The sequence below is a fragment of the Pyrus communis genome, chromosome 10 (assembly GCF_041283825.1).
Source record: "Pyrus communis isolate YQ-2024b chromosome 10, ASM4128382v1, whole genome shotgun sequence".
NCBI classification, from domain to species: Eukaryota; Viridiplantae; Streptophyta; class Magnoliopsida; order Rosales; family Rosaceae; genus Pyrus; species Pyrus communis.
Genome location: NC_142574.1, coordinates 7225236 through 7294761, shown reverse-complemented (window position 1 = coordinate 7294761; position 69526 = coordinate 7225236). Strand labels below are relative to the sequence as shown.

At 36.7% G+C, this 69526-nt stretch overlaps 8 protein-coding genes, 1 long non-coding RNA gene and 1 pseudogene across 17 annotated transcripts; 5 read left to right on the top strand and 5 right to left on the bottom strand.

Annotated features, from left to right (window-relative positions):
- The first annotated feature begins 5489 nt into the window (after positions 1-5489).
- LOC137730141 (putative polyol transporter 1) lies at positions 5490-8197 on the top strand. Its single transcript, XM_088678469.1, has 3 exons — positions 5490-5643; positions 5840-6186; positions 7057-8197. Exons 1-3 carry the CDS (start codon positions 5490-5492, stop codon positions 8140-8142), a joined length of 1587 nt encoding a protein of 528 aa, XP_088534595.1. The 3' UTR covers positions 8143-8197.
- A 14547-nt stretch (positions 8198-22744) lies between these two features.
- Positions 22745-25396, top strand: LOC137730143 (polyol transporter 5-like; annotated as a pseudogene).
- A 4350-nt stretch (positions 25397-29746) lies between these two features.
- On the bottom strand, positions 29747-30241 carry LOC148693451 (uncharacterized). The gene has a single exon (XM_088678018.1). It carries the CDS (start codon positions 30239-30241, stop codon positions 29747-29749), a length of 495 nt encoding a protein of 164 aa, XP_088534144.1.
- Positions 30242-40202: 9961 nt separating this feature from the next.
- LOC137730144 (putative polyol transporter 1) lies at positions 40203-42587 on the top strand. Its single transcript, XM_068469210.2, has 3 exons — positions 40203-40625; positions 40733-41079; positions 41175-42587. Exons 1-3 carry the CDS (start codon positions 40475-40477, stop codon positions 42237-42239), a joined length of 1563 nt encoding a protein of 520 aa, XP_068325311.2. The 5' UTR covers positions 40203-40474; the 3' UTR covers positions 42240-42587.
- Positions 42588-43591: 1004 nt separating this feature from the next.
- On the bottom strand, positions 43592-59270 carry LEW1 (Undecaprenyl pyrophosphate synthetase family protein). Of its 2 annotated transcripts, none has more exons than XM_088677650.1 (8): positions 59182-59270; positions 46527-46578; positions 45971-46241; positions 45797-45858; positions 45258-45450; positions 45067-45163; positions 44018-44100; positions 43592-43783 (listed from the first exon to the last, which is right to left on the bottom strand). In XM_088677650.1, exons 2-8 carry the CDS (start codon positions 46572-46574, stop codon positions 43776-43778), a joined length of 762 nt encoding a protein of 253 aa, XP_088533776.1. In that variant the 5' UTR covers positions 46575-46578; positions 59182-59270; the 3' UTR covers positions 43592-43775. The 2 variants fall into 2 exon arrangements, with proteins under 2 accessions (XP_088533776.1, XP_068323493.2); XM_068467392.2 differs by lacking the exon at positions 59182-59270 and adding an exon at positions 47218-47581.
- LOC137729305 (mediator of RNA polymerase II transcription subunit 32) lies at positions 50642-54922 on the bottom strand. Of its 4 annotated transcripts, none has more exons than XM_088677652.1 (3): positions 54735-54914; positions 52343-52802; positions 50642-50930 (listed from the first exon to the last, which is right to left on the bottom strand). In XM_088677652.1, exon 2 carries the CDS (start codon positions 52783-52785, stop codon positions 52351-52353), a length of 435 nt encoding a protein of 144 aa, XP_088533778.1. In that variant the 5' UTR covers positions 52786-52802; positions 54735-54914; the 3' UTR covers positions 50642-50930; positions 52343-52350. The 4 variants fall into 4 exon arrangements, with proteins under 4 accessions (XP_088533778.1, XP_068324311.1, XP_068324309.1 ...); XM_068468210.2 differs by having other exon boundaries at positions 52351-52802; XM_068468208.2 differs by lacking the exon at positions 50642-50930 and adding an exon at positions 51186-51628 and having other exon boundaries at positions 52351-52802; positions 54735-54922.
- Positions 52790-54903, top strand: LOC148693450 (uncharacterized). The gene is made up of 2 exons (XR_015952226.1): positions 52790-53920; positions 54208-54903. It is a non-coding gene; the product is annotated as an uncharacterized LOC148693450 (long non-coding RNA).
- AAK6 (P-loop containing nucleoside triphosphate hydrolases superfamily protein) lies at positions 57704-59321 on the bottom strand. Of its 2 annotated transcripts, none has more exons than XM_068468368.2 (3): positions 59182-59321; positions 58111-58490; positions 57704-58010 (listed from the first exon to the last, which is right to left on the bottom strand). In XM_068468368.2, exons 2-3 carry the CDS (start codon positions 58440-58442, stop codon positions 57821-57823), a joined length of 522 nt encoding a protein of 173 aa, XP_068324469.1. In that variant the 5' UTR covers positions 58443-58490; positions 59182-59321; the 3' UTR covers positions 57704-57820. The 2 variants fall into 2 exon arrangements, with proteins under 2 accessions (XP_068324469.1, XP_068324470.1); XM_068468369.2 differs by having other exon boundaries at positions 58111-58453; positions 59182-59256.
- Positions 59322-59348: 27 nt separating this feature from the next.
- RPC14 (RNApolymerase 14 kDa subunit) lies at positions 59349-61656 on the top strand. Of its 4 annotated transcripts, none has more exons than XM_068468370.2 (4): positions 59349-59481; positions 59921-60037; positions 60391-60467; positions 61219-61656. In XM_068468370.2, exons 2-4 carry the CDS (start codon positions 59937-59939, stop codon positions 61362-61364), a joined length of 324 nt encoding a protein of 107 aa, XP_068324471.2. In that variant the 5' UTR covers positions 59349-59481; positions 59921-59936; the 3' UTR covers positions 61365-61656. The 4 variants fall into 4 exon arrangements, with proteins under 4 accessions (XP_068324471.2, XP_068324472.2, XP_088533780.1 ...); XM_068468371.2 differs by having other exon boundaries at positions 59371-59481; positions 59924-60037; XM_088677654.1 differs by lacking the exon at positions 59349-59481 and adding an exon at positions 59736-59778 and having other exon boundaries at positions 59924-60037.
- A 3628-nt stretch (positions 61657-65284) lies between these two features.
- LOC137728132 (uncharacterized) lies at positions 65285-66495 on the bottom strand. Its single transcript, XM_068467009.2, has one exon. The coding sequence runs from the start codon at positions 66454-66456 to the stop codon at positions 65497-65499; it is 960 nt and encodes a 319-aa protein (XP_068323110.2). The 5' UTR covers positions 66457-66495; the 3' UTR covers positions 65285-65496.
- Positions 66496-69526: the final 3031 nt, after the last annotated feature.

Sequence of the window (69526 nt, the reverse complement as noted above, 5' to 3'; positions counted from 1 at the left end):
AAGGTAAAGGCTAGCGTAAAAGCTATGTCCTTCGAACAGTATTTCCATCCCACTCTTGTGCTTGTGGTTCTACAATGTCTCCTCGACCAGGATTCAACTACCTAATTCTACAACCCGCACTGGATTCTAGAATTCTAGTGAATTTGCTTTGTGTGCTTACTCTCTAGAAATTTCGTACGGAAGAAAAAGAGGAAGAAAGGATGATCTCACTTGGATACTGTGATTGCAAATATATAGGTTGTTTCACACCCTTTCAAATACCCTGTTTAGCGTATTTGAAACTACACAACTCTTTCTAAGAGCTGTGTCTTTTAATCAAAATGTTTTTAATTAATAAATTAATTAAAAACTTAATCCGAAATTTAAAATTAATGGATCAGATTAATTTTAAATTCCTAGCCCAAGGCCCTTGTCTTGATTAATTAATATTAATTGCATTTAGGCTATATTATACAAGCCTAATCCACACAACCATAAGACCCAAACCTTCAATCCATTTCCAAATGGTCCATGTTCTAATTGCTAGACTAAAGCACTAAATCTATATAAAGGGAAATGAACCTTTAGTGTTTCCCGATGTGGGACACCAAAGGTCTTAAAACCCTTACAAAATCTTCATCATCAAGATCGATCGAGCACGCTAGTTCTGTGCTTACTCTCACCTTTTGGGAAGGTTCAAAGTCTCAGACATCTTATTTTCTTTGTTAAGTAACAAGACATTCTATCGATATGTTTGGTAGATGTGTTTAGTATATAATTGTTTGTTACATTTAGTTAATTTAGAATCTTCTACGTAATTGCAAGAAGGTAAATTTTTATAGTAATTGTTTTAGGAATTCGCCTCATATGGGTTTTGTCAAACCCTATATATACATATATTATACACATTGTATCAGACAAATCAAGGAATCATATTTCTATATGGTATCATAGCAAGTTGCTCCATGTATGAAGCTCGACAACCACACATCCTCTACGTCACCTTATTTGTGTTGAAGTAAGGCCAGGGAGACTAAATTTATGGACAAAGTTTTGAAAACTAGAGGACATGAAAGTTGATGATTGGTTTATTATTTATACATTGATAAATGTGCTTATTCTTATTGGTGACACATCATTTAATTTATAAATTTAGTCTCCAAATTTGGTCTCCCTAGCATTACCCTTTGTGTTGTCCACGTGCTGGGCATGAAAATTCAGTGACACACTCTGACCCCAATAACACAAGTTACGAGGCTGTAATATGTTGGCCGCCACTAAATTGACCACATGAACCCATCATGAGATGACGTCACAAGCCGACTTAGTGATGAAAGACATCGTAAGATAATTATGATGTGAATGAATTTGAACCAAACTGTTCTTTATTAATAATCAAAACAGACTACTACGCAAACCTCATCAACCCCCCAGTTGGGAAAACAAGTTCGAGGATGTAATCTCATCCTTCACATTACACCAAAGTTGATAGTAGCCTCACACAACAGTTAACACAAAACAATTTAGTGTCATACATAATCAAAAGTACAATCTTGCAATTATTATATACTTGAATAAACTACAGTAAGGGACGCATCACCAAAATACGAAGGTGAAGGTCTCATTGGCAAGCCTACCCTTCACTTCTTGGGTTATCCTTGTTCTTAGTATGTCCTGAGGGGTCGACAAAATAAAGTGTGAGTGGATCAAGTTTATCTAGTTAAAATCATTTGAATATAATAATAACCCTCGTTTTGAAATCATATATATAGTCAAAAACTATATACATATAAGACTGCCATAACAGCAATCAAGTTTATATCACATCGCTCGTCATATCAAAGAATGTAAATTCCATTCACACTATCAAAGTAATTCAAGTGTATAGCAAGCAGGTGAAGTGGCATTTACCTGATCGATGACTAGCCTCTATTAACGAATCTATATTTTACTGGAAATATCAGTACCAGCAATAAACCTACGGTCGTAGCTAGCTATACAATATGTATGATGACCATTTGGTGAAAATGAATCACCAATAGTCTTAAGATATCATTGAAGTTTAACTAGATTTAAGTCTCCTTAAAGACTACTCAAGAACATAATATAATATAATATATTATAATATACATCAAATGGTAAGTAGATCGTCCTTCCTCATTAGGCTCCTTGCATGATTCCTTTTTAATAGCTACTAAATTAATTAGTCATACATTCGAAGAAAAAATTAATCAACAAATAAAAATAAACGAATCTTCAATCAATTGGGAGAGGAAGAGATGGAGGAGAGTGTAGGGTGTTTGTGTATATGACAGAGAGAGAGATGCAGGGAGAAACAGCAGCCGCCGAAGGGAGTGGGGAAAGGAGAATGGGAATAAAGAGGAACGCATAGACCTAATTGGTGAAGTAGTGTTTGCCTAACGGAAATCCTCGACAGGCACCTTCACTCAGTCGTCGAGCAAACGTGTTTCTGCTCATTTTTTAACACATCGGCATGGTCCTTTGTTAAAACTAACTGAAATTGTTAGTCAATGAAACTGTCCGTCAGGCAAACTGAACTTAGCCGATGAATTAGTGTTTCGTCCCGCAAGCCTCAATGACTTGTACACCAAATTTTTTGTTGGTGCCAAAATCTTGCCCTACGACAATCAAATGTGGAAAACTTTCGTCGCCTAAATTGCATTTGAGTGATGAAAACAATAATCCATCAGTCAAATGTGGAAAAATTTACGCGGCAAAGGATTTTTCCAGGAAAGGTACCTTTTCTCAACGACTAAAAACCTTCATCGTGCAAAGGCCTAAATGCGAGTAAGGAGTATTTTGGCACCAAATAGTCGCATGACAATGAATTTCCCACGTAAACATTACGCGAGAGATTTTATCAGGTAAAAGGCTCTGAAATGGTCAGTGCACATTGAACTCGCCGTATTTAAAATATCCTAAGGTCTTGTTTTAATTTTGGTGAGATGGCCGATTACGCTGCTCTTACAACTAAGCAATGTAAGGGAGAAGGATTTGGGAAAGGTAATAATTAAGTTTCTGTGGATGTAATATTTATATTTTTGGAAGAAAAATTTGCAATGTAAGGGAGAAGGATTTGGGAAAGGTAATAATTAAGTTTCTGTGGATGTAATATTTATATTTTTGGAAGAAAAATTTTAGGTGAATTACTTACTGTGATTTTGAAATTCATGTTTTGTTACCGCAGATACTACAGATAAAAAAACCTAGAGATCGGTGCAGGCTCAAAAGGAGGAAAGTGCGCAGCGTATGCGTATCATGTATGATGATATAAGGGGATTGAATACGACGATTGCGGAGCTTATGCATGACAATCGGTTGCAAGTGCAAATCAACTGTTTTACGAAGCGGGCGTCTTCGAACAATTTGCCCGAGGACTTGAAGAAGTCTACATTGGATGAATTATCAGTAAGTGTAAATTAATAAAATAATTATTATTTTTGTTAAATCATATATTATAACAATTAATTTGTAATTATTTTTTGTGTCACAATGTAACTATATTATTTATGTCAACGCTTGATGAAGTTGATCGATGAGATGTTCAGGACGCATTACCAGCAGTGGTGGCCTAACGTCTAACGACACGTAGAATTACAAGGAAAGCCTGATGGACTAGTGGAGTAGAAGTGATAATTAAGTGTTGTGGACGAATAACATATATTTATATTTATGTATTTGAGGACGATGTTTTTAATTATTTCTTTAATATGTATTTGAATTAAATTTTCAGTTTAATTGATTAGTTGGTTAATTTGATTTATTTGGTTAACTTAATTTGATTTAATTTTTTTTTTTTTTTACGAAATCAATTAGACAATAAACTCTTTGTTTACATAAGCTTCAAATTTTCAAAGAAATATTTAAATTTAATATCCTCCGTCGCTTCAACATTTAGGCGGGGAACCTGTCATCGTACAAAAATATTCGTCGCGCAAATTGGCCAAAAAATTCAGGTAGATTTTGCGCCAATTTTCGATGTTATATGTTTTGCGCGATGGAGGTTTCGTCGCACAAAGAGTTCGTGTTTATAATCAAATTACAGCAACTGCCTCTACCACTAGAAAAATTCAACCTTCCTCCTTTCCATTACTATCAAATCCATGCTCTAATACTCCCATCATCTCAATCTTCATCATCTCTCCCAAAATCGATCTATCCTACTCTATTTGGTATGCGTTTTCGTTTTGTATTTGAAAATTTCAATGTGAATTCGTACTAACGCCATTAAATTTGTTTTCTATAGAGCTGTTGTATACGATTATCAATTGTTGAAAAACGAAATAGGAGGTATGTTCTTTGGTTTTTAAATTTTAAATTAGGTAATTTATTTTTTAATTATGGTGTGTTAAATTGTTTGTACAAACAAAATTGTTTTGTGTTGCACAGAGTTAATAGTAACTAACTTCGTGCACGTTTTTTCAAAATAAACTTAGTTTCCCGTTCAAGGATTGGTTGGATTTCGCACATGGCTGCGAAAACATATGATTGTGGTCTAATTGATTCTTGAATTGTCCCATTATTTGGATAGTTCGGGAATGCACAGTTATGGGGCGTAGTTTACGGTTCACGGATTAGGTTTTGGTCATGGGAATTTCGGTCACAGTTTTTAACATTCTTCGTGTGCTTGATATGTATTTTAAATCTACGTTGTGCAATTGAAGAACTGTAGATAGATGCTGCCAGAATTGTCTCATGTCGAAATCTAATCTGATGGAGCCATAAACAACGTTACGTAACTTTGCATTCCAGAATGTGGATATGAAATATTGGTTATTATTGTTTGCAGGGGTTGGGAAACGTTATAATTATAGGGGAGGTTCTGCCGAAATTTCGATAGTTTCATTACTTTGTCTCACAATTTTTTTATGACCTTTGTGCAACGAAGATTTCTTCGCCTAATATCTTATGCGACAGAATTTTACTTTCTATGACCAAGTATCCTTCGTCGCGAAAACCGTAAAATGTAGAAGTGAATGTTGACCAAATTCGCCCTACGAACTAGTTATTTCCTAAGGGCAAGGTTTCGTAGGGCAACCCCAATTTTCTGGTGGCGGGTGAGCTTGTGACATATATGGAACAATATCACACAGTTTTTGCGCATATATAGTTGTGTGCCTAAAATGACACTAAATATGGAACCATATTTCAGTTTTTTTATTTCGTTGCTTTGGTATATAAGAACTAATTAACTAAATTGTGTTCTAGAATTAAGATAATTCAAATTTGTTCGTTGATTGATGACAGTACTGGATGACGGTGTTTGTTTCCATGAACAACAACATTTCAGACATATGGATATAATTTGTATAAATAGTACTTGATTAATAGCTCATTCCTCGTATCTAATTCTCTCTCTCTCTCTCTCTGTGTCAAGTGATCTCTTCATTTTTCTCTGATAAGTTATCTATTAGCCTTTCTCTCTCTCTCTCTCTCTCTCTCTCTCTCTCTCTCTCTCTCTATCAATTCATTTATCTAGCTTTATACATATGGAGATGGCTGACCAGAGAGCGAAAAATAACGTTGTCTCCAGCCAACCCCAGAATATTGCAGACTTTGATCCCCCAAAGAAACCCAAGACAAAGAAGTTCGCTGTGGCATGTGCTGTTTTGGCTTCAATGACATCTATCTTACTGGGTTATGGTAATCGTTCCTTAAAACTCATGGATATAGTTAGCGATTGTGGTTCTCTAATGACACGCTCATTCTCCACTCCTGTTCTTATTTGATTAAAAATATTATCTTACTATTGCAATCCACCATTCTCCGTTCCTACTCATTTTGTTTTGGAAGAAACTTCTCCACCTGCGACACATGCTTATTTCAAATTTATTTACAGATATTGGAGTAATGAGTGGAGCGTCTCTCTTCATCAAAGAAAACCTCAATATCAGCGACGTTCAAGTCGAAGTTCTTAACGGTACCTTGAACATATACTCTCTCATTGGCTCCGCCTTGGCCGGTAAAACCTCTGACTGGATTGGACGCCGGTACACCATAGTACTTGCCGGAACAATCTTCTTTATTGGAGCTCTCCTCATGGGTTTTGCCCCGAACTACGCCTTCCTCATGTTCGGTAGATTCATTGCCGGAGTTGGAGTTGGCTATGCTCTTATGATAGCTCCTGTCTACACCGCCGAGATCTCTCCGGCCTCGTTTCGTGGCTTCCTCACATCTTTCCCCGAGGTTTGTTTCATTACCATGTTATATTATCATGTAATATACTAACTATTTTTGTTATTAGCCAGGGTGATATGTTTATGTAAATATAAGCATCTAAATATCTGAAAAAAGTTATGCTTGCGAAACCATATATTTATATCACATTTCTCTATCATCTCATGTGACACGTGGTGCATACAATGAACATTCAATAAGATAAATTCATTAATTGAGGTGGCATTTAAACCATACTTGCCACGTCCAAAGGTATAAAAATATGGTAAAAAAATGTGATATTCTAACAATTTCATCGTAAAATGTAGGGGAGTTCTATTCACACACCCTTTTTTACCTCCGACACATTCTTGTTAATTTTTGTCCACTGGTCTTCTTCAATTCATTCGATCCAACGACTAAAAATTGAGAGAATGTGAGAGATGGTAAAATAAAGTGTGTGAATAGCACCACCCAAAAACTAATGCTAAGGACACCAGATATTTATACCATATTAGTGTATCATCTCATGTCACAAGTGATGTATGCAACCAACATTCAATGAGATAAATTCATTAATTAATGTGACATGTACACATCACTTGCAACATTAGGTAGTGCACAAATGTCATATAAAAATGTGCTCACCCTTGAATTTTCCTAAAATATCTACTTGGTGGCGCTATCCACACCATGTTTTATTTTCCATACACCCTCTGAATTTCCGACCGCAAGATCAAATGAACCAAAGAATATGAAAAGACGGAAATTAACAAGAGATGTGTGAAAAATACTAATGGATGTGTAGATAGCACCACCCTATTTATTGTTTCGTAAACCTCTCAGAAGCATGCATGTGGAGTTTATATTAATTGAATTAATCATTTTGAAAATATGTAGGTGTTTGTTAACGTTGGTATATTACTGGGGTACGTATCTAACTTTGCCTTAGCTAAACTCCCAATCCACTTGAACTGGAGGATCATGCTCGGCATCGGCGCAATTCCCTCAGTTTTTCTAGCACTTGGCGTTTTAGCCATGCCCGAGTCACCACGCTGGCTCGTCATGCAAGGGAGACTCGGAGACGCCAAGCGAGTACTAAATAGAACATCATCTTCTGAAGAGGAATCGCAGCTCAGACTAGACGAGATTAAAGAAGCAGCAGGAATCCCCAAAAACTCAAAGGATGAGGTCGTTCAGGTTTCTAAACGCAGTCAAGGTGAAGGTATATGGAAAGAATTGCTCCTCTACCCAACGCCGGCCGTTCGCCACATTTTAATAGCAGCCCTTGGTATCCACTTCTTTCAACAATTGTCAGGTACAGACTCTGTGGTTTTGTACAGCCCCAGGATCTTCGAGAAGGCGGGAATCACTTCTTACAATGACAAGCTACTTGCAACCGTGGCTGTTGGATTTGTTAAGACCACTGCAATCTTGGTGGCAACATTTCAAGTTGATCGGTTCGGACGTCGTATTTTGCTTTTGAGCAGCGTGGGTGGAATGGTAGTTTCTTTTACGCTGCTTGGTGTGGGTCTTACTGTCGTTGATCAATCCCCAAGCAAGGTCCCGTGGGCCGTCGGGTTGTGCATCGCCATGGTACTATTCATCGTTGCTTTTTTCTCCATCGGGTTGGGACCCATCACGTGGGTCTATAGCTCTGAGATCTTTCCATTGCAGTTGCGCGCGCAAGGGTGCAGTATGGGGGTGGCCGTAAATAGGGTGACGAGCGGGGTCATCTCCATGACTTTTATTTCATTGTATAAAGCCATCACGATTGGTGGGGCCTTCTTTCTTTACGCGGGAATTGCTGCGCTTAGTTGGGTCTTCTTTTATACTTTGTATCCAGAAACGCAGGGTCGATCCCTTGAAGATATGGAGGTCTTGTTTGGTAAATACCACAAGTGGAGAGAAGCCAATGCCATGCTTAACAAGACTAAGCAAGCTGATCATGGTTTTGGTGACGACAACAAGGCTCAAATCCATTAGGAATAGAAGGGCAATGCTTAATCAATGTTTAATGCACTTTATGATGATGATCAATTCCTTTAACTCATATATTTCAATTATATGCAATTGTACTTACATCTATAAGAATAATTTTCGTTAAAACCCAAAAACTTGTTTGGTACGTAGTGAAGTTGAAAATTTTGAAAATTTTTGGTTTTCAGCTTTGGTGAGACATAAATCTCAAGCAATCACTCCGGCCATTATTTTAAATTCTGAACTTTTAAGAAGAATAATGCCAAGGAACCAAATTTTGTAAACCAAATGATACGGTTGTTTATGGTTGGATTATTACCTAAGTGTTGATTAACGTGCTTAACTCCTATTGATGATACATCATTTGGTTTGAAAATTTTGGTTTAAAAGTTTGGTACCTAGCATTATCCTTCTAAAAAATTTACTAAACACACCATATGAAAACCCCAGTCTACCTACACATCCTCGCTTATTGACTTACCCGTAAACCCACATCCTCGCTTATCGACTCTCCCTTTATTCTTCTCTCTGATCTTAGCGTCATTTCTAACATTTTCTAGTTGACACAAAATATGTTGGAGAACAATTCAGAAATAAACAAAAATAACAGAAATAAATAGAACTTGAAATTCTAATATTTATTAACCAAAAATACTTGTTGTGCAAAATGAAATTACACAATAAATACAGAAATTAATATAAGAATAACAATGGTACTAACTTGATTACAGAAGGTAGAGGCTAGCGTAAAAGCTATGTCCTTCGAACACTATTTCCGTCCCACTCTTGTGCTTGTGGTTCTGCAACGTCTGCTCGACTAGGATTCAACTACCTAATTCTACAACCCGCACTAGATTCTAGAATTCTAGCAAATTTGCTTTGTGTGCTTACTCTCTAGAAATTTTGTACGGAAGAAAAAGAGAAAGAAAGGATGATCTCACTTGGATACTATGATTGCAAATATATAGGTTGTTTCACAACCTTTCAAATACATGTTCAACGTATTTGAAAGTACACAACTCTTTCTAAAAGCTGTGTCTTTTAATCAAATAGTCCATGTTCTAATTACTAGACTAAAGCACTAAATCTATATGAAGGGCAATGAACCTATAGTGTTTCCCGATGTGGGACACCAAAAGTCTCAAAACCTTTACAATACCCCACATTTTGAGATGGCTATGTGGTCCTAGAGAAACTAAGATACGAGAGTAAACAGTAGATGTGACATACATCAAGAGAGGTGTCTTTTGGACTTGAACCTACCTTAGTATATACTTATCGGATTTACTAGATGACGCAGTGAATATCAAATCTTGAACTGTTCATCTTCGCAATAAACCAAGATAATAAGCAAAACATATGCCACACCAACACATCACAAATTCACACGTTTGTGTTCTTTTTGGTCCTAAACAAATCCTGGATTCATGAGAGCTTTAGAGAATGTAGCCATGTAATTCTCATAAATGCGACCCCGCATTTACTCTCATATAGATGATATGGATTAAGAATAGGTTGCTACTACTCCACTTGATTTACAAGTATCAAGTATCAATATCATTAAACTAATGTATCCTACACCATCAGCAGTCACCACACTTCTTCCATCATAGGAATGGGTATGTAAGTGTGTTTCTTCTTGAATCTAGCCAAACCAGTTTGCTTATTGAACCTAGACCATGGGATCTCCAATCAACTAGGTTAGGTTTCCATTTAGCAATTTCATTTTACTCTATTGGCTTTAAACCCATTCCCCTCAATGTATGCTTAACTTGCTCACTAGATAAACGTATAGTAAGCGGATTCGCAATATTATCTTTTGACTTGACATAGTCAATAGTAATTACACCACTAGAGAGCCATTGCTTTATTGTATTATGCCTTCGTCTAATTTGTCTAGACTTCCCATTGTATACACTATTTTTATCTCGATATTGTGCAGCTAAACTATCACAGTGTATACATATTGCCGTTACAGGTTTAGGCCATATGGGAACATCTTCCAAAAAATCTCTTAGCCACTCAACTTCTCCTCCACCCATATCGAGAGCTATAAATTCCGATTCCATAGTTGATCGGGCTATGCATGTTTGTTTGGAAGATTTCCAAGATATTGCTGCTTCTCCCAAAGTAAATACATATCCACTTGTGGATTTCGTATCAGTACTATCCGATATCCAATTTGCATCAGTAAATCCTTCAAGCACAGGAGGATACCTTGTATAATGCAATCCACAATTTATTGTATGCTTTAATTATCTCAATACTCGAATTAAAGCTTCCCAATGATCATGCCCAGGATTACATGTATATCTACTCAGTCTATTCACTGAGTATGCTATATCAGGCCTTGTACAATTCATAATGTACATAAGGCTTCCAATAATTTGTGAGTATTCATGTTGAGATATAGCATCTCCTCTATTTTTCTTAAGTTTGCTATTGGCATCAAAAGGAGTAATTGCATCTTTACTTTCCAAATGACCATATTTTCTAAGTGTAGCTTCTATATAATAGGACTGTGTAAGAATATATCATTCTTGGTTTCTTTTTATTTTTACACCAAGAATCACATCAGCTAGTCCAAGATCTTTCATATCGAAACTTGATTTCAATATCTTCTTGGTTCAATTTATTATCTCTTTGTTAGTTCCCATTATAAGCATATCATCTATATATAAACACAACACAACACAACGTAAGCATTATTTTGAGTTTTTGTGTAGACACACTAATCACACTCATTTATCTTAAAACCGTGTGTGATCATAATATGGTCAAATTTTCCATGCCATTGCTTTGGAGCTTGTTTAAGTCGATATAGTGATTTCACAAGTTTACAAACTTTGTGTTCTTGTCCTTTAACCACAAACCCCTTGGGTTGTTCCATATATATTTCCTCATCTAAGTCTCCATTTAAGAATGCAGTTTTTACATCCATTTGATGTATTTCCATGTTATGGAGTGCAGCTATGGCAATCAACAGTCTTATTGACGTAATTCTCATTATAGGCGAGTATGCATCAAAGAAATTCAAACCATGTTTTTGATGGTATCCTTTAGCTACCAAACAAGCCTTATATTTGTCAATTGTACCATCAGGTTTTAATTTCTTCTTAAAGATCCATTTATACCCAATTGGCTTATTGCCAGGGGACAAATCGACTAATTCCCATGTATGATTTTGCATAATGGAATTTATTTCTCTGTTAACCGCATCCTTCCAAAATGGAGCTTCAGGAGTGGACATGGCCTCCTTGAATGATTGAGGTTCTGCTCGATTAATAAGGTCACAAAATTAGGCCCAAAGTCCTTCCGAATTTTTGTCCTTTTACTCCTTCTAGGTTCAAGTTCTTCTTCTTCTTGAACTCTAAATGAGGATGAGCCATCATCATGTTCTCTAGGTTCATCATTAACCTCAGATACATCGTCATGTAATCGCTTTTTCAAGAAGTTAGACTTGCCCATTTTGTATGGAAATATATCCTCAAAAAAATATTGCATTTATAGATTCTATAATAGTATTGACATGTATATCACTTACTTCAGAATGGAAAACTAAGAATCTATAAACTGAACTATTAGATGCAAAAGCAATAAAAACACAATCTATAGTTTTAGGCCCTAATTTTGTTCTCCTTGGCAATGGGACTTGTACTTTTGCCAAGCAACCCCACACTTTAAGTAATTTAAACATTGGGGTTCTTCCTTTCCATAATTCATATGGTGACTCCTTTCTCGTTTTAGGTGGAATTCGATTCAAAATTTTATTTGCAATAAGTAAAGCTTCACCCCACAAATTGTTTGGAAGCCCAGTGTTATTCAACATAGAATTGATCATATCTTTAAAAGTCCTATTTTTCCGTTCAGCAATACCGTTTTGTTGTGATGTATAAGGGGCTATTGTTTGAGGAATTATGCCATGTGTGGCACAAAATTCAGCAAAGGCATGAGATTAATATTCTCTTCCCCTATCGGACCTTAAGACTTTAATCTTTTTGTTAAGTTGATTCTCAACTTCTGCCTTATATGTCTTAAACATATCCAAGGTCTTATCTTTACTATGAAGTAAATAAACATAACAATACTTACTGAAATCATCTATAAATGTTACATAATAGTTCTTTCCACCACGAGTTGGATGTGATCTAAAATCACACAAGTCACTATGAATTAAATCTAATAAATCATTGGATTTTTCATGTACCAATTTAAAGCTTTGACTTACAAATTTCGATTCTGTACAAGTCTCGCATTTAACATTATCTAAATAATCAAGTTTGGGCAACAAACCTAAATTATGCATTCTAAAAAGAGAACGAAAATTTACATGTCCTAGCCTAGAATGCCATAAATTAGACGAATCAACAATATAAGCAGAAGCATTATTTATTTCATTCATAGCATTAGCAAGTACATTTAGTTTGAATAATTCATCAGCAAGGTAACCCTTTCCCACAAACATTCCCCTTTTAGTTAATACAAGCTTATTAGACTCAAAAACTAGTTTGAACCCCTTATTACTAAGGATAGGACCAGAAACAAGATTCTTCCTTATATCGGGGACATGCAACACGTCAAGAAGGGTTAATTCCTTTCCAGAACACATTTTCCAATTTCAGCCACAACAGATACAAATGCATTTCCCATAAACAGCTACTTGTTCCCCTCAATTTTCTGGTATGAAGAGAACAAATTTTTCTCACCACATACATGGCGAGTTGCACCGGTATCTATCCACCAATCAGCGTGGTCAGATACAAGGTTGATTTCAAAAATCATTGCAACCAAGGCATCCACATTATCTTTAATCAGGTTTGCATGGTTATTGTTGCCTTGATTTCCAGGACCTTGATCCCTTCGATGGTGACATTCTTGAGCCCTATGGCCTTGCTCTATGGCCTTGCTTTCCACAAACCCAACAACTTCCCTTAATTTTCTTGAAATCTTTGCCATTCATACTAGGGACAAAGTGATTTTCCTTCTTCTTAGTTTTCTGGAATTTCAGCCTTTGCTTTGATGAACTTCATTCAACAACATTCGCCTTGGCTTCCATACTCGAAACCAGGCCCTTCTCATTCTTTCTGCTATCTATCTCAATTCTCAGCCTTACAATGAGATCTTCAAGGGTCATCTCCTTACGTTTCTTAATAATTCTTGAACTCTTTCTAAGAAGGTGGCAGTTTCTCAATAAAAGACGCCAATTGGTAAGACTCATTTATCACCATCCCTTCAACGTGAATGTCATGGATGATTTTCTAGAGATCTTCAGTTTGAGAGACAACGGACTTGGAATCCACCATTTTGTAGTCCAAAAATTTGCCCACGACAAATTTCTTTGAACCAGCATCCTCTGTTTTATATTTTTTCTCAAGTGATTCCCAAAGTTCCTTAGCTGTTTTCCATACCACATTGACATCATACAACGAATCATCTAATGCATTAAGAATATAGTTTTTGCAAAGGAAATCATTATGATTCCAGGCATCAATGGCCGTCAAAGTTGCTGCAGAAAAAATATTTTTTCCATTTGTAGCAGGCACAATCTCGCACAGAACATTAGCCAAATTCAGTGTTGTCAAATAAAACAGCATCTTCTGCTGCCATCTTTTGCAATCTCTTCCCTTAAATTTCTCAGGCTTTTCAAAATGAGGTTTAGTTTCTGATCGTTCCATATTGTTGGAGAACAATTTAGAAATAAACAAAAAATAACATAAATAAACAGAACTTGAAATTCTAATATTTATTAACCAAAAATATTTGTTGTGCAGAATGAAATTACACAATAAATACAGAAATTAATATAAGAATAATAATGGTACTAACTTGATTACAGAAGGTAGATGATAGCATAAAAGCTATGTCCTTCGAACAGTATTTCCGTCCCACACTTGTGCTTGTGGTTCTACAATGTTTGCTCAACCAGGATTCAACTACCAAATTCTACAACCCGCACTAGATTCTAGAATTCTAGCGAATTTTCTTTGTGTGCTTACTCTCTGGAAATTTCGTACAGAAGAAAAAGAGGAAGGAGGGATGATCTCACTTGGAAACTGTGATTGCAAATATATAGGTTGTTTCACACCTTTTCAAATACATGTTCAGCGTATTTGAAAGTACATAACTCTTTCTAAGAGCTCTGTCTTTTAATCAAAACGTTTTTAATTAATAAATTAATCAAAACATTTTTAATTAATAAATTAATTAAAAACTTAATCCAAAAATTAAAATTAATGAATCAGATTAATTTTAAATTCCAAGCCCAAGGCCCTTGCCTTGATTAATTAATATTAATTGCATTTAGGCTATATTATACAAGCCTAATCCACAAAACCATAGGGCCAAGCCTTCAATCCATTTCCAAATGGTCCATGTTCTAAATACTAGACTAAAGCACTAAGGGGGCGTTTGTTGCGCCGGACTATCTCGGATTGGATTAGCTTCAAGGACTAAGCTGGACTGGCTTAGACTAGGCTAAACTGGACTAACTTAGTGAAGCGTTTGGTGCAGTATTGGACTAAGAAGCTGGATAATAACAAATTATAATATTATATTATTTAATATATAAATTATTAATATTTTATTATGATCTTATCTTTTTCTTCATTTTTTCCTACCATTTCCTCATTAAATTGGATGAAGTTAGCATCGCCAAAAAATTCATCACCATCCCTGGACCGAGATCTTAGCTTTGAATGCTCGAATCTGTCATGGATTTGAAGAAGCCCAAACAGGCTGAGACTTCCAGGCCATTTTCTAGCCACATTCGACCACATTTTGGTCTCGATTCAGGTAAAATCGTAATCTTGTCACTCCCAGCTTCAATTTGGTATATTTTGTATGAAAGTTGGTTGTGAAATGGATCTGAAAGAGAGTCGGAAAGTTAATGATTGATCTAGGTGACCGGAAATAACGAGGAGTCTGTCGAGAGTGGTCGTTGAGCATGACGAGGACAAGAAAGAAAGGATAGTCTTAGCTAGTCCCATGGTTATTGGGGGGTCTCGCTAAGACCTCTTAGTGAAGGGTTTTGTCCATGCTAGTCCCCTTTAGTCTCATTAGGGTGCGTTTGTTGCACCGGACTGTCTTGGACTAGATTAACTTTAGGGACTAAACTGGACTGGCTTAGACTAGACTAAGCTGGACTAGCTTAGTGAAACGTTTGGTGCAGTGTGGGACTAAGAAGCAAGATAATAACAAAATTTTATACAAATACAAAAAAATTGAACCCCAACGTCAACGTTTTTTGCAAAATCCAAATCCTAACATCCAAATTGTAGAAAAATCATAACTAGATGATCACCACTCCAGAAAAATCAAATCTTTCACTGTATGTGCATGACCAAAAAATCAATTTGAAAACCTCAAATTACATTTTACAACCCAGAATTGAATCTTTCTAATGAATCAAGAGAACCCAAATACCCCACAGAACAGAAAATTCAACCCAGCAGAAATAGAATGTAGTCAGCAGCAAATAAACCACAATCAAATATTTCCAGATCGAGAAGATATCCATTGCTGCATTACGTTACATGAACTTTGAGCATCTGGTCGTCTCATGAATATGGAATGGAAGCAAACCCATCTGAGTCTGCAACCTCGACGGCAACCACGGCCTTTGAGCAACGATTTGATATATAGTAACATATAATTCATTCAAACCCATATATAGAATACAACGAATTAAAATTGCTATCCCAATTCTCAAACATACACACACACACACACACACACACATATATATATATATATATTATAATCTCAAGCAACACCATCAACAATCCCAAATCAATATTCACAACTTAGAATCAAGAGAAACGAACTAATAGAATTTCAGGTGATTCTTCCGAATTTTTCTCACCTTTTTATTTTCATCAAAGAATTGAAGATTCCTTTGCAAATTTGCATGTTTGAATTGAATTTGGGGATTTGAGTACTGGGTAAATTTGAATATGTCAAGCTCTTTTTCTTTGTCTAATGGTGAGGGCCCAAGCGAGCTCAAAGGAATTGGACGACAGCAAAAGCGGGACCTTCCTCCGAGGTTTGCAACACAGAAGTCATTGTTGGAGCTCTATGCAGCTGCAATTTGGTCAAGTCGCCGAGAATATCGCCGTAGTTCTCTCGAATTCGAAACAAGGGAATGGTCTTGGTGTGGTGCTGTGATCTCGTTGGAGAGAGGACACAACGCAGACGAAGCAAGGTCTTTGCAGAGGGAGGACGCCAAGCGGCGCAAAGGAGACGAAGCAGGTCTTAGCAGTCCCATGGTTTTTGGGGGGCTTCGCTAAGACGACCTAGCGAGGGAGATAGTCTACACGAGTCCGGGCTAGTCCCACTTAAGTTAGTCCCCAAGCATACCAAACATGGGACAATAATCCTAGCTAGTCCAATCCCACTTAAGAAGGTGAAACAAACACACCCTTAATGTTAGTCCCAACATGGAACAAACACAGTATTGGACTAATACCTAGTCCAGTCCAGTCCAGTCCAACTTAGTGAGGGCAAACAAACGCCCCCTAAATCTATATAAAGGGCAATGAACCTTTAGTGTTTCCCGATGTGGGACACCAAAAGTCTCAAAACCCTTACAAAATCTTCATCATCAAGACCGATCGAGTACACAAGTTATGTGCTCACTCTCACCTTTTGGCAAGGTTCAGAGTCTCAGACATCTTATTTTCTTTGTTAAGTAACAAGACGTTCTATCGATATGTTTGGTAGATGTGTTTATAATTGTTTGTTCCTGTTAGAACATTTAGTTAATTTAGAATCTTCTCCGTAATTGCAAGAAGGTAAATTTTTATAGTAATTATTTTAGGAATTCGTCTCATATGGGTATTGTCAAACCCTATATATACATATATTATACACATTGTATCAGACAAATCAGGGAATCATATTTCTATATGGTATCATAGCAGGTTGCTCCATGTATGAAGCTCGACGACCACACGTGCTCTACGTCACCTTATTTGTGTCGGAGTCAGGCTAGGGAGACTAAATTTATGGACAAAGTTTTGAAAACTAGAGGACATGAAAGTTGATGGTTGGTTTATTACTTACACGTTGATAAAGGTGCTTATTCTTATTGGTGACACATCATTTAGTTTATAAATTTAGTCTCCAAATTTGGTCTCCCTAACATTACCCTTAGTGTTGTCCACGTGCTAGGCATGAAAATTCAGTGACACACTCTGACCCCAATAACACAAGTTACGAGGTCGTAATATGCTAACCGCCACTAAATTGACCACATGATCCCATCATGAGCTGACGTCACAAGCCGACTTAGTAATGAAAGTCATCGCAAGATAATTATGATGTGAATGAATTTAAACCAATATGTTCTTTATTAATAATCAAACAGTCTACTAAGCAAACATCATCAACCTCCCCAGTAACGAACACATGTTCGAGGATGTAATCTCATCCTTATCGCATTACACCAAAGCTGATAGTAGCTTTACACAACAATTAACACAAAACAATGTAGTGTCATACATAATCCAGAGTACAATCATGCAATTATTATATACTAGAATAAACTGTAGTAAGGGACCATCACCAAAATACAAAGGTGAAGGTCTCATTGCCAAGCCTACTCTTCACTTCATGGGTTATCCTTATTCTCACTATATCCTGAAGGGTTGACAAAATAAAGTGTGAGTGGATCAAGTTTATCTAGTTAAAATCATTTGAATGTAACAACCCTCATTTTGAAATCATATGTATAGTCAAAAACTATATACATATAACACTACCATAATAGTAATCAAGTTTATATCACATCGCTCATCATATCAAAGAATGTAAATTCCATTCACACTATCAAAGTAATCCAAGTGTATAGTAAGCTGGTCAAGTGGCATTTACCTGATCGATGACTAGAGTCTATTAACAAATCTAGATTTTACTGGAAATATCAGTACCTGTAATAAACCTACGGTCGTAGCTAGCTATACAATATGTATGATGACCATTTGGTGAAAATGAATCACCAATAGTCTTAAGATATCATTTAAGTTTAACTAGATTTAAGTCTCCTGACAAAGAATTTCCCGAGTAAACATTACGTGAGAGATTTTATCAGGTAAAGGGCTCTGAAATGGTCAATGTACATTGAACTCATCGTATTTAAAATATCCTACGGTCATGTTTTAATTTTGGTGAGATGGCCGATTCCGCTACTCTTACAACTAAGCAATGTAAGGGAGAAGGATTTGGGAGAAAAAACCCAGAGATCGGTGCAGGCTCAAAAGGAGGAAAGTGCGCAGCGTATGCGAATCATTTATGATGATATGAGGGGATTGAATACGACGACGAATGCGGAGCTTATGCACGACATTTGGGTACTAGTGCGGATCAACTGTTTGACGAAGCGGGCGTCTTGGAACAATTTGCCCGAGGACTTGAAGAAGTCTATGTTGGATGAATTATCAGTAAGTGTAAATTAGTAAAATAATAATTATTTTTGTTAAATAGTATATTATAATGATTAATTTGTAATTATTGTTTGTGTCACAATGTAACTATATTATTAATGTTACGGACCAACGCTTGATGAAGTTGATCAATGAGATGTTCAGGGCGCATTACCGGCAGTGGTGGCCTAACGTCTAGCGACACCTAGAATTACAGGGAAATCCTGATGGACTAGTGGAGTAAAAGTGATAATTAAGTGTTGTGGACGAATAACATATGTTTATATTTATGTATTTGAGGACGATGTTTTGAATTATTTCTTTAATATGTATTTGAATTAAATTTTTAGTTTAATTGATTAGTTGGTTAATTTGATTTAACTTAATCTGATTTAAGTTTTTTATTTTTACTAAATCAATTAGACAATAAATGTAAGATCCCACATCGCCCAACAGAGTGGATCCTGTAAGCCTTATATGTATATTCTCATCTCTACCTAACACAAGGCCTTTTGGGAGGTCACAAGCTTCAGAGTTCATCGGAACTTCGAAGTTAAGCGAGTTCGCACGAGAGCATTCCCAGGATGGACTGGGAAGTTCTCATGTGAGTTCTCATAAACAAAACCGTGAGGGTGTGGTAGGGGCCCAAAGCGGACAATATCGTGCTACGATAGAGTCGAGCCCGGGATGTGGTGGAGGTCCAGGCTGGGATGTGACAATAAACTCTTTGTTTACATAAACTTCAAATTTTCAAATAAATATTTAAATTTAATGTCCTCTGTCGCTTCAGCATTTAGGCGGCGAACCTGTCATCGCACAAAAATATTCGTCGCGCAAAGTGGCCAAAAAATTCAGGTGGATTTTGCGCCAATATTTGACGGTATATGTTTTGCACAATGGAGGTTTCGTCACACAAAGAGTTTGTGTTTATAATTAGATTGCTCAACTGTAGAGGCAAAAACTGCAAATTTTGTAGCAACTGCATCTGCCATTGGAAAAATGCAGCCTTCCTCCTTCCATTACTATCAAATTCATCCTCTAATACTCCCGTCATCTCAATCTTCATCATCTTTCCCTAACTCGATCTATCCTACTCTATTCGGTTTGCATTTTTGTTTTGTATTTGAAAATTTCATTGTGAATTCGTACTAACGCCATTAAATTTGTTTTCTATAGAGCTATTGTATACAATTATCGATTGGTGAAAAATGAAATTGGAGGAATGTTCTTTGGTTTTTAAATTTTAAATTATTTAATTTATTTTAAAATTATGGTGTGTTAAATTGTTTGTATATAAACTATTGTTTACGTCACAAACAAAATTGTTTTGTGTTGTATAGAGTTAATATTAACTAACTTCGTGCGTGTTTTTTCAAAATAAACTTAGTTTCCCATTCAAGGATTAGTTGGATTTCACACATGACTGTGAAAGCATATGATAGTAGTCCAATTGATTCTTGAATTGTCCCATTATTTGGACAGTTTGGGAAAGCACAGTTATAGGGCGTAGTTTACGATTCACGGATTAGGTTTTTGTCATGGGAATTTTGGTCACAGTTTTTTACATTCGTCGTGTGCCTGATATGTATTTTATATCTACGTCATGCACTTGAAGAATTGTAGAGAGATCTACCAGAATTGTCTCACGTCGAAATCTAATCTGATGGAGCTGTAAACAACATCACGGAAATGTGCATTCCGGAATGTGGATATGAAATATTGGTTATTATTGTTTGCAGGGTTTGGGAAACACTATAATTATAGGGGAGGTTCTGCCGAAATTTTGATAGAATTTTATAGTATGTTTGGCTAACTTTAATTTTTTTTTTCCAACTAAGAAAAACACCTAATGTCCTTGCCAATCGGTGAAGACAGTGAAGGTCACCACGATGATCAACGATTGTATCATGATCGGATAAGACTAGTGGCATAGCACTTTGGTCCACAACATTGGGCACGTCATTTGAACCTTTTGCCCTGTACAGTGGAAATCTTGGCAGGTCATGCCGGAGTGTCAGAAGGCAGAGGTTCGCAATTGTTTATCGGTAAGCATCCAACTATTTTATATTTGTTATATATATATATATATATATATATATATATATATTATACTGATAAATTACGTAATATTTAATACTATGTTTATGTTTGTTAAATTATAGACATACTACAATTTCAACAACATTAACGAATCCATGGCCACCCACCTAAAGAGGCTCCTCACTGATCGCTACAAGTAGTGTAAGAGCGAACTCCATGAACGATTTGAACTGTTTAATGATCCGGGTGTCGCTCCCTAAAGGGTGTCTCGCTGGAGTTAGAGGAATGCGTAGAGGACTGGGCATGGCTCTGCTACCATTTTCAGGATGAGTACGTCTGTTTCAGGGCCCTTCAAAACTCCCCAAGATCGACGTCTTCAGTGACATTGATGTTCAACTCAGGGATGAGTTGACCAAGCAGCTACATGTTAGTATAGCTAAATTCTTATTACTCTCTTACACTTACAACTATTTTAAAAATTAAATTAAATATTAAATATTTATAATATTTCATTTCTTTTTATCACAAGCGGCAATGGTAAAGAAGAGCTAGTTTGTTCTTCATGAGACCGCCTCCCAGCTTCCCCTGGACACCACGATATAGGTCGTGGATCCGCCCGAGGATGTAGGGTTTCGAATCCTGACCGAGACCTTGGATCAAACCCTTGATCGAAGGCCGGGGAAGTATAACCAGGAGATGGGGAATGCCTGGGAGCGAGACACTGGAACTTTTCATCAACACATTTAAAGGGGCGAAGTCACAGCATTGACGCAAAAAGTGGGCAACCCAAGGAGTGAACTCGTGTACACCTAGAGTTTGATGTCGTTGATCCTACAAGCCATCAGCTTGTACCACTAGGTGTTGCCCCATCCACCTCTAAGCCTTTCTACTCGGAACAGGGCTAGCACCTCGACCAGTCGACCTCTAAGCCTTTCCGACAACATGCCACCATCAACGTAGTAGACTTGCCAAACCTTTTTATTGTAGATTTTCTGTTTCCCTTACTTTTAAAACTTTTGAAATTGTACGTACATTTTTCTTTATATTATAAATAAAACAAATTTATTAATTATTTTTACAATTTAATTATAAAAAAATGTAATTACCTTTGTTATAAATTATTGTTACAATTTAATTTTTTAAAAAAATTGTTGTTTTAATTTAAAAAATGTTTTCACAACCTAAAAGAAATTAAATAAGTATATTAAACTTTACGCAACGAAACCTTTTGTCCCGTAACAGTAAATGCCACAACCATATTCGTCGCGTAACAGTAATATACATACGACAAACTTGTGACAATTAAGTAAAGTTAAAATTACTCCAATTTGTTGCATGAATGTTTACTAGACAAAACGTTTCGTCGCGCAATGCTTTACTAACGCAGCTTTTTTGTCCCCATTAGGACAATATGACAGCAGACTTTTGCCTCGTTGTAATTCACACGACAAATTAAACTCTTTGTTCTGTTACATTTAATGCGATGAATCATTTCTTTCAACGCACAGTCATTTGTTGCACAACAAATTTCATTATTTTGTCTCACAATTTTTTTCTTTATCAACTTTGTGCAACAAAGATTTCTTCGCCTAATATCTTATGTGACGGAATTTTACTTTCTGCAACCAAGGGTCCTTCGTCACGAAAAATATAAAATGTAGAAGTGAATGTTGACCAAATTCGCCCTACGAACTAGTTATTTCCTAAGGGCAAGGTTTCGTAGGGCAACCCCGATTTTCTGGTGGCGGGTGAGCTTGTAACATATATGGAACGATATCACACAGTTTTTGCGCATATATAGTTGCATGCCTGAAATGACACTAAATATGGAACCATATTTCAGTTTTTTTATTTTATTGCTTTGGTATATAAGAACTAATTAACTAAATTGTGTTCTAGAATTAAGATAATTCAAATCTGTTCATTGATTGATGATAGTACTGGATGACGGTGTTTGTTTCCATAAACTACAACATTTCAGACAAATGGATATAATTTGTATAAATGGTACTTGATTAATAGCTCAATCCTTATATGTAATTCTCTCTCTCTCTGTCAAGTGATCTCTTCATTTCTCTTTGATAAGTTATCTGTTAGCCCCTCTCTCTATCTATCTATCAATTCATTTATCTAGCTCTATAGATATAGAGATGGCTGACCAGAGAGTAGAAACTAATGTTGTCTCCGACCAACCCAAGAATAGTATTGCAGACTTTGATCCCCCAAAGAAACCCAAGACAAAGAAGTTCGCTGTTGCCTGTGCCGTTTTGGCTTCAATGACGTCTATCTTACTGGGTTATGGTTATTGTTCCTTAAAACTCATGGATATTGTTAGTGGTTGTGGTTCTCTAATGATACACTCATTCTCCACTCATGTTCTTATTTGATTAAAAATATTATCTTACTATTGCAATCCACCATTCTCCGTTCCTGCTCTTTTTGTTTTGGAAGAAACTTCTCAATCTGCGACGCATGCTTATTTCAAATTTATTTACAGATATTGGTGTAATGAGTGGTGTGTCCCTCTTCATCAAAGAAAACCTCAATATCAGCGACGTTTAAGTTGAAGTTCTTAACGGTACCTTGAACATGTACACTCTTATTGGCTCCACCTTGGCCGGTAAAACCTCTTACTAGATTGGACGTCGGTACACCATAGTACTTGCCGGAACAATCTTCTTTATTGGATCTCTCCTCATGGGTTTTGCCCCGAACTACGCCTTCCTCATGTTCGGTAGATTCATTGCCAGAGTTGGAGTTGGCTATGCTCTTATGATAGCTCATGTCTACACTATCGAGATCCCTCCGGCCTCGTTTCGTGGCTTCCTCACATCTTTCCCCGAGGTTTGTTTCATTACCACATTATATTATCATATAATATACTAACTATTTTTGTTATTAGCCAGGTTGATATGTTTACGTAAATATAAGCATCTAAGTATTTGAAAAAAGTCATGCTTGCGAGACCATATATTTATATCACATTTCTATATCATCTCATTTGACACGTGGGACATACAATGAACATTCAATAAGATAAATTCATTAATTGATGTGGCATTTAAACTATCACTTGCCACGTCCGATGGTATAAAAATATGTTAAAAAATGTGATATTCTAACAATTTCCTTGTAAAAAAGTAAGGGAGTGCTATTCACACACCCCTTTTTACCTCCCACACACTCTTGTTAATTTTTGTCCAATGGTCTTCTTCAATTCATTCAATCCAACGGCCAAAAATTGAGAGAATGTGTGAGATAGTAAAAAAGAGTGTGAATAGCACCACCCAAAAAATAATGCTAGGGACACTATATATTTATAGCACATTAGTGTATCATCTTATGTGGCAAGTGATATATGCAACCAACATTCAATGAGATAAATTCACTAATTAATGTGACATGTACACATCACTTGGCACATTAGATAGTGCACAAATGTCATATAAAAATGTGCTCACCCTAGAATTTTCCTGAAATATCTACTGGGTGGCACTATCCACACCATGTTTTACTTTCCATACACCCTCTGAATTTCCGACCGCAAGATCAAATGAACTAAAGAATATCAAAAGACAGAAATTAACAAGAGGTGTTTGAAAAATACTAATGGATGTGTAGATAGCACCACCCTATTTATAGTTTCGTAAACCTCTCACATGCATGCACGTGGAGTTTATATTAATAGAATTGATCATTTTGAAAATATGTAGGTGTTTGTTAACGTTGGTATATTACTAGGGTATGTATCCAACTTTCTTTAGCCAAGCTCCCAATCCACTTGAACCGGAGGATCATGCTCGGCATCAGCGCAATTCCCTCAGTTTTTCTAGCCCACAGCATTTTAGCCATGCCCGAGTCACCACGCTGGCTCGTCATGCAAGGAAGACTCGGAGACGCCAAGCGAGTGCTGAATAGAACATCATCTTCTGAAGAGGAATCACAGCTTAGACTAGACGAGATTAACGAAGCTGTAGGAATCCCCAAAGACTCAAAGGATGAGGTTGTTCAAGTTTCTAAACGCAGCCAAGGTGAAGGTATATGGAAGGAATTGCTCCTCCGCCCCACGTCGGCCGTTCGCCACATTTTAATAGCAGCCCTTGGTATCCACTTCTTTCAACAATTGTCAGGTACAGACTCTGTGGTTTTGTACAGCCCCAGGATCTTCGAGAAGGCAGGAATTACTTCTTACAATGACAAGCTACTTACAACCGTGGCTATTGGATTTGTCAAGACCATTGCAATCTTGGTGGCAACATTTCAAGTTGATCGGTTTGGACGCCGTATTTTGCTTTTAAGCAGCGTGGTTGGAATGGTAGTTTCTTTTATACTACTCGGTGTGGGTCTTACAGTCGTTGATCAATCCCACAGCAAGGTCCCGTGGGCCGTCGGGTTGTGCATCGCCATGGTACTATAGCTCTGAGATCTGAGATCTTTCCGTTGGGTTGGGACCCATCACGTGGGTCTATAGCTCTGAGATCTTTCCGTTGCAGTTGCGCGCGCAAGGGTGCACTATGGGGGTGGCCGTAAACAGGGTGACGAGCGGGGTCATCTCCATGACTTTTATTTCATTGTATAAGGCCATCACGATTGGTGGGGCCTTCTTTCTTTACGCGGGAATTGCTGCGCTTAGTTGGGTCTTCTTTTATACGTTGTATCCAGAAACGCAGGGTCGATCCCTTGAAGATATGGAGGTCTTGTTTGGTAAATACCACAAGTGGAGAGAAGCCAATGCCATGCTTAACAAGACTAAGCAAGTTGATCATGGTTTTGGTGACGAGAACAAGGCTCAAATCCATTAGGAATAAAGGGCAATGCTTAATCAATGTTTACTGCACTTTATGACGATGATCAATTCCTTTAGCTCATATATTTTAGTTAGATGCAACTGTACTTACATCTATAAGAATAATTATCGTTAAAACCCAAAAACTTGTTTGGTACGTAGTGAAGTTTCAAAATTTTGAAAACTTTTGGTTTTCATCTTTAGTGAGACATAGATCTCAAGCAATTGCTCCAGCCATTATATTAAATTCTAAACTTTTAAGAAGAATAATGCCAAGGAACCAAATTTTCAAACCAAATTTTGTAAACCAAATGATACGGTTGTTTATGGTTGGATTAAGTGTTGATTAACATGCTTAACTCCTATTGATGATACATCATTTGGTTTGCAAAATTTGGTTTAAAATTTTGCTACCTACTGTAAGAATCACTAAACATGGCACATGAAAACCCCAGTCTACCTAGACATCCATTGACTTACCTGTAAACCTTCACCCTCACTTATCGACTCTCCCTTTATTCTTCTTTCTGATCCTAGCGTTCTTTCTAACATTTTCTAGTGGACACAAAATCTGATGGAGAACAATTCAAAAATAAACAAAATTAACAGAAATAAACAAAATTTGAAATTATAATATTTATTAACCAAAAATACTTGCTGTGCAGAATGAAATTACACAATAAATATAGAAATGAATATAAGAATAACAATGGTACTAATTTGATTATAGAAGGTAGAGGCTAGTGTAAAAACTTTGTCCTTCGAACAATATTTTCGTCCCACTCTTGTGCTTGTGGTTCTACAACATCTGCTCGACCAGGATTCAACTACCTAATTCTACAACCCGCACTGGATTCTAGAATTCTAGTGAATTTGCTTTGTGTGCTTACTCTCTGAAAATTTCGTACGGAAGAATGAGAGGAAGAAAGGATGATCTCACTTGGATACTGTGATTGCAAATATATAGGTTGTTTCACACCTTTTCAAATACATGTTCAGCGTATTTGAAAGTACACAACTCTTTCTAAGAGCTGTGTCTTTTAATCAAAACATTTTTAATTAATAAATTAATTAAAAATTCAATCCGAAAATTAAAATTAATGAATCAGATTAATTTTAAATTCCAAGGCCCTGAGGCCCAAGGCCCTTGTCTTGATTAATTAATATTAATTGCATTTAGGCTATATTATACAAGCCTAATCCACACAATCATAAGGCCCAAGCCTTCAATCCATTTCTAAAGCACTAAATCTATATAAAGGGCAATGAACCTTTAGTGTTTCCCAATGTGGGACACCAAAAGTCTCAAAACCCTTACAAAATCTTCATCATCAAGATCGATCAAGCACACAAGTTCTGTGCCCCCTCTCACCTTTTGGGAAGGTTCAGAGTCTCAAACATCTTATTTTCTTTGTTAAGTAACAAGATGTTCGATTGATATGTTTGGTCGATGTGTTTAATATATAATTGTTTGTTCTCGTTAGAGCATTTAGCTAATTTAGAATCTTCTCCGTAATTGCAAGAAGGTAAATTTTTATAGTAATTATTTTAGGAATTCATCTCTTATGGGTTTTGTCAAACCCTATATATACATATATTATACACATTGTATCTAACAATTTAGGGAATCATATTTCTATATGGTATCAAAGCAGGTTGCTCCATGTATTAAGCTCAATGGCCACATGTGCTCTACATCCCCTTATTTGTGCTGGAGTAAGGCCAGGAAGACTAAATTTGTGGACAAAGGTTTGAAAACTAGAGGACATGAAAGATAATGATTGGTTTATCACATATAGGTTGATAAACGTGCTTATTCTTATTGGTGACACATCATTTAGTTTATAAATTTAGTCTTGAAATTTGGTCTCCCTAGCATTACCCTTTGTGTTGTCCACGTGCTAGGCATGAAAATTCAGTGACACATTCTGACTCCAACAACACAAGTTACGAGGCCATAATATGCTGGTCGCCGCTAAATTGACCACATGAACCCATCATAAGATGACATCACAAGCCGACTTAGTGATGAAAGCGATCATAAGATAATTATGATGTGAATGAATTTGAACCAAACTGTTCTTTATTAATAATCAAAATAGTCTACTAATCAAACCTCATCAACCTCCCCACTTCGGAACACATGTTCGAGGATGTAATCTCATCCTTATCTCATTACTCCAAAGCTGATAGTAGCCTCACACAACAATTAATACAAAACAATGTAGTGTCATACATAATCCAGAGTACAATCATGCAATTATTATATACTAGAATAAACTGTAGTAAGGGACTCATCACCAAAATACGAAGGTGAAGGTCTCATTGCCAAGCCTACTCTTCGCTTCATGGGTTATCCTTATTCTCAGTATATCCTGAAGGGTCGACAAAATAAAGTGTGAGTGGATCAAGTTTATCTAGTTAAAATCATTTGAATATAATAACCCTCATTTTGAAATCATATATATAGTCAAAAACTATATACATATAACACTACCATAACAATAATCAAGTTTATATCACATCGCTCGTCATATCAAAGAATGCAAATTCCATTCACACTATCAAAGTAATCCAAGTGTATAGCAAGCTGGTGAAGTGGCATTTACCTAATCAATGACTAGCGTCTATTAACGAATCTAGATTTTACTAGAAATATCAGTACCTGCAATAAACCTAATGTCGTAGCTAGCTATACAATATGTATGATGACCATTTGGTGAAAATGAATCACCAATAGTCTTAAGATATCATTCAAGTTTAACTAGATTTAAGTCTCCTCAAAGACTACTCAAAAACATAATATAATATATTATATTATATTATAATATACATCAAATGGTAAGTAGAGCGTCCTTCCTCGTTAGGCTCCTTGCATGATTCCTTTTTAATAGCTACTAAATTAATTAATCATACATTTGAAGAAAAAATTAATCAACAAATAAAAATAAACTAATCTTCAATCAATTAGGAGTGGAATAGATGGAAAAGAGTTTAGGGTGTTTGTGTATAAGAGAGAGACAGAGACAGAGATAGAGACAAAGAGAGATGTAGGGAGAAACAACAACTACCAAGGGGACCAAGGAAAAGAGAATCGGAATGAAAAAGAACGCACATACCTAATTGGTGAAGTAGTGTTTGCCTAACGGAAATCCTCAACAGGCACCTTCACTCAGTCATCGAGCAAACGTGTTTCTGCTCATTTTTTAACACATCGGCCTGGTCCTTTGTTAAAACTAACTGAAACCGTTAGTCAATGAAAAATGGTCGATTAAGTCATCAATGTATACTTCCATGCTATGGCCGATTAAGTCATGAAAAATGGTGTCCATAGCTCTCTGATATACTGCACCAACATTTTTGAGCCCGAATGGCATGACTAAGTACTCATATGCTCCAACATGTCCTGGGCACCTAAAAGTTGTTTTATGTATATCTTCTTTAGCCATTTTTATTTGATTATAACCAGCATTCCCGTCCATAAAAGATAAGACTTTATGTTTTGCAACTGCATCTATGGATAGGTCAGCCATGGGCATAGAATATTTATCTTTAGGCGTGGCTCCATTAATGTTTCAATAGTCAACACAACATCGAACTCGATTAGTTATAGGTTTGAATACAGGTACAATGATGGCCAACCACTCGATATGTTTGGCAGGCCTAATAAATCCAGCCTTCACCAGACTCTCAATCTCTTCTTTGACTTTTTCTTCGATCTCTTTTGACATCTTTTGTGGTGTTTGCTTTACAAGTTTATATCCATCCTTAATAGGCATCCTATGCTCTACTAAGGTTGAATCTAAACCTGGCATCTCAGTGTAATGCTAAGCAAAACAGTTTTTGAATTCATGCAAAAGGCTAACTATCTTTGCCCGATCTTTCACTTCTAACAGGCCACTGATCTGTATAGGCCTTGGATCCTCCTTAGTCCCTAAATCAATGGTTTATAAGGGGTCTTGCACTTCTGGTGGTGGCTTGTTAGGTTCTGCACACAAAAATTCAACCAACTCTGGATTCTCGAGCAAGTCTTCTAGCCCATCCAGGTCATATATACATTCAGCCATTTGAATGGCTGCTTCCAACTCCTTCCCAAAAAACTCTTCTTCATCCCTGTTCTGGCTACTTAATGCTTATTCCTTCCATTTCTCTTGATCTTTGGCCGAGCTCTCTTTTTCTTGTTTTCTCTCTTTCTCATACACCAACAGTCTTTTGATTAAGGACCTAACTACAACTACTTGGTCATTTCTTCTTTGTTCTAACATTACTGGTGTTAGGGAGTTGGGACAATATGGGGTCTATCTCATTCCTCCTTTGTTCTAGTAGTTTTTGGGCTGTCACCTTGGTCGGACAACCGTTCATTTGCTCATAAACACTGAAGAATCCTAACACTAGGATTGTAAAATCTGGCTTCTGCCACATTGGCTATAGGAAGGAATGGCCATGACTCAGCCTTCACTATCTCCCAAAATCCTGGTTTCATGACCCCTTCCTCATGGTAAACTGCTACATGTTGATGTAAGGTGGAAGGTACAGAAAAACTCTGATAAATCCAACCTCGGCCTAGCAAGGCTTCATAAGTGGAAGTATAGTCCACAACGAAGAAGGCTAGCATGATTTGCTTGGACCCCAAGTCAACCTCCAATGGCAATATCCCATGAGTTCTAGTGATGGCTCCAGAGAAACTGGATACTATTAGATCTGTGGGGATGAGATCTTCTTCACTTCTACACATCATTTTCATCTGCTTATATGGCAACACATTAACCGTAGCTCCACCATCAATCAAAACCTTCTTGAAGGGTACACCCTCCAAATGAGCAGTTACATATATAGGCTTAAGATGGTTACCTAGGGTCATACTCGAGCGACTAAAGACTATTTTATCTAAATATACCCTCTCGAGCTCTTTCTTGGCGAGCTTGGGCAAGCCTATTTTGCCCAATTCTCTTCTTCTAGCTTCTTCAATACTAACATGTGACATCATAGATTATATTGCCAAGTAATCACCCTCCATAATGGCAGGTTGATCAGGCTCGACACAAAATATGGCAGATAAAACAGATGTTATGTTTACGTAGAAGTTGCTAGGTTCAAGTAAATCCTTTTTCTTGCCCTCAATGTGGTCTATGAATTCATCTAACCAAGACTGTGCTTCTTTTAACAACATTAGCTCGGGCAACTTTTCCTCCCAGGTTATATCAAAGTCTGGCAGTTGCTCTGGAACTTTGCAAAGAGTATCAACCAACAAAGGTTAAGGCATTCTCCTTTCAAGCAAGATAGTTCCAAAACATATTGACTCCAGGCTTCATCTTGGTGTTGGCATCATCATTATATCCTCTTGAGCCTTCCTCAAGATTTTGTACTTTCCTGGATGAGGGCTTTGTGGCACATGATCTCCTTCTCCTTTAGTCTTGCTATTAGCTCTTTCTACCTCTATTTTCCTTCTTCAGTGAAGTTGATTTCTTCCCCTGTGAGGTACCTTCCCAAATTTCACATTTTCAAAGATTTATGATGTAACAGAAACTTTGAGTGAGTTTATATGAGCTTTGTGATATCTTTGGACTCTCCTAATCATAGAGGCTCTCATTTCCTTGACAGGTCTCCCATCCTTCCCAACTACATACCATTTTCGCTCGAGTCAGGTAGAATCCTTCTTGGTGAATGGGGATATAATGCTCTTTGTTCTTCCCTTCATCCTTACATCACCACCTTTATATTTGGCTGGAAATGCCTAACTTCCACCCGTTTTGGTATTTTAGCTTATTCGTCTACTACTTCTTCAGAGGCTTCTTAATTTCTAAACACCTCTGACAAGCCTTTTGGTTGAGAATCCCCTCCCAACCTTTGGGAAACATTTGTGGATGTCTCTTTCTCAACTGCCCACATGATGCTTCTATGGGCTTTTTGTTTTTTATTTTTTTCTCTCTTCTTCTAATCAATTCTTGATCAATAATGGCTCCTGATACTGGTACTTCTAGCTCACATTCACACTGGCACTTGCTACATAACACCAGCCATTTAACTATGTCTGCTTTGGGCTTCTCGGGCAACTTGATAGTTCCTTCTATCAGTCTATCAACTTGCTTCCTCTCTTCGTTCACTTCCCAAGTGGCTTTTCCCTTTCCTTTCCCATCCCAAGTCAAGTTGATCATGTTTCTTGGGGCTTCTGGGAAGGGATCCATGTCAATCATCATATTGGCATGTGGTTTCTCCTGCAGCAACTTTTTTTCCCTATAAGGTCTTGAATCCAGTCTCTGAACTGGACACAATTAGTTATAGAATGGTTGAAGGTATACTGCAACTTGCAATATTTTTTTCCTCTTAATTCTTCAGGCTTAGGCATTTTCTTAGTGATGTCGGGCACAATTACTCTTGCCCGCACTAGCTCTTCATAGATTTCTGAGGCCTTGGCCAAATCAAAGGATAACTCTGGTACTTAGGGGGCTTTATGGGGACAAATCCACCATCATTCATCACCATCTTCTAATCCTTAACTAGCTGGACTAAACCCTTTACTATTAATGGTTTGAAAGGCGTAGTCATCTCTACTGCACACATTGATAGGAGCATATTTATGTCACTTTGTTAGTTTAATTCCTTGCATTTAGTGAGTTAGTTTCTATTTATTATAGTGATATAAGTTATTTTCATGTGTTTGTAGGTCCAATTGGCTAAAGTGGCAAGAAAGTGCAATTTGGAGTATTTTGGAGCAGTTTTGGGCTTGGAATGGATAGCACATGCATGGAGCAAGGTGGATGGACGAAATTAAAGTTCAAGAAGGGCTAGGAATATGCTAAAGAGTTGAAGAAATTAATTCAAGACTTGGAAGACAAGGAATCAGCTACAAAGAAGGAAACATGAGTCAAACTACCTTATTTTGACTTAGTCAATCCTAATCTTTTCCTACTTATGTTCCAGCTGCTAAGAGGGTTCCTAATTAATTTAGGACACTTAAATATATGTTCTAGAAGGCCTAATCCTATTCCAAGAGGGGTTGTCGCACCTATCCCTTTCCTTCCTTTCCCTTGCCGTGCAAGGCATATCACTTTCCTTCCTTTTCCTGGCCGCATACCCCTTTCCCTTTTCCTCTTGGATTCTGACATTTAATTACCCTTTTTCTTTGAGGATTTGGTGTACAAATCTGTATCCAAAATTAATTAGGGTTTTAGCTATCTTTCCCTTTAAATATAACATTGTGCCGCACCATACAAGGAACCATTCACCATTCATTCATTCATTCAGCCATCCATCCCTCACACACACAAGCCGTACCACCTATCTATCTCACACCATCACCCAATTTCATACACACATACCTTGTGCTGCAACTTTTCAAGGAGAAAGGAGAGAATACCCTTGGAGCCGTGCTTGCCATTCAAGTTTTGGATTGTTGGAACGTTTTTAGGTGTATTCTATCTTTTGTTTTCAATGTTTAATTTAAATTTTCTTTGTTTAAGTGCGAACATGAGGAGCTTTGTACAACAAAGAAATGAATTCGGGAGAAAGAGGTGGTACATTTAAGTGAAAATGTCTCTGCAATGTTGCAAAGAAAGCTGCCACCTAAATGCAAAGATCCAGGTAGTTTCATTATCCCTTGTGTAATTGGTAATACAAGGTTTGAACATGCTATGTTAGACCTAGGTGAATCCATTAATGTCATGTCATATTCTATTTATGCTTCTATGAACTTAGGAGAGCTTAAAAATGATGGAGTTATTATTCAATTAGCTTATCGTTCTAATGCATATCCAAAAGGAGTTTTGGAAGATGTTTTGGTGCAAGTTAATCATTTAATCTTTCCGGCTGATTTCTATGTGCTTGAAATGGAGGATTCGGCCCATTCTCCACCATTGCCGATCCTACTTGGAAGACCATTCATGAAAACAGCCCAAACAAAGATTGATGTGGCCAATGGAGCATTAACAATGGAGTTTGGTGGTGATATGATTAAATTCAATGTTTCTGAATCTGTTAAGAATCCTAATGATGTTTGTCCTTGTTTTGCCATTGATATGAATACAAATATAGGGCAGGAACGTTCAATACCTATTAAGAAGGATGTATTTCGAACCACCATCGAAGAAGAAATTGGAGTAGAGCACAAGGAACACGCCACTACCCTCAAAACACCCAATCTGGCCGAAAGCATCCCTAGTGATTTTGTTGATCATGCTACTACTTTTGAGTCTTCATTGTAATACATTAGGAAGCCACCTATTCTAATTCCAATTCTCATTTCAACTAATAGGTTGTTACCTTCTTTGGTGTAGGTACCCAATCGAATCCAAGGTGATGAGAAAGTTTACATTGACTTTAGGAAGTTCAACACCACAATCAGGAAGGATCACTATCCCCTTCCATTCATTGAGCCTTATTATGAGTACTTTGAGGAGCATGTCATGGAGGAAATACCCCTCCATGCCATGGGCATTAATGGAGCTTAAAAGAGAGGTATCGTCTGGCTGGAAGATGTTAAAGCAAGCGCTTCTTGGGAGGCAACCCATGCATTTGAATAAAGAAGACCTAGCAATCTCCAACAATCCACAACCACATTTGCGTTCCTTAACCCTACTCTTTATTGCTTTTACTTTGCCATACATGTCATATTTGTTAGTTGTTGTTTGATTGTTTGTGTGTGAGTCTATGTTTGAAACATTGAGGACAATGTTTGATTTAAGTGTAAGGGGTAAACAAAGTGTGTTTCATGAATTTTGTCAGATTTTATCACCTATCATTTCTAAAGTTGTTACTCACTGTTTTTAAGTGTTTTTAGTGTGTTTTGAAGTGTTTTAATGTGTCTTAAACAGAAAATACAAAAATTTGAAAAAAATATTCAAAAAAGTTTTGAAAAACCCAAAAAGAGTCGTATTTGTGTGTTTGTTTGTGTCTTAGGGTACCTTCCAACACAATGATGAGGATTTTATTTTTAATTGCATGACTGTTAAAGAAAGTTACAAACATGGATGGAAGTTTGATATGCTCTTTGGTTTATGCTTAGTTGTAGTTGTTTATGAATTCACATGTAATCACAAAAAGATAAAAAATTAGTTTTTGTAACATGCTTGAAGGAACTCAAACTAACGCTACAACCTTGAGAGACTTGAGCCTAAACTTTATTTGGAGAGTTAATAATTTGTGATTTCTTGTTTTCTATGATCGTTGCATGATCTCATTATTTCTTTGCTTGGTTACTACTTAGAATGCGTTTTCATCATTATAGTTCCAAATACTAGAAATCATGCCCGTTTAATTCAAAGCATGATATTGAGTGCATAACATACAATAAGATGTGTTTCAATATGTATTGTAGGTGTAACCCCTTTGAGCCTTGTTTAGCCTATTTTCTTTGTTAGCCACATTATCCTTACCTAGCCTAGAATAGGACTATCCATACCCTTGTTCTTAAAGGATAGTGAAGCATGACTTAAAGGGAATTCCTTTCGATCTACATTATGCAGAAAAACAAGTGTGGGGGAGGTTTTTGTTGGAAATCTGAAATCTAAAAAAAAAAAAAAAAAAAAACGTGAAAAAGAAAAAAGAAGAGTTGAGACATAAGTGAGAATGAACTCACAAGTATTGGTTGTTGAAGAAAGGGTCCAAAAGTTTGAATATGGCCCTAAGTGTTGTGTGAATCTTCCATGGGTGTTTTAAGTTGATTTCTGCATTCAAAAGTGAATTCTAAGTGTTTATTTCATTACTTTGCTTACTATTGCTTTAAGAACCTTTGTTTATCCTTAACCTTTCTTTGTTAGCCGATACCTTAGCCCCATTACAACCCTTAGACTTCTATCTTGATTGTTATGTGTTTCAATATGTGGAGTTTGAAATTGGTATGAGCATATGGAATCCCTGGTTCTCACTTCTAAGTAGTAGCGTTCCATTCATGAGATCATATACATACACATATTAATAATTCCAGAAATTGCTTTCTTTGTTATAACATATGTGAGTGCTAGTCTACATGTTTACATCAATCTTCTCACATATACTTAGTGTAGGGAGTGTAGTCAGAAAATATGTGTGAAAATAGAGAGTATAACCGGTGAGGAATTGAGTGAATTCTCTAAGGCATGTTACTACATTCAAAACATTGTTTTAATTGATTAAATGTGAGCTAGTGAATGGTGACTATGATTAAGTACGTGTTCGAGGGTAAGGATGACTAAAATCTATAGAGTGGTGATCTTTGGCATGTCATGTTGCATTGGAAATCCCTGAGGCAATTGTTGGAAGGTCTAGAGTGTGTTTTTTTTGTTTTATTTTGCTTAAGGACTAGCAAAAGCTAAGTGTGGGGGAATTTGATAGGAGCATATTTATGCGATTTTGTTAGTTTAATTCCTTGCATTTAGTGAGTTAGTTTCTATTTATTATAGTGATTTAAGTTATTTTCGTGTGTTTGTAGGTCCAATTGGCTAAAGTGGCAAGAAAGTGCAATTTGGAGCATTTTGGAGCAGTTTTGGGCTTGGAATGGATAGCGCATGCATGGAGCAAGGTGGATGTACGAAATTGAAATTCAAGAAGGGCTAGGAATATGCTAAAGAGTTAGAAGAAATTAATTCAAGACTTGGAAGACAAGGAATCAGCTACAAAGAAGGAAACATGAGTCAAACTACCTTATTTTGACTTAGTTAATCTTAATCTTTTCCTACTTATGTTCCAGCTGCCAAGACGGTTCCTAATTAATTTAGGACACTTAAATATATGTTCTAGAAGGCCTAATCCTATTCCAAGAGGGGTTGCTACACCTATCCCTTTCCTTCCCTTCCCTTGCCGTCCAAGGCATATCATTTTCCTTCATTTTCCTTGCCGCATACCCCTTTCCCTTTTCCTCTTGGATTCTGACATTTAATTACCCTTTTTCTTTGAGGATTTGGTGTACAAATCTGTCTCTAAAATTAATTAGGGTTTTAGCTATCTTTCCCTTTTAAATATAACATTGTGCCACACCATACAAGGAACCATTCACCATTCATTCATTCATTCAGCCATCCATCCCTCACACACACAAGCCGCACCACCTATCCATCTCACACCATCACCCAATTTCATACACACACACACCTTGTGCCGTAACTTTTCAAGGAGAAATGAGAGAAGACCTTTGGAGCCGTGCTTGCCATTCAAGTTTTGGATTGTTGGAACGTTCTTAGGTGTATTCTATCTTTTGTTTTCAATGTTTAATTTAAATTTTCTTTGTTTAAGTGCGAACATGAGGAACTAATTTCATTTTGGCTAGAGGAGAATTCAAAGCCATGAACATATATGTGATATGAATTGATTTCATCCAATTATTGTTTCATAAATCGTGAATGCAATTTGCTTAACTGCTTGATTGATAACTTATTCTTGTATGTTAATTAAGGAGGCCTACTAAGTTTGCATGCATGAATTTGATGCTAAAATATAAGGGATTTTCACCTAATCGTTATGAACTTAAATTTGCAAGTAGTGGAGGTTGCTAGTCACAATCGTGTTAAGTAAATTCCTGGCAAGAGTATCATGTTTTTCATAGTTACGAATGTCTTGTCAAAGCTTATGATTTTCACAAAGCTTAATGATCTTTGATTGTATCTCTATTATGCTGTTCATGTAGGGATTGCCGATGCGTATTCCACCAATTCAATGACTTAAGGAAAATCTGAAGGTTAATTAGTGTTGTTCATAGTTAATCTGGGGCGTTGAGGTTCATGGTTTATTGGAATAATAATTGGAAATCAATTTGTATGCATATGTGTCATGTGTGGAGAAGAACCCTCTAACTAGCTTATCACCCATCAATTCACCCAAATTTGTGTTAGTTTACTTTGTTTCTGCAATTTGTTTGCTTTTACTTTAAATTCGTCAAAACCAACTCCCCCCTTTATTATTTCTTGTTTACTTAGTTAGAACCTGTTTAGATTTGTTTCCTTTAGTGTTTTGAGTCGAAGTTAAGTTAGAATTCGTCGAAATCCAACCTTAGTGTCTGTTTTGAGTCAATTTCCTTGTTTTGTGCTATTTTCAGTCATTCTAGTTTGTTTTGAGTTATTAGAGTCTAGTTTTCTGTTTTTTAGTCTAGTTTAGTGTTTTAGAGTTTAAATTGTGTAGATTAGCATCCCTTCTAATCCCTGGCCTAGAACGATCCCTACTTTCATCTTTACTACAATTGTCAATAAGAGGGTTTAATTTAAGTGCTAGTTTATAACACATCACACATGTCAATTCTTTCTCCTTCATGATCATCACTTCCTTCTGGCTCCCCTCCTTCAAACTCTAGTTGATGAATGGCAACTTTGTTTTTGTAGAATGGTGGTGCTTTAGAGGAGTGCTTCACTTGCTGCTCCTCGATCAATAATTTCTCATACTTAGTAGCAGCAATCACCAACTCTTGCATATCATTGAACTGTACATCATAAAACATTTTTCTTAAAGGTAATCTCAATGCCTTCTGAGCGATGGAAATAAGCTAGGCATGATTGATAGGGAATTGGCATCTCATCCTTGCCTTCCTGAACCTCATCATGAAGTTCTCAGTAGACTCATGTTCGTATTACTTCACCTCGACTAGATCGTTAATAGTCATCTTGGGCTCCATTTTGTAGAATTGTTCATGAAAAGCCATCTTTATTTGCCCCCAGTTAGCAATAGAATTGGGGGGCATCAGAGAATACCACTAAGATGCTAAGCCAACCAACGAATTCCCAAACAGTCTTAACTTATAATTAGGATTGTCTTCAAATGCCATGCAATGATTGGCGAACTTGAAAATATGATCTCTAGATGATACACTACCATCTTCTCCACTGAAATTTGGAAACACGGGCATCTTGAAGTTGAGGGGAAAAGGATTATGCTCATCAATATACTCAAGATATGGCTTCTGATAGGTGATCCTGAACAACGGACGAACATGAGGTTGAGCATTCTGGACCACCATCATCCTTAACTCAGCTAACTCATCTCTAAGTTGCTGATTGGCTGTATTATTAGGCGGGGTATGAGGGAATTCCCACTTCGGGCTACTATCATTGCCCGAGAAAGTTTCTTTGTTTGGGTCGGGCTTTCTCCACTTGGCCCCTACTCCTTTATTAACCAATGGTGGTGGTCTATAAGGAGGAGGTTTGTCCATGGTTGTAAACTCAACTTTCCCACTGGATTCTCTGATTACTTAGGGCATCCCATACTTCTTTCTTTCTCTCTCACTATACCCCCTAATATCTAGTGAGAATAATAAGGGGTCGGGCAACTCCGCTTCCAGGATCTCCTCTAACACTGGCTGACTAATTCTAAATCCTTCCTTGTTTTTTCCTTTATTCTTTTTTCCTCAAGCAAAGGAAATAGGGGGATAACTGGTTCTTTCTCAGAGCTTGCCTTTCTCATCATTTTCCTGGCATAACAATTTTTTAGAGTAAAGTATTCCAGATCTAATCTTCTTTGTAGACTCCCTATTAGGGAATAGAGTCTACGCACTTCTCCTCTGGTTTCCAGAGTGATATTTGCCATAGTTTTCATTACTTGTATCATGGTGGCTTGCAAGACTTCATTGGTCACCTTTTCTCCTGACTTCTCAGATAGAGTCGAGCTTTTTGGAATGGCTGGTCCTCGTAGGGAGGGGAAATCTTCTAGATGAGCTGTCAAGCTTGATCTTGGTAGACACTGGGGTAGTTCGTATTCTGTGTTCCACCTGAAGGTTTTCTCCTTCTTCTTTCTTCTTGGCATACAAGACTAGTATGTTGGGTCCCACTAAGTGTGCCAAAACTATGTTCTATCAAAGATTTCTCTGGAAAAGGAGCCTCATACCTCGGCACTTTGGATGTGTAGTCGGGCTTTTACTTGTTGATGTGCTACAAGAAGAGGACAAAGTTAGTTCTGAAAAGTGCCTTTGTGGGGCCTTAGGTGTAGGCCTTGAGGCTCACAATCAAAACTAACTAAGTGCTAGGCGTGCCACTGCTATCTCAGTATAGCAAATGTAGAACAAGTGTGTTTTAAATTGATTACTTGTGCCCCAAGTTAGTCAAACTTCTTGTTATCAAAGGATTGTCGTGGATGGGTTAAGTCCATGTTAAATTCTTTTTCTTGCCTTGTAAACAAGGACTTTTAGTTCATGGTCTTGTACATACAAATGAAGAGAGTCCAGAGCCCTTTAAGTTGTTATTGTGGTTCCAGATTATGTATGTTTGTTTGTTTGATTGATTGAGTGTCCTTGTCTCTGGGGCTTCTTCTTCCTTTTATAGGCAAACTAGCCCGACTATTGTAACTTTTGCTTGTCTGAAAGCATTTGGAGGGTAGTGAGTCATCACCTTTCTTACTTGCAATGCCACTAAAAAGTATTCTTTGGCTGATAGTAGGTTAGTCTCTATCACTTGTTGCTTTACTTGTAGACACATGACTTGTGTCTCTTGGCTGAGAAAGCCTCAATTTACTTCTGGGCTCGATGCTAGGCTTCGGGCAAATTCCCTTTTAATTGGCATCTTTAGGCTTTCTTTCACTTAAACCCAATGTTCAAATATTAACCCAAACACAAAGCTATCTATCTATGTGATTAAAGAAACACAAAATTAAGAATACTCTGCACAAAATTAACCCTCGCTGGCACTACATGAGTAAATCAATGATTAATTGCCAAAATAGTAACCTTTGAATCGGTGTTGGATTAAAAATATAAGAAAACATTAAAATTAAAACTATTTCTTGGTAAGTTAAAGAAAAAATCAATTGGTCTTCATACAACAGCGGAACTGTAAAAACGGATCTCGCGACACAAAGTTGGAATTTGTTTTGCTTTAGTCCGTAACTTACTCGTTTCGGAATGTTTATAAGGGGAGCCTGCATGCAGACATATCATCAGCAAGCTTTGTTCTTACCCACCTTCCTTCGTAAGATACAAATCATCACAAATCCAAATAAACGCAAGTTAGCAGAGTACTGGCGAATTGTTAAGCACTTGAGAACTTGTGTTCTGAAAACAAAAGATCCAAATCCTATTCCCAAAACAAAAAACAGCACCTTGGTGAATGAATAAAATTCTCGAGTAATAGCAAATTCTTTCATTGACAAGTGATCTCTCTGTTTTCTGTCTGTCTATTTGTCTATCGATCTCTAGCTAGCTCTAACAATGGAGATGGCTGACCAAAAACCTCAAAATACTGAAGCCTCAGGCCAGAAGACTATTGCAGACTTTGATCCCCCCAAGGCCGCGAAGACAAAGAAGTTCGCTGTTGCCTGTGCCATTTTGGCTTCAATGACTTCAATCTTGCTGGGCTATGGTAAATTTAATTGTCCATTTACTTCATGCATGTGGATTTTTCTTTTGGTATTTTTTTTCCTTTTTATGTGTGTTATTACGTTTTCTTGATTTCATTTTTACATACAGATATTGGTGTGATGAGTGGAGCGTCACTCTTCATCAAAGAAAACCTGAAAATCACCGACGTACAAGTTGAAGTCCTCAACGGTACTCTGAACCTGTACTCTCTCATCGGTTCCGCCTTGGCAGGAAGAACATCCGATTGGATTGGCCGACGATACACCATTGTCCTCTCTGGAGCCATCTTCTTTGCTGGAGCCCTCCTTATGGGATTTGCCCCCAACTACGCCTTCCTCATGTTCGGCCGATTTATTGCTGGAGTTGGAGTTGGTTACGCTCTTATGATAGCTCCTGTCTATACAGCCGAAATCTCTCCAGCCTCATTCCGTGGCTTCCTCACATCTTTCCCTGAGGTTTGTTTTTTTGCTTGGTTATCTCATTGTATACATTAATCCACTTTTAGGAAATATGAATAATCAATAAATTTGATTTGTTTCAAAATATGCAGGTGTTTGTTAATGTTGGTATATTACTTGGGTACGTATCCAACTATGCCTTGGCCAAGCTCCCGATCCACTTGAACTGGAGGATCATGCTCGGCATTGGCGCAGTTCCCTCTCTTTTCCTCGCCGTCGGCGTCCTAGCCATGCCTGAGTCACCACGCTGGCTCGTCATGCAGGGGCGACTCGGAGACGCCAGGAAAGTCCTGAACAAAACTTCTTCTACCCATGAGGAGGCTGAGCTCAGACTAGACGAGATCAAAGAGGCCGCTGGAATCCCAAAAGAGTCCAACGAGGATATCGTTCAGGTTTCGAAGAAAAGCAAAGGTGAAGGCGTATGGAAAGACTTGTTCCTTCGGCCCACCCCAGCTGTCCGCCATATTTTGATCGTGGGAGTTGGTATCCACTTCTTCCAGCAAGCCTCCGGTATTGACTCCGTCGTGTTGTACAGCCCCAGGATCTTCGAGAAGGCTGGAATCACTTCCTACAATGACAAACTACTTGCAACCGTAGCCGTTGGAATTGTCAAGACCATTTTCATCCTTGTCGCCACCTTTATGCTTGACAAGTTCGGACGTCGTCCTTTGCTTTTGACCAGTGTGGGTGGAATGATCTTCTCTCTCTTGTTGCTCGGTGTGGGTCTTACAGTCGTCGATCATTCCCACAGCAAGGTCCAATGGGCCATCGCTCTGTGCATTGCAATGGTAATGTCCAACGTTGCGTTTTTCTCCATCGGGCTTGGACCCATCACCTGGGTCTACAGCTCAGAGATCTACCCGTTGCAGCTGCGCGCGCAAGGGTGCGCTATGGGAGTGGCCATGAATAGGTTGATGAGCGGAGTCATCTCCATGACGTTTCTTTCATTGTACAAGGCCATCACGATCGGTGGTGCCTTCTTCCTTTATGCCGGAACGTCTTCGATTGCTTTTATGTTCTTTTACACAATGCTGCCAGAAACACAAGGCCGAAGCCTCGAAGATATGGAACTCTTGTTTGGCAAATACCATAAGTGGAGACAAGCGAATGCCATGCTCAAGAAGAAGGAAGCTGCTGAGAAAAGCCAAAGCGCTTAAGAATAATAGGGCAAAAAACGCTTACCATATTTTTCATATTTACGTTTGTACGACTCTCTAATAGAGATGGGACACACATGTTGATGGCCCTTCCTCTATTAGAGAGGTAGTACAAGTGTCGTGTGAAAATTTTGGTAAGTGAATGCCCTAAGTTTTTGTTCTAAGTTTTCTCTTATGCCCCAACGTTCTTGCAACGGGGCTGCTCATTCCGTCGCCTCCCTTTGTGTTCAATAAAGGAGGCGTTCGTCGTTGGGACTTGATTGCTCCTATTTAGCTTTTCAATGTACTTCGTTTCGGATGTCAACGTTTCAATCCGTACTTAATAAAAGCTCTATTGTTTCAACAAAATACACACAAAAAAGTGCAGTGCTTAATTACTGAATGTACTTAATGATGGCTGTTTATCATTATAAAAGTTTTTACTTTCAAAATTTTATTGGTGTTTCGGTGATATGTAGCTCAAACTCACTCTTCACCTTATCTTCTTAATTTGTTAAATAAAAAGATCTTATATGGAACAAAGAAATAAATTTAAGATGAAATGAACTAGACATGCATGTTTATACAAGGATTGTTCTTCTTGTAAACACGAGGCTTGTAGTACCCTTGCATCGAGATTTAGTTTTTGATTCTCCTTCCTGTAGTTTATAACTCGAGTAGTTAAGAACATGATCTAAATAATTATTTATTGTCTACTATTCCAATTCCCCCTCAATGTAGTTTGTATAAAAGAATCATCACTTTAGCCCTACTATAGTTCCTTCTTCTAATTCGTTTTCCCCATTGACGATTATTACTTGCACCTTTTTTCAGTTAAAGTGCGGACGGACATGCAAAAGAGTGCGAGGCTGATTTCTTTTTTCATAGATCCCCTTTATCCTTCATCTTTCCCTTTCGTCCAGCATCTACCCTAAACTTTAGCCAAAAAAAATTACCTTGACGCATGAACTTCCAAGTTTTAAGCACTAACAATTGAAAAAATTGTTTGATTAATGGAGGTTGTTATTTGGTACCATATTCTTTAGAGAGAGGGTGCACAAGTAGCGTATCATATTGAGTACGGGCTCGAGTTCAGGTGTAAAATTCACGAGCGGCATTACTTGTACAGTTGTACTTGCTCTAGTTATATTTCTTACATCGGTTATGCTTGCAGCCGATAAGAAATACCGCAAAAGATGCAAATACTCGCTTGAAAAGCAAGCAATAAAGCTCAAATAACTGGAGAGTGAATGCTGTGAGGCGATGTTTATGGTCGTTAATCTACGATGATCCGTTAATGAACTCAGGTTACTCACTGCGACTAATGAACTCGATATCGACGACGGATGTAGGAACTTGGCATCACTAAATAATTTACTGATCATAACGCACTGCATATCTTATACATAAACGAGAGTACTGTTTACATATCAATCGTTAAAACATACATTCAACGTAAATAACTATGACCGCAAACAGGCTGGGACTTGTGGAATTCTTGTATGACGCATACGTGTTTGGATCGGTTATCCGAGCTATGAGCTTCCAAATGCAGTGTCATTTACCTGTTGGAACAACAACAATACACAATATGTCAACCAAATACTAAAAGATTTCAATGTCAGATCTCGGTGTTTATCATTTAACCATACGACTAAATCAAATCAATTTCTTTAACCAGCAAGAAGTTATAGCGCACCATTGCAAACTTGTCCAGTATCTCATGAAATCATTAGTTTATTTTCAAACTATTAGAAGAGATGATAATTAATTAGACAATCCAGACAAACGCCACTTACCATAGTTTTGGCGCACGGTAGTGAACCTATAGATGGCTTTAATAAGGGAGCCATATTTCATCCACTTCAATTCTCCCATGTGTCTGTAAAGCGAATATGGGACAATCAGTTCAAGAAACAAAATGTGTGCAAATAGTCAATACATGTAGGGAAAAAAAAGGAATCACACAAGACAAAGGAGATAAGTTTCTGAGTCTACGATAAAATCAAATGCAAGTCTAACATGCAGCTGTGCCTGTATATGGATGACCTAGAGACAAAGATTACCCAGCCCAAAATAAGAAAAATTAAGTTAAGGATTGCTATTGAGAAACAACTGACAGCGTGATTGCCAGCCCTATTTAGAATAGTTATTTCAGGCCAAGAAAATAATTAAAAAAAATACTTTCCGCGTCCAATTATGCAAACGGAGGGTCTAGCCCTTTAGTCTCGTTAAAATCCTGGAACCAAACAAATGGGACACCCACCTCCCCACAAAACTCATGGAAAGGTCTCCTAATCAGGGTATAGGAAAAAACTGGCAAGAGACAAGCACTAACAATGAATCTGATAAGAAATTTCCTTAAGGCCCCTTTTCGTTCTTTAAAAAATCATTTCCTACCAAACAGGAGATAAAATTAGATCCACTGCTAACTTACAGCTACGTAGCTCTTGCAGACAAATCTTTTGGGATATTTAAATTAGGACATACTGCAGAAAAGAACCCTTGACATAAGTTTCGTATGCTCATTAAACAGGGCAAACATTTTGTTAAGAGTCGACCAGACGAAAATCTTGGAAATCCCAATAGACAGACTATAACAAAATTATTATTACTATAATACGTTTGCGCGCGCACACACACACACATGGATATGTATCTATTATACACAAAAAAGCAGGCTTAAAACTAGGTATTCTCTTCAGCTCTGGCCTATTGTGTGGTTAAAGGGTTACTCCATCCTTCCCTTACCATCGCTTCATGTTTAAGTTTCAGTAAATATCAAGTGCACATATACAGGAAATTACATAACTAAATGCATCTCGCCAATTTGCTTAGAAATACTCACATGATCTCAGTATATCGGATTCTCCATGCAGGGAAACCAAGGTGGCATCTTGCAGGTCCATAAACTAATAGCAGGTCAGGGTCTGGCCCCCTGCAACCTGAAAGCAGAATACCATAAACACCCAGAAGGTCAAATTAAATTTTTCAGTAATCATGAATTTGACTGTTGATGAAACTGACAATAAAACATACCAATAGCTTTTAGTGCCTCGTCCATGTTAGGTTCTGTAAAGATTTTCTCTTCGTGATCTCCAACTAAGTTGGCCAATTTCAAATACTTTGCAAAAAGTAAGTTAGCTGCTTTGGTCACAGCTTCTTTTCCATCAGAGAACGACGAAAATTCCAGAGCCATGCGCTTTTGGTCAAGTAACCCTTCATCACCATCCTGCACATAATGGATGCTAAGTTGGTTATAAACTTTGGTCTTGTCATAATGCAATATATGTTCATTGTGAAAGACACAAAGTACTCATCATATAATATTAAAGAAACACAAAAGAAGACTGCTTTGCATAAAGTTAACCCCCTGGGACTACATCATAAACCAATTACGAATTACTAAGGTGGCAGGTTCATACAAGCATCACCTAAAAAATATAGTACAAAAATAAAATGAGATATTACAATTAAAATAATTGATTGGTTCTTGGTACACTTAGAATGCTAATTACTTCAACAATTTAAGTGGCAAAATGTAGAACAAGAAGTAATTTAGGGACAGAATACAGCACCTCAAATTCTGTTGCATTCTTCAGTTTATTCAAGATGGCTCCTTTTGATTTCTTCAAAACTCCTAGGATCAAAAAAGAAGAAGAATTAGCCAAGGTTGGAATACATATATCACATTGTTGCCTACCAATAGTAGAAGGCATCTGTCATCAATCAGAATAAGAAAGCACCATTACCTTCCGTATCATAAAGGCACACACGCTTCACGCCAATAGCTTCTAGCCACTGCAGAAGCTCAATAACTTTTGAAGTTTGGTAAGCTTCTTCACTTTCTATCACAATAGCCAGGTACTTTAGCTTTCCCAAATCAAGGGTTTTGTAGTTCTTGAGTACTCCACCAGAAATAAGATAGCTTTCGAACACAAAAGCTAAATCTAATAGAAAGTACCATATGCTAACAAAAAGATGTAGAATATGCCATAGGAGCACAAGCCCAAGATTGCCAATCTGCAGCAGCCGCAACCCAGGATTAACGTTGACTTTAACATCAAAGTAAGCATTTAAATATGCATATGAATCAGCCATATTCATGTAAAGTTCCCCCCAAAAACAACAATTAATTCCACTCTGAAAAAGAACACGTCCTTTTTACGCTCATAATCATCCCATAAGATTATTAACTAAATTAAAACTCATTAACATTACAATTACATGACAGAGCAACAATATTAATTACACAAAGTTGTCATCCAAAAATAAAGCTTCAAACAAAAGAAACTTATATGGACTTACTTGAGCAGCACAAAAGGACACCCTCTGCATTTCCATTTGAAAATCCATAACTCTGAAAAAAAAGAAAAACAAAAATCAATTCAAACCCACTTAAACCCAACAACCCAAATATTATTATAAATCTAATCAGAGACTAATCTGAAATCCATAACATCTGCTTCCGGATAAGAAAATGGCTTTAATTATCTGAAATACGATATCAATTGCTATTATAAAATTGTGTAATAGGTTATGTCGCCTGACAAACTGAGTTACAAATTCATATTGGAAATGTGAGTTTTAATGACATAAAAATTTTAGAAGGGTTGAAACCCTAATCAAGTTGACCTTGAATTTGACTAAGATGGGTTTCCGTGATTATGTGCTCCCTTAACTCCCGCGTTCATGTTTTGGATGAATAGCGGGCTCAATCTCGAAGCTAACATCTTTCTAAACTAAAAATCCTGATAAACTTTGGGCAGAATTTTATTGTTTTGCCGTCATTTCGATATAACAATACATTCAAGCAAGTTCAAACTTCGGGAAGAAACCCAAAATTTGAACAGATAAAAAAATCTAAAATTCATGCTTATCAGGATTAAGCTACAAATCAAACCTAAAAATGAATCTTAACTAAACCCCGAATTCCCAATTAGAAAAAATAAATGAATAAAAACAAAATAGGAAAGAAGAATAGGTAGATTAACGATACCTGAAGGAGTAGGAGGGTGAAGCTTTGAGGAGGAAGCTACGAACCCTAAATCCCAATTTACAGAATCGGTGATGATTTATCAAGCTTGGAAAAAACAAGACTCAGAGAGGAAAGTGAGAAGCTGCTGTGTGGAAGCAAACTGAAGCTTCATCAATATATAGAGGATGATCGGAGAACCGAACCCAGAGGATGTGTGTGTGTGTGCGCGCGCGCGCGCGCGCTGGGATTTTGGGTAGACGATTTGTGGTTGCTGGGTTTTGATGTGGAATTTGTGGATTGTCATGTTTCACACTTGTACATGATTTTTTTTTTGGTTCACGTAAATTCCGGCTTTTTTTCTGTTCAGGTCTTTTGTGCCGTCCAACAGCTTTTGAGATGATAATTTTTTTAAAATATAAGTGGAATTAAAATATATATTAATTAATGAATATCTGCTTCAGAGAATGAAAGGCAACGAAGATTTCTAAATTGAAATAATTGGATTGAAAAAGAGTTAAATTTACGAGAATTAAAATTCAAATTTTCATAAAATGTAATTATTAAAAATGTTTTGAAATTGGAATACAAATAGTAAAGATTTCACAAAACTATTTGAAATATAAATCAATATGATTACTAAAATACTCTTGTATCGAATCAAATAATTTATATGCCACTTGTTGTAATACAATTTTATGTATAATATCAAAGTATAAAGAAACTCAAATTGCTTTTTTGTTTCACAAACACACTAAGAAAAAGTGTGACAGGTATGAAAAACTTAAGATGTCCAAAGGGTTTTGATGGGTTAATATGAAAGGCAATCTTGAAATTTTAGAAATAAATTAGGGTACATTCTGGATTACCTCAACAATCTGAAATTCAAATACTACCAAACTGGGAGTCTAATTGCTCCAAATTTTGGAGTTAAATTTCAAAATTTATGTGAGTTTTACCAATTTTTTTATTTCCTAATATTTGAGAAACATCAAAGTATTCGATAATTAAATTTAATTCTATTTTTTATTCTGATTACGCTTATGGAAACGTGTTGCTAGAATCGTCTAGAAAAACAACAATAAGACACGGCCCCATGATCTTTCATATGGTACGTGGCACAATTATATGTACTTTTGCTAGAACATAAGAGTTCTTATTATAATACCGCCTACATCCTTGTTTAGTATTTTGAATTGGATTGAAATAAATAATTTTTTAATTTCAGTGTATATTGGAGATGAAAGTGAATAGTTCTTTGGTTAAAGAGACTAGGAAAATGTCATACTACGGTTTAGTAGTATTCCTCTTTACTTGTAAGTGAGAAGTATTAGGTTTGATTCTCGCCAAAAATGAATTTGAACCACATTATTACTAGTGCATTATGAGACTATATCTACCACCTCTCCCTTAGATAATATCGGTTGTTAAAGAAAAAAAAAATTAAGTGCAAGAACAAGTACGAAAGTGTGAACTAGTGACTAAAGTATTCTTCTTCAATCCGGTAAATAACTGATTAGTAGATTAGACAGGAAAGAAACTCATTCCTTCTAATTCTACCATTTGAGAGAATTAAAATGGATAAGTTTTACTATAATCCGAGGACTTTAAGTTTTTCATTTCTTCCACACTAATAGGTATTTTTACCACCTTCAAAAATAGGGATAAAAACACACAAAATACTTGCAAGAGAACAAGGTAATTGTAGTATAAACGGCTCAAGCAAGGTCACTTTCGCAGGGATTGAATGAATAATTTATGTTTAAAACCAACTCCTAATTAATTATTGAAAACAAAGTTTGGAAAAAGTTGATTTTATGACCTAGAATATTAAAAACGAATTTTAAATTAAAACAAATAAATAACTTGACAAAGTAAAGAAAACAAAAGGAAATAGTTTTGAAAACCAAATTGTAAAAGCCTAAGGTTCCACCGTCCCTTAACAATCATATGTAGATTTATCAATTACTTATGAATTACCCATGCAACTTTGAAGGCTATGTTTTCCTAATGCATATTCTACTCGTGGTATTCAAGCTAGAACGTATATCAAACATGCAATCCGTCTGTGGTATTCATAGCAAATATAAACATGCATGACTCATTAAGCTTTGTGAAAACCCTTTGAAAAACCATGCAACCCGTAAGACGTAGTATTCATCCTAGGTGAAATTACAACTATCAATCACAAGAGGCAATACTCAATCCCCCGGTGGTATTCCGATCGAATTGCATCCGATTACTTATCTAAACATTCTAATAGTAACTAAGAATTAAGATATAGAGAAAGTTTAATGCACAGTGATTAACAATTCAAAGCATGCATGCATAATATCATAAGCAATTAAATAAAAACTACATATTCATGCTAAGACTCCAGGCATCGCCCTAGCAAACGGAAATTAGTTACAAACAACCATAAAACAAAAGGAATTTTATTGAGATAGAAAAAAGATAGAAAACACTTAGAAAATAAACTTCAAAAACCCTCTAGAATAGTGTGTGCGTTCTCCTCCAATGTTGCCTAGAGAACCCTAATGGGCTAACAAGCCTTATTTATACTACTAGAAAATAAAACCCTACCTTGAAAAGGTCTTAGAATAAAACTAGGAAACATAATTAAATGATAAAATAGAAAATAAAAGGTTTCCTATTTGAACTAGAATTCGGAGTTCTTAGAAAATCACACTCTTGACTGGTCAAATCAACTCCGATTTGGTCCCAAAAGGTCTCTTTAGAAAGCTAAAGACATCCCCTACAAATTCTCAGAAGGAATCTTCCTCAAAATAAGCCATCTTGACTTCCAAAATACTCAAAACGTCCAAAAACGTCAATCTGGAAAAGCTGCGCACTGGGCCTTTATTTCATCGCCACCAATGGCGTAGCCACCCACAAGGCTAAGGTGGGCTGTAGCCCAGGAATGTTTTCTGTAAGGGTAGTGTTATCCATACACTCATTTTTACTTCTTACACACATCTCTTAATTGCCGGTTGTTCAGATCGAATGAATTGAACATGATCACTAACAAAATATTAATAAGGCTGTGTTGGAAGTAAAATGGGTTTGTGAATAGAACTATTCTTTTGTAAACTCATGCTTATAGCCTACTCAATTTCAATACAGATCATTATTTAATGTATATTTAGTAGAGGAGAGGTAGTAAATAATACATTTTCTAATAAAAATTATAAATTAGTTCTATCTTCAGTCCCCCTTTATTCTATTCTTTAAAGAAAAAGACCATTTACCCTATGTAATTTAGTTTCTGTGCTTCTTACTCAAGAAAAGATTAATAAAGTTCTTTAAATACACAATTAAATCCCTATCTCCTCAATTCTTGACTTTCCGTTGCAATTTTCCAATGAATGTCACCTTTGGTACGTTCTTAATCTCTTTATTTAATTAGTAGGTCAATTATTTATATGGTCCTTGAATTTATTGGTTAGGATTATGATTTTGAAAATAGTTTATATTATATTGTTGTTCTTTTATATTGATTAATATATAATTTTATATAAGCAAAAGAAATAAACATATAATTTTATGGTATTATTTTCAACTAGCCCACCCAAGAAAAAATCCTGGCTCTGCCCTTGATCACCACAGTCAAACGACTTGGTAGAAAAATCTGGAATTTTGATACAATCATCTTGAAAAGCACACGAACATCCTCCAATTAGAATCACTCCAAAATTCATCATTTTGATCACTTTTTGCTCGAGAGGAAATCCAATATCCTACATTGAAAATATATAACAAAGTATCAAAATTCTACCTAACTAATAAATTAATACTAAAATTAGGGTAAAATATATAGTATAATATCGACTCATCACCCACCATACTTCAAATTTGGTGATTGGTGCAATTCGACTTTAAAAACTATTAATCCGCCTTTCGATCTAATGATACTTCTCTTCCTAACGTTAAAAATAAAATTCAAGTTTGACTCCCCAAAAGCCCCCACTGATGAAACAAATCACAAAGCATAATGCATCAACTTCAGCATCTGGTTGATCTGAAACTCCATGTAGCTAAACCCACAAAAATTACAAAGAAAACAAATGACATAAAAGGGAAAATGTGCTATAAACAAAGCATTAGTTGCTGTTCGCGGCTCTTGCCCGACTGTTACAAAAAGAAAACTCCAAAACAAATACTCCCTGTCGGTGTGTAACAATACATTAGGCAAGAAATGGCAGCTCTATGACTCTAAGGAAAGCCTTTATCAACCGAATAGCAGAAGGCAGAAAAACATGGACAAGGAACCTCATATCACTGCCGAATTCACGACACTGCATATCATCCAAACGCTGGACACGGAAGCTTGTTTTCTCAGCTTGCTTTAATGTATTACAATATTCGCATTGCCAACGGCCATGCCCATAGACAGAACAGTCTCTTGCTAGCTTTAGTATATCAGTTCTCCTTTGCTCTAATGTCGCAAAACAAAACACTCAGTACCAATCCTTCTAGTATATAGTATTACTCAACTAAATGTCAGAGCACAAAAGAACAGACATTTTAAGATAAACCGAGTTTTAGCAGTTTTTGAAATCCTCAATCATTTACAATTGTATGCATAACAAAGAAAATGGATTGATAGAAAGATTTAAGCATACAAGAGGTTTGAACTGACTAAGAAATACCAGATATATAAATTTTCGACTTTCCATTCGAAATTGTACGCCCAACAGTTGTCTTTGATGAAAGAATTTGAAACACAAATATACAACAGATTCATTTAGAAACAACAATTTTCAGGTTGTGTAGATATAGAAATAGATCTACAGCAGCCGCCAATACAATAAATAGTGAGGCACCTACTTCAGAGAGATTGCATGCCTACATGTTTACATACAAAAACGAGAACAAATATCATGATGATTTAGGTGAGCTAATGTCTGCACATCTGATACGCATAACTTTCAATGACCAATTCTTGTGTCTTCCCCACCATTACTTAAGTACTAAGTTTATTAAAAGAGCCAATGCAGTACAACCTAATTACACAAGGAAATTAGGAAGTAGCAAAACCTAAAAGCTACATTCAAAATCATTTGGAAGGGATGGTCAATATTGTGCTCGGAAAAATGCATCCAATGAATCCTATTATCTTCTCTCAATACAGGGTAAGAAATCAAATCACCTTCATACCTATTGAGCTGAATCTTCAGAGAATCTACCATCAAAAGGAGTTGACGGATGAGAATGTGCCGTACCAGCAGCAGTTCCAGAGCCATGTTGAAGTTCTATAACAAGCCATCGAACTGCTTTACTCATCTGTTCCAACCGAACCGCACTAATGGGTGGCAGACCAGTTGTGCTGTGCCCAGACTTCCCAGCCACCAAGCCAGTTGCCTCATCCACCAGGCACTCTGAGCCAATCCTTTGCTTCACAGACTCCACAAACTCCTCCGCTTGATCACAAGTGACTCTGAAAAGTTCCCACTTCTGCTTAAAATTCTCAAGAGCAGCATCCGTGGCTGCTGTTTTCTGGCCACCAGAAGTTTCCTTGGATTCGAGCACATTAGCTGCTGCAACAACGAACTCTTGGTATGCACTATTTAGGGAATCTACAATGCTGTCCATTTTGAGGCTCGTACTTCCTAATGAATATAGTACAAATGTTAGGAAATTATGAACTACTGAGGGAAGCTAATAATTTACTTCTCACTTTATACTCATGCTGAAACAACAATACAATGAAAGAGAAAAAAAAAAAAAAATCTTTAATTTAATCTCTTTTTATCTATATAATTTGAACAAGAATTTCGTGTTAAATCACAAATCCTATGTCACTTCAAACCTGGGTTTACATTGCATACATTCAAATAACAAAGTCCATTAAATGCAGAAACTAAATTCAAAAAGGAAAACATTTTACAATATGATGGTAACATACAAAGACCGATCAACATTCACAAATCTCATAAAATTAAACAGAAAAGCAACCTAATAAAAAGAGGATAGTCAATGATGCTTCCTTTTATGGGGGTTTCCACACATACTTCGAGAAATGACACATTATTCAGCAAAACCAACGACAGTCAATAATGTTTCATGTTACATGTCTTACATTTACAGTCTTATCGTCAAAACGTATAACATGACACAATATTCAGACAACCTTACCCAAGCAGGACTCAACAAGGAAAAGGCTAAAGTAATAGCAGCTTTCTTTTATGCCACCAGATCTGTTATAAGATCCCCAATTTTATGTTCCAAGCTATGTACCAAGCATGGTTAGTACACCATTAACTACATAAAATGAATACAGGCTATTGCGCATACAGATCAATGAATAGAATAGCAAGGAATTGAGTAATTAGATCACCGAATCAGAGTCCTACCAATAGAGTAACAAAGAACACCTTTAAAAAAGTAAAGGAACATCAGAAGCCAAAGTTTAACCTAATCACAACTATTTTACATACAGACCAACGAATCATCCTCGTGTACCTATACTTTGACATATGACATACCAACATGTCAATAAGTTTGTGAAAATATACAGCAACAAGGTATTTCGTATCCAAACCCTGGATATAAGGGTCAAAAAACTATTTTATAAATGCAACAATTTCCGCGCAAATCCACTACAGCTCAACACTCCTGACTTCCTTATTCATCCTCACCTCAAAGCTTCCCCATTTCCTCCAAATAAAAATAAAAATTCAATCCCTTCTTCGACAAAAATACAAAGCAAGTCCCATAGAGATCTAATGTAACATCCCACATCGCCTAGGGGAGTGATCCTTAATTGTATATTCTCATCCCTACCTAGCACGAGACCTTTTGGGAGCTCACTGGCTTCGAGTTCCGTAGGAACTCTGAAGTTAAGCGAGAAGGGTGCTAGAGCAATCCCATGATGGGTGACCCACTGGGAAGTTGCTCGTGAGTTTCCAAAAATAAAATTGTGAGGGAATGATAAGCCCAAAGCGGACAATATCGTGCTACGGTGGAGTCGGGCTCGGGTTGTTGTAGGGCCCGGGCCGGGATGTGACATCTAAGAAGAATTTAAACTCAAATGTTAATAATTACCAGTAAATTCGAAATGCTATTTTGATATCTCTAGGGGGTGGGATTAAGAATTGAAGACATTATTAATTGGTGTTTAAGCGAAAGTGCAATTATTTATATCCGAAAGAAGACCTCTTTATCATTTGTATTTGGAAGAGAAATACACAAAAATCGAAACACCCCATTTTCTTACTTTTAATTCTCTGTTTGAAAAATCCCAATTTTTCCATTTCAAATGGATCGAAAAAAATTAAGCAAAAACAAAAAACTTGTTCAAACAATGGGATCAGAGACTTTGATCATCAATGAGTTGTGCTGCTACTGCCATTATACTAATGTGCACAAATACTCACAAAAATTAGATACGAGAAAATCATAGAGCTTTCAACGGATTAAACGATAATAAAGTGGATATGATTCAACACAAAAGCTGGGAAAAGTAAAACATCATACAATCTCGGCAAAAAATACAAAACATACTAAACCCTGAACAACGAAATTGAAAGAAATGACATTACCTGGTGAGGAAGCTGCCGATTGTTATTGAAGATTCAGAAATTCGAAGAGGCGGAAATATTTACAACTGAGAAGAAGAAACAAAGAAATTCAGAAGATATGAAGAGGGCTTGGATTCGATGGGCTATAGGGAGAGACGAACTTATTTTTTAGCTTTCAAACATAAAACTCGTTTTTAATCCTACTTTTGCCCTTGAAACTTCATAAAAGCCACGTATTATTTTCGAAACTCAAAATTCGTTCAGATCTGCTTTATTTCTGATTTTTCATAGGCTTTTTAGCTAAAATAATTTCTGAGATTTGCATAACTTCTCACTTTGGTCCCTAAGATTTCAAATCAATAGAAGTGGTCCCTGAAATTGTCCACCATCCATCATTTTGGTTCTTCCATTAAAAACTCTATTAAGTGTCCCAGAGCTCTTGGTCGGAAGTTTAGATAATTTTCAAAGTTTCGTAACTCAATCGTTTCTTAACCAAATTTGACCCATAATATATCAAAATGAAGATAGAAAAGTGTAGAATAAGATTTTACTATTTGGAAACCCAATGGTTTCTGCAGATTGTCGGAAAATAGCCTCAAAGTTGGCTGGTCCGAAGGAAAACTGAAAACCTCGCCAAAAACTGGGCAAATTTTAAACATTCATAACTTCTTCAATACTCAACGAAATGAAGTGATTCAAAAACAAAAACCATACTTCTCGACGAGATGAAGATAATGGTACATTTTTTAATGGCTAACTCGCCGTGGTTTGGCCGGAAAATGGCTCGAAAGTGGCTATCTTGTCTTGAGTTAGCCAATTTTGAGCCATTTTCCGGCCAAACCACGGCGATTTAACTACTGAAAAAGGTACTATTCTCTTCTTCTCATCGAGAAGTATGATTTTCGTTTTTGAATCACTTGATTTCGTTGAATATTGAAGAAGTCATGAACATTTAAAGTTTGCCCAATTTCTGGCTAGTTTTCCAGTTTTCCTTATCTAGCAATCATTAGGCTTCTAAATCCAGTTTTCCTTTCGGACCAGTCAACTTTGAGGCTATTTTCCGACCATCTCTATCAATCATTAGGCTTCTAAATAGATATAATTTTATTCTATACTTTCCTATCTTCATTTTGATATATTATGGGTCGAATTTGGTTAAGAAACGATTGAGTTACGAAGCTTTCAAATTTGCCCAAACTTCCGGTCAAGAGGCCCGGGACACTTAACAGAGTTTTTAACAGAAGTACCAAAATGATGGATGGTGGACAATCTCAAGGACCACTTCTATTGATTTGAAATATCAGGGACCAAAGTGAGGAGTTATGCAAATCTCAGAGACCATTTTGGCTAAAGAGCCTTTTTCATATGAAGGTCATGTGTCCATTTTCTAATCCACGTCAGTATATTTGACTCTTTTTTTAACAATTAAACGATATTATTTACACTAAAAAGAAAAGGGTAGATTTAACCTCTCACTTATACGACAGCGTATAGCGAATTTGGAATTTCATGAAATAAAGTGGCAAATTTTAAATTTTAAAAAATAAAGTGAGATTAAAATCAAATTTCATGTTGATTAAAAATAAGGAAAACTAATGAAAAGAGCTTGAGACTTTGAGTTTTAACGAAAATGACAAAATAAATTATAAAGTAAATAGTACCATTATTAACTTTTTAGTGTAAAAATATGATTTTTCGTTAAAATGAACAATACTGAAAACTTTTATTTAAAAGTCTCTTAAAAATAAGCCTCTGCTTTTAAAATTCGACAACCCAAGCTATTTGGCAAAATATGCGACTTTCTTATGAGAAACTATAAGAATTTTATTTTTTTGGGCCATATAGGTGGGTTTTTTTTTTTTTTTTTTTCTTCTTCTTCTAAGAATTAAGTATCCAAAATTCCTTAATATTTTGGTGTGATTTCAAATTAGTCTTTAATTTTTTCAAAAATTTCAAAAGGGTCCTCAACATATAGGAAATCTCGCTTTTGTTAACTACCTACATGACATTTATGATTAGATTTTTTATAAGGCTTGTTAGCCAAAATGGTCTTTGAGATTATTATAACTCCTTAATTTAGTTCATGTGATTTGAAATCTATGAATAGAAATGGTTCCTAAGTTTGTCCACCAGCAATTATTTTGATTATTCCATGAAAAATCTATGTTAGATAAGGACCATAATGACAAAAATACCCTCAACTTAATAAACAGTGGACCAAACTTAGAACTAGTTCTGCCAATTTTAAATATCAGAGAACAAAGTAAAAAATTATGTCAATCTCAATAATCATTTTAGCTAAAAAAATGTTTCCTAATGATATTAGATAAGTTTAACTTTTGAGATTTGTGTAGTAAATAACTTGAGTCAAACTTCATCAAACGATAATTAATAAGATGGGAAGCAAAAGTGGACTCCATTTGGTGATATCTTACCAACTTGGTCTCAATGGGTTTGTGACATTGAAATCCCCTCACCAAACAAACACAGCCTTCAACTGTTTCTTTGTTCGATCAAGTTCAAACATTGAACACCCTAATCCAAACTACGTACAGCAAGATCACAGTATTCATGGAGCAATTTTGGTCCTTCCGGATAACATCGCGGCAGTTCAATTGAACCATGCATTGGGAAAATGCCCCATTGAGTTTTCACTTTCACTTTCCAGCTTTGAGACCTGCAAACTCCAAATGGCGAATCGCACTTTACTGGAACGGGAAACCGACACCATTTCCTGTTATATTTAAACAAACATTACACTTCGGCGCTGTAGAATGAGAAACCAACTCCCACTCCAGTCATGGGTTCCGGGCCTTCCGGCCGAACAATCGCGGCCCCAAGGTAATCATGGATTCCGGCCATACAAATGCAGCCCTAAGGCAATCATGGATTCCAGCCAAACAATCGCGGCCCTAAGGTAATCCAAGTTAGGATATGGTTTTGATAGAACAAGGGCAGTCCAACACAATGTGAAAATGGACAGCGGGAAATGCGGAGAATCTCACATCACATAATGGTAAAACTGACAAGGAAGATGGTACAAGGAAAATACATATCAAAATCTTGACGCAGCAAGCAGTTTCAAGGAAAAACTACGATATGGGAAACTAAGTTGATGATGGTTGCCACCTCCTGACCCAGTCCGTCAAAGTAGACAGATTTGTCGAAATGTCTTGAATGCTATCACTCTTCAAAGGAATCACGATATCTTGAGGGTAGCTCTCTTTTGCCTCCTCGAGCAGAGTTTGAAATATTTCACATTCAATATTGTTGGAGAGCTTCGAATTCGAATACCCTCTGTCACGTCCAAAAATCCACAAAACGGGACACTCGTAAACACACGGTTGTCCACATGAAGGAAATAAAACAGAAAAGAAAGAGTGAACCAAAAACCTACCTTCGAGTCAAACGGTCGTACAAGACAGTGTTGTCAGTCTGAAGCACAACCACAAGATCAAACCATCTCTCGGGGAAGAAGTCGCAACCATGGTAGTCCACTATGTTCCCTCCTTCTTCCATTGTATCCTCAAGCTCATCGCACACCAGGTCTTCATTGATGACGTAACAGTCTAGCTCATCATCCCAGCCGTCATGAAGATTCTTCGCTTTCACCAAATCACCCACATTGATGTGGCGGAGCTGCGTTGCCTCCGCTAAGGCGGACGATGTTGTTGTCTTCCCTGTTCCTGGCGTGCCCGTCACCAATATGTTTGGCCTTGTCCTCACCATGACTCTCTAGTCTGCTCGAGGGCAAAGCCTAGATTAGAGGCGGATAACCTAATACATAATTAACGATAACATTTTTTAGTCCTATAGATAAATACAGTGACAAGATTCGCAACACAACAACTATCTCGTTGACAAAATCATAAAGCTGCAAATAATTCATAATAGCACTTTCAAATCTTCAAAAACCAACACAAGCAATCTTATAGTCTCAGCACACCAACTCAACGAGAAACCCATTTGTTACTAAACATAACAGAGCTATAGCCAGTGGTGTAATAGTCAGAACTTGAAACCTAAACAAAAAAGAAACCCACAAACAGTTAAATTTAAGGAAAACTAATGAAAATTGTTAAGTTTTAACAAGGGTAAAGTGAATAATACCATAATTGACTTTTTTGTGTAAAAAAGTAGTTTTTCGTTAAATTAAACAGTACCGGAGCTTTTTGTTAAAGTTTTCTTGAATTTAAATTCAAACTTCCGGAAGAAACCCAAAATTTGAACAAATAAAAAAGATTCCAAAATTCATGCTTCTGAGCAACAAATATACAAGGGAATATGTAAAACAAATGAAAGGGGGAAATTGTTTTCATGCTTATCACGATTAAGCTTAATAAACCCCAATTAAGCCACCAATCAAACCTAAAATTGAATCTTAACTAAACCCCTAATTACGGATAAGAAAAAAAAAATAAATAAATAAAAACAAAATATCAAAGAAGAATAGGTAGATTAACGATACCTGAAGGAGTAGGGGAGTGAAGCTTTGAGGAGGAAGCTACGAACCCTAAATCCCAATTTGCAGAATCGGTGATGATTTATCAAGCTTGGAAAAACAAGATATATAGAGAAAAGTGAGAGCACGGAAGTAAGGGTAAATTGGTAATCTTCCAATGGAAAGAAAGGGTAAATTCGTCAAAAAAAGCTCTATAAACCCTAAACCCTCACGTCGGCCCCTTTCTTCTTCCTCCAGTCGACATAGCGAGAGACGAACAGCGCACAAGCAGCATCCTTTGTTCCCGGCTTTTCGCCTAAACTCTCTGTAAGTGGTACTCTTTTTCAGATTTTAGTTTTGAATTAGGGTTGTTTTAATTTCAATTTAGCTTTCTGCTACTATTAGGGTTATACATTTGGGACTTTGATTTCAATTTTGCGTTTATGGCGTTCGTAGTAGTTCTATACCACAGAAATTTTAAAATTAATTAATAAATCTCTAAACTTTCTGCCTAATTGTTACAAGTTGGTAATTTTAATTTTTTTTTTCCGGACATTTGCATTCAATTGCTTCAAACTAAGAACTTTGCACCTTCCACCTTGAGGGCTTGATATTTCTTTAGAGGTAAAAATGTAGAAGCAAAATTATACGATGTCGGAGAGTGTTGAATCGGGTTGTCATTCAGAATGTTATTAGTGGTAAATGGTTTAATCTGAATTTGTTGTTCTGGCTTGTGCTTTCTTTTCTTTTTTTTGCTGTTTGGCAGTAGGATTTTGTAAGAAATGGAACACGGGTCGTTGACTGATCCCAGCCAATCCACATTTTCTTTGGTTGACGAGGATCACACATTTGCAAATGCCGTCAGGTTCACTTTGAACCAGGAGTAAGTGCTTTCTAATTGTTTTAATAAACATCTGACTATTTCTTTTGGGATCAATAATCTGCTTCTTTGATGTTTTAGCTCTAATTTTACTTGTCTAAACATCAAATGTACTGAATCCTTATCAATTTTTTTTCCCTCTGAAATCGAATTTGCTTTATTGGTCGACTTTTTAAGTAGAATGAGCACAGTGGAAAATGCTTTGAAAGTTTATTGGAACAAATCTTCCGAGTTAGTATATAAATCTTGCCATAAGATAGGTTTAAGTTTAAAAGGATCATGCAGTAATAAGCAGTAATGGTGGTAAAAATGGTGTAACGACGATATGCTCACCAAGCTGTAATGTTCTGTTGCAGTCCAAGGACAAAATTTTGTGGGTACAGCATTCCTCATCCATCGGATAACCGAGTTAATATTAGAATCCAGACAACAGGTAACACATCCAAACCTTGTCTTGGACTATTACAATGATTTTTTTCTTCATCAACCATTTTTTCCCATAATTGCAACCTTGCACGTATTTCTGGTTTATTTTTTTTTCTTCTTTAAGATAGAGATGTCATACTGATGGCTGTATGCATTTGTTTTTTGCTTACATTAGCAATGTGACAACAATGTTTTCACTTAAGCAGCCTCCAAAATACTCAATTTGTTGTGCCTTTGATACTTTGCCAAATGCCTAATCATATCTGTGTATTGGAGCTAAGTTGTGGAGTCTGAACCAAATAATTAACTGGAGCAACTTTAGTTCCTATAGAAACAGGTGTTTAATTTGGTCATCTTAGCGTCGTCAACTCTCTGTTAATTTTTCATGGAGTTCTTACTTGAATGTGTATGTGAACCGCCCTATTTCCATCGCAAGAGTGTATTGTTTGGACCCATAATATAAGTGCTTTGGTGGGTAAGCATCACCATCTAACCTTGGGTCTAACGGTGGTGGTGATGGGGGATTGAGAAAGAGGGTTTCCAACTAGTTTAGGTTATGGGTTCGAGCCCAACCAATTTATCAAACTGTAGCCGTTGTCTCTTCCAGGTAGTTATGATGCAAAACAAAATTACTTCCCCATATCACTCCATAAAAATTGAAGGATCTCGCTTGGTGTTTCTTTAAGGAATTAGTGTTTTGGAATCAGTCTTGGAGTTTCTAATGCATAAAACATTTGGTGTTTGATGAAATTTTACAGGTGATGCAGCAAAAACCGTATTCACAGATTCATGTCAGGATCTCATGGTGATGTGCCAACACGTGAGGAGCACTTTTGACAAGGCTGTTGTTGATTTTCGAATGAGTAAATCCGCAAATGGCATGGATATCGACTCAAATAACTAAACCTCGACATCGGATTAAAGTTGCCAAACCCAATGGTCGGACCAGAGGGTGTTGCAGGATTTTTGTGTCTTTAAATTTTATGAGGGTGTTGCATATGATGATACATAATATTTTCGTACCCTTTTCCTTGTCTATTTCTGGTAAAATAGGTTGGCATGCTTTCTGAAGTCAGCTTCCATCGGATTTCACATTTCCATGGTCTTTTACGTCATTGATTGATGGACTACAGTTTTGGAAGCAGAGATGCGGACTTCCAGCAAACTGGCCGTCTATAAGAACATCAATCTGGCCACTCTCCTTCCACTTTTCTGCATATTTCACTTGTATGGCGCTTTTGTCATAGTCAAGTTTTGTGGCAGGATGCTCCTTCATTGTCTCCAAATATATCAATGGCTCCAAGAAATCCGAACACGTATCAAAAACATACAAATTGTTCAGCCTCAAATTAAAACAAATTGTGATCTCACATTTCGTAGCACATCTACGAGAATGTGTACTGTACATACAATTCATCCAAATAAATAGGATGGAGAGCAAGAGGGCGGGGCCGGTGAGCATTACTGTAGCTATACAAATTTCAAAATTTAAACTTAATAAATAGGGTGATAAGTGTGGTGAGCAAAAATATTTATATATTATAGTTGAGTTTTCAAATTGGATGGGGAAAAAGGATGGTAAGAGTAGGTTGTCACTTGTAGAAAAAACTCTTGCGCAACAAAATTTTAGGCGATGAACAATATTTTGTTGCCCAAGGATGGTGAAACAAATTTTCTATTTGGATGATTCTAAGGTTGGAAGTGGCTATAAAGTTGTTCACAAGATTGATTATGCCTCCGGTTAAGATCCTATCCCATTCAAAAGTGCACTTTCTGTGTTGTGGTTTGCATATCACCCGACTATTTATGATCATAAAAAGTTCGGCAGCATCTCCCCAGGGTTCCCCAAGTGCACTACGTGGATATTACAGACAAATATCCACTATGCACTTGAAGAACAATAGGAGGATACAATCGAATTTTCCACGATCGAAACTTAGCCAAGTTCATCACAAACCCTAAATACATACTAGTGCACTCCCAAACTGTCCAAACTGGACAATTCAAGATTAAGTTAGATCGCGGAGCCGCATATTGCGCCTGCACGCGTGTCCAACAAAATCTTAAACATGTCTAAGGTATATTTCGATTTTATTGTACGAATTTAATCAACATAATTAACTTTGTATAAATGGAATGAAGTTATAACAAGTTCCACACCCCGAATTCCTACACTAATGCTGCACAAATTAAGTTTTCCTACTCCACATGTATTTCAAAAACAACTACAAATTTCACATCCTATATAATTCAACATATACAGTTATCACAACTAAATAAATTCATTCTTCCTACTAAAAACTAATCATAAATAACACATTTGAAGGAAAAAATAATGACAAACTCAAAATAAACTAACCTTCAAATATTTCGAAGAGGAAGAGATGGAGTGAGATACAACGGGGGATGGAGGGAGGGAGGGAGAGAGAGAGAGAGAGAGAGAAGCAGTGGGGGACGGCCGGGGGGCTGCAGAAAGCACATCAATGAAAAAAGGTGAGGGGGAAATGGGGGAAGAAGGCAGCGGACTCTGAGCTAAAAGGTAACCTACATCTCACCGACAGAAGCAGTCGTCGCGAGAATTCAAATACTTCGTCTCCTAACTATATATTCCCCCTTTTTTTTACACATCACTTGTAGACTTTTCTAGACGACCAAAAAATATTACACGACGGAAAGGTCCGTCGGTTAACTACAATTTACGCGTCGAACAAGTTTTCCGCCCCATAAAAATCTCATTAAGTACGCGCCAAATATTTTCTTTGGCGCCAAATTTTTCCCAACAAAATATGGTTTACCCTACGAAATTGTCCCGTCTCAGAAGACCTTTTAGTAAACCTACAATGTTGACTATACTAACCCTACAAACGTGTGATTTTATCGGGTAAGAAGCTGTTAACCGACGAAATTTCTTTTGTCCCTCAAAATTTGGTAGGGCAAGCCGTACTTTCTCGTATTGAGAGAGAGTAAACTGAAATGCCATTGTCAGCAAGTGATCATGTTGGCTTCTTCAATCCGGGAAGCAAGTTCTCGATTAGGACTTGCAGAACGGTCTTGATCGGGGTTTGTTTAGGTTTCAAGTAAGAATTTCATATAGGTATTTTTACAAAATGTGTTTTATCCCAATTGTTTTTGGGTTGGACAAGGCACGTCTAATTTTCAAGTTAGGTGTAGCGAAATAAATATTTGGTTCAAATAAAATTTCTCTTTAGTAAATATGACTCATTTTTTCGCTCTTTCACACTCTTACATTACAGTTTTTACAAATGACTCATTTTTTAACTCCCACCACCACATGCATCTCATGTGTCATTTGCCTAAGTAAGCTATGAAACTCACTCAAACAAACTGAGAGAAATTGCTTCAGAAGATAAGAGAACACAACCACTTTAAAATGGCCAATCTAATCAAATGAGATTAGCTTATTTATAACAGAATGAATTTCTAAACCACAACACTCAATAAACAAATAAAAACTAAAATTGAACGAAAGTTTGGAAGAAATTAAAAGTAACTGAACCTAACTCTTACAGATGGTACAAAAAGATGCTTAACATCCATTAATCTGGAGGCTGCAATCTTCTTGTTATTCTTACGTACTGAATAACATTGCAGCCTTGTCATCAAAGGAACTTTTTGAAGGTCTAACTATTGAGTTCACTACTATATATATGATGTTGCTTATGATTGTTTTCACCAAAGATCTTGGTTTGTGATCTCATTACATCGTATAAATTCTGCTTTTGTGATAGAGGTAGCAATTGTATCCTTTAGCATTACTCCATGATATATATTGCACCTCCAACCTTTAAAAAATGGTGCCCACAAGTCAATTTTCTATCGTCAACGTAGCGAGCAAAATCTGAATCTGTATAGCCTAAAACCTCAAGTTTCTCAACGTTGCAATAGATTAACATAAAAGCCCGATCGAGTTAAAAGGAAATAATGAAACCACCTTCTTTACACCTAGCAAAGTTCCAAGTTCGTTTCCTTCTCTAATCTTTTAGAGTGTATGCACACCAGCTATCCCTTCCTCCCATAAGCGGATCTTAGTCCCATAAGTTAGGTCGAGTACACGAGTCACTGGAATCTATAGTTCCGGTGGTTTATATATATATATATATATATATGTGTGTGCGCGCGCGCGTGTTGAAGTATATCCTCATTTAGAAGGTTGTATTCAATTAGGAATCTAAGGCTGTAGTTATAAACTCCCACAAAATTTATGTATTTTAAATATTCGCATATAAGTGGATAGATGCATATGACTAGAATACATCAAAATCGTCTAATTCATTGAATCTTACAAATTCACTGTTTTGAATACACTCTAACACTAAAAACACTTTCAAAGCCATTCATATATCACCAAACTTGGATTGAATCCTTAAAAATCTGAATTGAATAACATTTGAAAAACTCATTTAAAATCATAATTGGATAAAAATCTGAATTGAATACCAGTTGCATTTGAAAAATTCATTTAAAAAACATAATTGAATACGGTTTTACAATCAAATTGAATTCTTTTCCAATACACCCCTGAATCTTTGTTTCTGCTCCCTGTGTTCCATTTCTCTCCATCTTCATACCCTAATCTGATTTACTCATAATTAAGTCACCAACCATAGCTAAGTTTATTGCAACAAAGAATACAATTTTTTCGTACCAAAATAAATTACTGAATTAAATCATCAGAAGGTTCTAAAGCCAGATGCAGGAATTCGAGAAATAAAATTGGACGCTAAATTTTCTTATGTACATCGAAGTATTGGAAGTTAGCGAAAATGGAAATTAAAAAACTAACCGGCAATCCAACAGCTATACTGAGAAGTGAAATTTTTATTCAGTCCAGAAAATTAAAAAACAAGAAAGCAAACTTGAATGAAATTAAAAACACACAAAATAAAAGAAACAAATATGTAACCACAAACTAATTAATACAAACCTCTGCAACTAAATCAGGCTAACAAAGGAAGCAACTGATAGATTCATAGATAGAGCACTCACGCCCAGTAGACTCTTACCTCTCTCATCATTTATCGATCAAAAGGTCCTTTGGGATCGAGTTGTTTACACAAACCCAGATAGGTAAGATAAAGAACTCGATCCTTGGCACCGGTTCGATGATTTTTGGTGTGCTTACAGAAATATTTCAACTGCTCAAGCGTGCAGCAACCAAGCATCTGCCCCAACAGCAAAAACAGCCAGTTAATCACCTTCTTCTTCTCCCCTATGATCGGTTTCGCGCTGTTCTCTTGTTCGCAAAACTTGCATGGAGGAAGAACTGGGTTCATCCACACACTCGGTGCCCTATCGCGCATCGTGCTCTTGTTACCAGCAATAAAACTCCCAACCTCAAGAAACTTTTCCTTCAGATTATACTCCATCTTATATTGTCGTTCACAACGCTTGCACTGCACTTCACCTGTGATGGTAACGATTTGCCTTGAATACAAGTATTCCAGACTGTGCACCATGGCCCGCCTTGTGGTAGCCCACGGAAAGGGAGCCGGGACAGTCTCGCTCTTTCCCTCCCTCGGACCTTGGGTAGGGTTCCGCCGTGCACGCAAATGACGAGATGTGGGAACTCCGGGATTGGGCAAGGGCATGGACGGGGAGGAGGAAGATTGTAGTGTAGTCATGTAAAGTGGGTGTGAGGATGAGAGTTGGAGAGGATGAGATGAATGTTTTTGAGGCATTAGGGTTTGTATGAACAAGGGTGTTGGCTGCACTGACAGTGACGAGGATGATCGTGGTGGCACCGGCAGTGGCAACGATGCTGTTAGCTGTGTATCTACTGGTGGCATTAGACGAGGTTTTGATTGAGGACGATTAGAGTTGAGCGAGAGAGCGAGCATATCGTTTTCTTCTGCTTCGAAATCGGGGCCAACATCCTTGTTGTTGTTCTTTCTCTTCTTGTTGTTTTCTTTTTCATTGTTTTTGTTCTTGATATCTTTGTCCATGTTCTTCGTCATAGCTTTCTCAATCTCTTTCATGGAGAAAAAAGTCTAATATTTGAAAAGAGAGAAACTCGAGTAAAAGAAAATGTTGAAATAGTAAAATTGAGTTTGAACGTGTACTCAAATTTATTGAGATAGAATTAAAAAGAGGAATTGAGATAGAGTTAGAATGCTATTCAAATTTTGAAATTAAAAAACTATTCAAATTCGATTATGGTTAGGTTTCCTTAATCTTTTTACATGATTTTATCCGATGCCTAATCTTTTTTATTTTTATTTTTTTTGGAAACTACTTTATTTATTTATTTTTGTTTCAAGATAATTTTTAGCTTATTTTATAGATACACGTCTGCTGTCCTTGGAAGAGTTATTTAGTAAGTAAAACGCTTAATATTTTGGAAGAGAGATTTTATAAACTATTCTGCATGCGGTTGAATTTCAAAGTTTGTCTAAAGCCAAATATTGTGACATTGTACAGTACAAGGGGACTAAATTTTCGTTGGTATTTTTAAAAGAAAATGAAATAAAATTCCTGTTGGTTTTAGTTACGATTCAAAGATTATGTTTTAACTATTGTTCAAATCCTATGAATCTTGGACCTAATTGATGAAACATGCATCCTCTTTGGGTATGAACAATTAAAAGTTTTCGTCAATAATGATATGTAAGTTTGACTAATTTTCCTTATATCCTGTCTATTTTGAGCATGGAACTTATTAATTTTTTTCATTTGGTTCGAAAACTTATTAATTAAAGTTTGATTGGGTTTGACTAATTTTTCAAAAAACTTATCCTGAAATACGATGTTAGGACTAATAAATCATTGATAAAAGGCTCCTACGAAAAAATAAATAACGCAAACAATTGTCATACTTAATAATCAAGGGCAAAATTCAAGCGGATATTATTTTAGAATCAGATCACGAATATGAACGAATATATATTAGAATCAGTGCCATAACCTAACAGCAGAAATACTCTTTTTTGACATATAAAGTTATAAACTGGTTATACCATACAACAATATTCTAGTAAAAATTTCCAACCAGCCCACATCTTAAATGGATAATTTTATATAATTTTTCATCCCCTTACAAAATAAGGCAAGAAAGGAAGGAAGAAGTTAGCACTGAAGCAGGACATGGCTAACGCATATCGGCAATGATAAAGTGAGAGTGTAGTGTGTATTTAGACTGTAAGTGCAGACGATGAGTTTTTTCCTCTATTAGAAAATCTGTTAAGTAAACCGTTAAGTGATGACATGACAAATATAGGATCCACATTTGTGCTGACGTGGCTGTCACATTTGTACCACATAGCAAAAAAAAAAAAAAATTATACATTTAAAATATAATAATATTTACCCTATTAAAAATAAAATAAAAAAATAAAAAACAAACAAACAAACCCAGAAACCCCCCGACCCACTTCTCCATCTCCTCCCTCTTCACCTCCCATCCCTTACAAACCATCACCCTCACCCTTCTTCTCCAGTTCACCCACGTCCCGCCGCCGCCATCTTCCTCCTCAAACTCCCATCAGCAACCACCACCACTACTACCTAATGATGTCGTCATACTCCTCTTCCTCCTTAGCTCAAACATAATGAAGCAACAAAAACAAAAATCCCAAACGAAGCAATTTTTCAAAATATGAAGGCAATCTGCTTTGTTTATCCAAATCCATCAAACAAAGCAAAAGCAACACTAATTTCACATCTTTACAAAAAATTCAGAAACCCCGATTAAACCCAAGCCAGAATCTCTAAATCTTATCGATCTCACCGAAAAATAGTGAGATAGTGCTTCAAGCGCGACTGAGAGAGGCGAAGTAATCAAGGAAGACAATGCCTCGGAATGGCATCGTTGCGATATGTAATCGACACTGCTGACTTGTTGGAGGCGGTGACCAGATCGGGAACGCAGTCGATTCGGAGCGGGGCATGCAAGCTCCAGTCAATTAGGAGTAGTGGGTTGGAGGCCGTGACCAGATCGAGAGGAAGGGGTTTCAAAAGATGCAGTCTTGGGTTCGCCGGTTCAGAGTTTTCAAACGGCGACAACAATGGTAGCCATTTGCTTGGGCGAGCTTCAAGTGCATGAGGTCGGAGAGCTCGGCTCGAGTTCATGGTGGTGGATTTAAGGTGGGAAGAAAAGAGTGAATTTTTTTTCCGGTTGGGCTAGGGTGATGGTCGGTCGAGTTCGTTAGGGTCGGTAGGTGAAGAGGGAGGAGTGGGTCTGGGAAGAGAGAAGGGATTGGAGGTGAATAGCGAGGAGATGGAGAAGTGGGTCAGAGGGTTTCTGGGATTGTTTGGGTTTTTTTTTTTTTTTAATAGAGTAAATATTATTATATTTTAATTGTATAAATTTTTTTTGTCACGTGGCACAAATGTGGTAGCCACGTCAGTACAAATATAGATCTCATATTTGCCACATCATCACTTAATGGTTTACTTAACAGATTTTCTAACGGATGTATAAAATTGAAATAAAATGATAAGTAAATGTATGAAATTGAAATGTTTTAAAGATGTTGTAATGTATTGAAATTAACCCCAAACCTGAAGGTGTAAAATGTAATTTACCCTATAAATAAATATGCGCACATGTCAACTTAATATTTACATCATTTGAATACAGTCTTACACTATTCCAATTTCTATAACATATATCTCAATATAATAGTATGATGTTAGATTGCTATATAGGATGGGGTAATTTAGACATATCATCTTATTAAACTATAAGTATAAGAGTAATAACAAAAACTACAAATGACGCTTTACCGCAGTGACATAAAGTAATCATGCCTATACACCCTAGTGCGATTCAACCCCATTGATGCCCCTCCCCCTAACAACAAACAATTTAACTTACTAACTTTATCTTTAATTGTAAGAAGAAAAAAATAACAAAAACTGCAACGGACCAAACCAACTAGTCCAATTCAACAATTTGATTCGGTTTTGGAGTCTATAGGGCCGACCCTGAGGATAACCGAGTAAACGATGAGGCCCAAATTAATGTTATATATCTTATAAGTATCTTACAAATAAGATATAACTATTTTTTTTTATCAAATATCCATGCCTTAAGAATTTTGATCAAGG

Excerpts from the sequence above, each read along its gene's own strand:
- AAK6 (XM_068468368.2), bottom strand. The coding sequence starts at position 58,442 with ATGGTGAGGACAAGGCCAAACATATTGGTGACGGGCACGCCAGGAACA. Across the intron at positions 58,011-58,110 it reads TACGACCGTTTGACTCGAAG|AGGGTATTCGAATTCGAAGC; the intron begins GTAGGTTTTTGG and ends TGGACGTGACAG.
- LOC137728132 (XM_068467009.2), bottom strand. The coding sequence starts at position 66,456 with ATGAAAGAGATTGAGAAAGCTATGACGAAGAACATGGACAAAGATATC.
- LEW1 (XM_088677650.1), bottom strand. The coding sequence starts at position 46,574 with ATGGATTTTCAAATGGAAATGCAGAGGGTGTCCTTTTGTGCTGCTCAA. Across the intron at positions 45,451-45,796 it reads AGAATGCAACAGAATTTGAG|GATGGTGATGAAGGGTTACT; the intron begins GTGCTGTATTCT and ends CATTATGTGCAG. Across the intron at positions 45,164-45,257 it reads CGAGGCACTAAAAGCTATTG|GTTGCAGGGGGCCAGACCCT; the intron begins GTATGTTTTATT and ends TTCTGCTTTCAG.
- LOC137729305 (XM_068468208.2), bottom strand. The coding sequence starts at position 52,785 with ATGGACAGCATTGTAGATTCCCTAAATAGTGCATACCAAGAGTTCGTT.
- LOC137730144 (XM_068469210.2), top strand. The coding sequence starts at position 40,475 with ATGGAGATGGCTGACCAAAAACCTCAAAATACTGAAGCCTCAGGCCAG. Across the intron at positions 40,626-40,732 it reads TTCAATCTTGCTGGGCTATG|ATATTGGTGTGATGAGTGGA; the intron begins GTAAATTTAATT and ends TTTTACATACAG. Across the intron at positions 41,080-41,174 it reads TCCTCACATCTTTCCCTGAG|GTGTTTGTTAATGTTGGTAT; the intron begins GTTTGTTTTTTT and ends CAAAATATGCAG.
- RPC14 (XM_068468370.2), top strand. The coding sequence starts at position 59,937 with ATGGAACACGGGTCGTTGACTGATCCCAGCCAATCCACATTTTCTTTG. Across the intron at positions 60,038-60,390 it reads AGGTTCACTTTGAACCAGGA|TCCAAGGACAAAATTTTGTG; the intron begins GTAAGTGCTTTC and ends GTTCTGTTGCAG. Across the intron at positions 60,468-61,218 it reads TATTAGAATCCAGACAACAG|GTGATGCAGCAAAAACCGTA; the intron begins GTAACACATCCA and ends GAAATTTTACAG.
- LOC148693451 (XM_088678018.1), bottom strand. The coding sequence starts at position 30,241 with ATGACCCTAGGTAACCATCTTAAGCCTATATATGTAACTGCTCATTTG.
- LOC137730141 (XM_088678469.1), top strand. The coding sequence starts at position 5,490 with ATGGAGATGGCTGACCAGAGAGCGAAAAATAACGTTGTCTCCAGCCAA. Across the intron at positions 5,644-5,839 it reads ATCTATCTTACTGGGTTATG|ATATTGGAGTAATGAGTGGA; the intron begins GTAATCGTTCCT and ends ATTTATTTACAG. Across the intron at positions 6,187-7,056 it reads TCCTCACATCTTTCCCCGAG|GTGTTTGTTAACGTTGGTAT; the intron begins GTTTGTTTCATT and ends GAAAATATGTAG.